Source organism: Hippopotamus amphibius, chromosome 16 (assembly GCF_030028045.1).
Source record: "Hippopotamus amphibius kiboko isolate mHipAmp2 chromosome 16, mHipAmp2.hap2, whole genome shotgun sequence".
NCBI lineage: Eukaryota > Metazoa > Chordata > Mammalia > Artiodactyla > Hippopotamidae > Hippopotamus > Hippopotamus amphibius.
Window position 1 is genome coordinate 2640448 of NC_080201.1, and position 68847 is coordinate 2709294.

At 52.9% G+C, this 68847-nt stretch overlaps 4 protein-coding genes across 12 annotated transcripts; 1 reads left to right on the forward strand and 3 right to left on the reverse strand.

Moving 5' to 3' along the window:
- Nucleotides 1–4582: 4582 nt before the first annotated feature.
- FOXL1 (forkhead box L1) lies at nt 4583–5620 on the reverse strand. Its single transcript, XM_057713183.1, has one exon. It carries the CDS (start codon nt 5618–5620, stop codon nt 4583–4585), a length of 1038 nt encoding a protein of 345 aa, XP_057569166.1.
- Nucleotides 5621–14709: 9089 nt separating this feature from the next.
- On the reverse strand, nt 14710–16881 carry FOXC2 (forkhead box C2). Its single transcript, XM_057712952.1, has one exon. It carries the CDS (start codon nt 16453–16455, stop codon nt 14944–14946), a length of 1512 nt encoding a protein of 503 aa, XP_057568935.1. The 5' UTR covers nt 16456–16881; the 3' UTR covers nt 14710–14943.
- A 6795-nt stretch (nt 16882–23676) lies between these two features.
- On the forward strand, nt 23677–46403 carry MTHFSD (methenyltetrahydrofolate synthetase domain containing). Of its 8 annotated transcripts, XM_057711267.1 has the most exons (10): nt 23677–23772; nt 27088–27191; nt 27742–27855; nt 30072–30185; nt 32880–32970; nt 35816–35928; nt 36149–36274; nt 40671–40793; nt 41462–41698; nt 44077–46403. In XM_057711267.1, the coding sequence occupies exons 1-10, from the start codon at nt 23757–23759 to the stop codon at nt 44164–44166; spliced, it is 1128 nt and encodes a 375-aa protein (XP_057567250.1). In that variant the 5' UTR covers nt 23677–23756; the 3' UTR covers nt 44167–46403. The 8 variants fall into 8 exon arrangements, with proteins under 8 accessions (XP_057567250.1, XP_057567243.1, XP_057567245.1 ...); XM_057711260.1 differs by lacking the exon at nt 44077–46403 and having other exon boundaries at nt 41462–42258; XM_057711262.1 differs by lacking the exon at nt 44077–46403 and having other exon boundaries at nt 27781–27855; nt 41462–42258.
- A 9531-nt stretch (nt 46404–55934) lies between these two features.
- Nucleotides 55935–60394, reverse strand: FOXF1 (forkhead box F1). 2 transcript variants are annotated; one of them, XR_009049706.1, is made up of 3 exons: nt 58881–60394; nt 57189–57436; nt 55935–56776 (listed from the first exon to the last, which is right to left on the reverse strand). XR_009049706.1 is itself a non-coding variant. In XM_057712171.1 (2 exons), exons 1-2 carry the CDS (start codon nt 59998–60000, stop codon nt 57276–57278), a joined length of 1281 nt encoding a protein of 426 aa, XP_057568154.1. In that variant the 5' UTR covers nt 60001–60394; the 3' UTR covers nt 55935–57275. The 2 variants fall into 2 exon arrangements, 1 of the variants encoding a protein (XP_057568154.1); XM_057712171.1 differs by having other exon boundaries at nt 55935–57436.
- Between the last annotated feature and the right edge of the window lie 8453 nt (nt 60395–68847).

Genomic DNA, 68847 nt, shown 5'->3' on the forward strand with positions numbered 1-68847 from the left:
TGCTCCTGCCGGCTGACCCCTATGGACTGCCTCACGTGGGCTCCCTGTAGGTAGGACTCCTGGTGGGGTATAGCCAGTCAGAGGCATCAAGGTGAGGCTGGAAGGCAGAAGAGGAGAGAAGGTGGGTGTCTCTTCCCAGCTCCCGCGGCCGCAGCACCGTGGCCCGAGCTACACTCACTCCACCCACTTGCCTGTTGATAGTCCGTCTGCCCGGGGCCTCGTCCAGCGGCTCGTCTACGTAGGTTGGTTTCCTGCTGGAACCCTGAGTCATCCTGATAGGAACAGGAGGTTGGGACAGAACCTTTGCCCCCATGCCTCCCCTCTGCCCTCCTCCCCCATCCCTGCCAGGGTAAATAAGACACCCCTCACCAGGACTTGTTACAGGCCCTCCCACCCCCCTTTCTCCAGCCATCTGCCACGGAGAGATGTGAGTTTTCACCCGGTCTCATCAGCCCACCCTAGTGTACACCCCAGGTCTGCATCCCCATCTGGCCTATGAGCCCCTCCTGTGGTTTTCCCAGCACAGTTGGCATCTGGACGCCACTGAAAGAGACAGACCCTCCCTCCCAGTTGGGCCCAGGCCCCACCAGTCCCTATGGCCCCCTCTAGGTCACTGTACAATCTATGGGATCTGTCTAACCCTGCAGAACCCCGAGTCTGGGGCTTCTGGATAAAGACAAGTGTGGATGAGAACTTGCCACTTGGCTATTCAGGCATAAAAACTACTTGAAATGGGGATAAAAAGAATTTTACTTTTCCAACGAACTCATGCTCTTCAGTTTTAAAAAATCAACTTGGCTTATTATCATGTGTATTTTTGACTCTTTGAAAAAACCCCTGCTCCATGGAAGCAAGACTTCAGCACCACGAAGACGGGAAGTACACAGAATTGTGGCTCTGCCATGGGTGCAGCCCGGGCAGATGGGCTCCGGCCTTCAGCTGAAACAGTAACATCATGTGTGGCTAATTCATCAACCCACACGTGGATAGACACTGACCGCTCTTTGTGAACTGCTAGAGACCACAGGTGGGCTCCTTTCCAGAGGGATGCAAACCCATCCTATTGCTCCGGTTCTGGAAAACCTCATGCGGGCATGTGAGACCCAGGAGGCCATCAACTTCCACAAGAGCCAGGAAATACCCAAGACCAGACAAAGCAAAAGGCCTTGACAAAGTCCTCTCACCCTTGCAAAAGTTGTGGTAGTAAAGGTCTCAGGTGGGTATGTCTCCCAAGATTCTTTTATAAAATCTTTGCTAGTTTCACTGTAATAGTGCAAAAAACTAAATTATTCCTTGTTCAAATCATATAGAAAAACAAAATCTTTCCAAAAGTACCAATACTTGGGTTAATCTAAAAGAATTCAGCACTTGATCTGAGTCTATCTGCCCCAACTATGCAAAAAGATGAGTTTCTGACCATTTGTGTGTGCAGAACATGTATACACACACACACATGTATACACACACACACGTATACACATACACACACACACTTATGTATCACTGTACGTACACCTGCCACATCCCCTATTATGATCAGTGTACTCATAAGTGGGGGGGGGGGGGTGGCAGGGGATGTGTGTGTGTAATCAGGGCTTAAACCAAAGATCATCTGCAAGAAACAGAACACGTTCCCTTTGTTTAGCTGAGAACACAGAGGCATACTTCAGATTGTTAAAGAAGAGAATGATGCTTCTGGTTTACACAAAATCTAGGTGGCTTTTTTTTTTTTTTTATTAAGCGTAGAAAGCTTTCTCGGCCTCACCGATGCGTACTTTGGAGCACATGACTAAAACTGGAACATCAGAACAGCCATTTGGATCGCCAAGTCCCCAAACCCCGCTTTCTCTTGGGTAGAAAGGAGTACACATGGAATTGTATAGAATCCATAGAAAATGACCCCACTGTCCGTTTCTCTTTGCCTTCCTAAACCAGATGAATGTGGGGATTAGGTAACAGAGTTCCTCCTTGATACATACTCCTGCCTTTTTTTTTTTCTTTGCCATAAAAATAATATTTGTACTATACTTTTGGGAATTATAACTCTAAAATACCATCCTTTTAAAATGACAATATTGGGACTTCCCTGGCGGTCCAGTGGTTAAGATTTCGCCTTCCAAGGCGTGGGGTGCAGGTTTGATCCCTCGTCAGGGAGCTAAGATCCCACATGCCTTGCGGTCAAAAAACCAAAAAACATTAAAAAAAAGAAAAGAAGCAGTATCGCAACAAATTCAATAAAGACTTTTAAAATGGTCCACATCAAAAAAAATCTTTAAAAAAAATGACAGTATTAGATTATTTGCTTCTCCAGACAACAGCCATCATAAATTAACAAAACACACAAGAGAGCAAATCAGACATAAAGAGAAAACACTAAAAACGTATGCTACACAGCAGAATCTTCATCTCACTGCTGACATTCAGGCAGCACCCACTGGTCCTGGGGTTTTCAGCTCCTACACTGCAGTCCCTGTGTGTTGAGCCTTCCTCAGAAGCCAGCGCCTCCGGAGACACTGCTGGGGCTGCCGGATATAATCCCCGTCTCCCCTTTCGTATTACAGTGTTTATCCCTCCCCCACCAACCCCCCACCCCCACCCAGGAATTCACTGAACCAGTCACTGAGAGCTTAATGAAAAAACAACTTTATTCACAGAGGCTGAAACGTCGGGATAACAAAATACCCAACAACGGCCCTCCCACCACATTTGAAGTTAAGCACAGTGATCCTAGATCTCAACAATGGGACCTCATCAAGGTTCTTCATATCAAGGACCCCGAAGCTCGCCCGCCAAAGTGTTTCCATCAGCCTGCGCAGAATGCGGTCAGTCATGGACGTTTGTGTGCGTCAGTAGCGCAGGGCCTTCAGAATGAATTCTCAGTAGGTCAGCTCTGTGCCTACGAATTAAATTATTCTGCTTGTCCGAAGTAGCCTTTCCAACATATTAACCAACAGGCTCTCTTGATGTAAAGTTTGCGTTCATTTTAATATAAGTCCTGGAAACTGCTTTAAAAATTATGTCAAAGACCTGTTTCTGCCTCCTTCTAAGAACGCGTGAATTATTGTGCTTTTCCCACATCAGATAAAATTAAAGTAACTTGGAGGTTCAGGAAATCACCAAAACAACCCAAAGAAAGATACCATAAGAGGCTAGATGCATTTCTCAAACGTTCCAAGCTGAACCAGGCTGTGAAAATCTCAATTTTCATAACCAGATCTTTGTCTGGCCCCCTGCCTTCCCGCCCACCCCTCACACCAGACTTCCAGTCACCTCCACAAGGTGTTTATTTAGCTGCAGGCTCTGGGCCTGCCTGGTTGGGGCTTGGAGGGAGGAGCTGGCTGGGAAGCCTCCCACCAAACCCCCGGTTCCTTGGGGTCCAGAGAACCGCCTGCACAGACACCAGTGGACTCCCTTACTCTTCCTGGCACTGACCCATTTCTCCCTCCACTTGCTCTCCTTGTGTTTGTTTCACCCAACTTTTGATTAAAAGTAGCTCTTCATACACAATTCTGGAAAATGCAGCAACAATTAAGCCTAGATCTCGAAAAAAACATGGAAATGGAAAATCTTCTGCTATCCAGACATCTTTCCTCCCCCTCACACACTTCCGGTGTCCCCAGAAATCTTTTGACTCCTTAAACAAAAAGGCAAAGAGACAGGAGGATGGCTAACATGCGTAACAGGAGGTTGGTAACATGCATTGGAGAACATGTGTATTGATTAACGAGCTATCATAATGCAACAAAATGCTAAATTACAGAGAGGGCACTTTCTTACTAGAAGTTGTTAATACAGACGTTTTCACAGGGCAATCCTCATAGTAAAAAGAATCAAGCATTTAGCCAAAGAATATAGCATGTTCCTTTTACTATCTAGAAAGGAAAAGAGAAAAATTCTCCATTTAAAATAAAAGTGTGGTTTCTCAGCTTCCACCTGGACATTGGTTGTAAGTCGTCACCAAGCCCTAGGATCTGCCAAAGAACCTGAAAAACAGGGGTCACCCCCGGTGTCCCTACAACTGGACTTCAGGGACAAACCTAGCTGTGAACACCCATCTCTCGGACGGGCTCAAAGCCAAGGCCCAGGCCACAGCAACAACTGAGCTGGCGATGGTCAGACTATGGCTCTCAGATAGAAAGAACCACACTGCGGCCATCTGTCTGCCCTCGGGGTGTCTGGGCCCTCCCATCCCCTCGACAGGCAGGACCTGTCTGGGTAGCTAGTGGAAGATTATGCCATCAGACTGACCTAAGGTCAAGGAATTTCCCTGCTCCCCCAGTAGGAGGTCTGAGATGCCCAAGTCCCAGCGTGGGCAGCGTCTTTTGAATCTCCAAAGTGGCTCCAGGTTCTGGGAGGTCCGCCTTGCAGAAGGCAGCGCAGTGTGTGCCCATCCGTGCGCAGAGGTTGCTAATCCTTCCAGGATCCATACATCGGCAGAGGAAATCATTAACAAAACAAAACAAAACAAAACAAAACAAAACAAAACAAACCAAACGCGACTTCTTTCTCCAGAGGTGGGAGCCCCGGTCCTCACAGAAAGCTCAGACCAGGGCAGGGGAAAGAACCGCGCCACTGTTTTGCATTACTGGAAATGAAGCACCGTGTCGGGGAGCTGCAGAGGGAAATAGGAGAGGAAAGGGATCCCGAGCTGGTAAAAGCCGCCCTGGACGTGCGGGTCGAGCATCAGGGAAGCGTTGAAAGGCGGACGGAGGCCGGAAGAGGTGGCCAGAAGTGAGGCGCCCAGACAGCCTCCGGGCCCCTGCTTGGCGCCCCCCGGGAACTCGCCCCCTCCAGCCGGCTTTTGCCCCTGCCGGCCCGCCAGGATGCTGTCTATGCTGAAGCTCTTGGACTTGTCTGAGCTCTTCGGAGAGCCGCGGGAGGTGGGGCGCGGAGGGGACCCCGCACCATCCACCGTGCGCACGGGCTGGCCGGAGGCCACGGCCGCTGCGCCCTGGAGCGCGTCTCCCGCGTCCCCAGAGGGCGACGCGGGCCTGGGCCAGCGGAGGGACGCCGGCGGAGAGGAGCCCTCCCGGAGGGGCGAGGGGCGCGCGGGTGCTCCCTCGTGGATGGGGGTCGCGGGGCGGGGGCATCCTCCCCCACTCCCCACCTCCGGCTGCGCCTCTGCGCCGCGCTCGTGCATCTCCGCGCGGGCCCGCTTGGCCTCCGGGGCTCCGGGGCCCGGCTTGGGCTTCCTCTTCCGGCGCCGGTAGTTGCCATTCTCGAACATATCCAGACAGCGAGGGTCCAGCGTCCAGTAGCTGCCCTTGCCCGGCCGCCCTTTCTCGCGGGGCACCTTGACGAAGCAGTCGTTGAGCGAGAGGTTGTGGCGGATGCTGTTCTGCCAGCCCTGCCGATTGTCGTGGTAGAAGGGAAAGCGGTCCATGATGAACTGGTAGATGCCGTTGAGGGTGACCCTCTGCTCAGGCGCATCCTGGATCGCCATGGCTATAAGCGCGATGTAGCTGTAGGGCGGCTTCTGGGGGGGCTCCACCCGGCCCGAGGCCGCCAGGGCAGCTGCGGGGGCGAAGGCCAGAGGCAGCGCGGGCCTCTCCGGGCCGTACAGATAGAGCATGGGCGAGGCGGCCAGAGCAGGCAGCCGGGGACTGAAGAGGTGGCTCATGGCGAGCGGGAGCCCGCGCTGCGCTCTCGGCGACGCAGGCGACCCAGGCGGCTTAGGGACTGCGCCCGGCGCCGCAAGGGCCCTCCCGGGGAGCGTCCCCTGCGCCTACCTCCCGCTCGGCCGCTCTCCCCGGCCGCTCAGCGCTCTGTCCCTTCTTCATGGCTTTAAAAATGTTAAATAATTGTTGTAAGTTTGCTATTATATGTTGACTTAGCGCTGGAAAATAAATTGTCTATGATAAACAGTCGCTGTGTTCTCAGCCCACCCACATTAATTAAAATTTCATTGCTGAAAAACTCCAAGCTTTTCCCTCCACGTGTCTTTTTGATACCAGCCAATCGGTTTCGGGGTTATTCCTTCATTTGTTTATAGAATTAGTCTGTTGATAAGTCCGCCCACCCAAGTTGAATCAAGCTGTGTTTATTTGGAAAAATTTCCGGGCACCCAATATATAAACGCACTGATCTGATGTTTGAAATATCACGTCCACCGCTTGACGCTGTAAGCACACACAGTCAGTGAGGCAGGATGTGGATCCCAGTGGCTCAGAGCAGGGTCTGCGGGCCAGGAAGGAGAGGTGGAGGTGGGAGGGGCGCAGGGGTGAGTTTACCTCTAGCCTGGGGGAGCCCCGAAATCCCATGGCCTCCCACAAAAGATGTTTTCTCTCCCAGGCTTAGCAGATGTAGCGATGACACAGTCTCATAAAATGCTTTCTGAGGTCTTTGAGAGCGCTTAGATTTTTTGGCGGGGGAGAGGAGATAGATGGGAGTCTGATTAGAAGAGGATGTAGCCCTCCTTGGAGAGATCCTTGGGATGCCCCGGAGAAACTGGGGCTTGGGGCGTGGGCGTATCCCCTGGGGGCCTAGTATCCTGAAAGGGGCAAGCTTTCACCTCAGGGCTCTCTGAGGACCCCGCGGGAAGAGGATTCCAGGACTCCAGCTTCTCCAGAAGCCAGTGGCACAGGGCACTGTGAGTTGGAGAGGGCATGCGGTACCAGGTCCACAGTTTGGTTGGGGGAAGTTTCAAAATAAACCCTTTTGGAGAGTTGAGGCGAGGAGACCAAGGTCTTTCTGATGGGTCTGAGATTGCAAGGAGGAACACCATAAAAGGGGAATTTGGCAGCTGGCGAGGGAGAGCTGGTATTTGTGAATGCGGGTCTCTTGCTTTATATTCTGCGCTTTCCTGTTTATAACAAGGAGGGGTTATAACAACTTTACAAGTGCACGCAGCTGGCCCGTGATTACATTAAGCATTTGGGAAGCCTGCTCGCTCCCCCCCCACCCACTCACCCTGGGGTGTAAGCACTCCCCACCCGGTCTCATTTTACATGTAGCCGAGCCCCGGTTTGGATCAAAACCCCTGAATGAGGCTGATTTAGAAGGTGTCTCCCCTACTCTGCTGCCTTGAGGGGTGGCACGTACGGTGACTAGTTCCTGTTTACGACCTTTGCTGAATACATTTTAAAAGAAAGAAAGAAAAAGCTTGGGATAACTGAATTAACATTTCATTGAGTAAACCCTGTGGATGCCAAAGAGAAGAGGGAGGGATGAAGATGGCAGGTGGGGGTAGTCATGGCCCTCGAGGCTCCCCGGTGATTGGGGAGAGAGGCACTAAATGTGCATTAATGAGGGGGGCTGTCTGCTGCTGCGGCTGTCTCAGAGAGGCGACCCCATGCTGGGGACCGGCTGCCATTGCTCAGGTCACCCCTGATACGGAAAAGAAGGGAGAATCCCACTTAAAATGGGGACTCCAGAAAGTAACTCATGTGTTTGGGGGTTCCAATAGACCACAGGGGACCAGGTACCTTTGAAATACCGAAAAGGAAGTCGCAATCAGGGTCGAAAAACCGGTTTGGGTGCATGCACGGAGCGCCAGGTCAGGCCCTGGGACACATCCAGGCCTCCGTCCCCAAAGCTGCATTTCTAATTTAAACCCAGTATCTCTCCTGTTCTGGTCCCAGCCTTGGTCTTGAGGATGGCCCTCTAGCCAAGAGAGAACAGGGCGCCGTCTTCTCTCTGTATCCCTGGCTTTCATCAGAGCACCCCTTTCAACCTTGGGATGGAAAAAAGAACCTCAAGGTTGGCACTTTTGCAACCCCGGAGTCACCCAACCCCTCCAGACCCGAGCGCCCCCCTGCAAGCTCAAGTTTGGATCCAGCCTCGGTGCCGGCTCTAACAGACCCTGAACAAGAGACAAACCGGTGTTACTGCGCGGCCCCCCACCTCCGCACCCGGAGCCCTTCCTGGAGTGTCCCGGGCACCCAAAGTCCAGCACGCACATCCCTGCCTTTCCGGAAAAGCGTGCCGCCGCGGTGCTCCTTCTAAACTCTAAGGCAAATCCGAGCTTGAATTCGTACAATAATAAACACCGCCCAATTTGGGTATGGGCGGGACGCAGGCGGAGACGCGAGCGGCTGGTGGGCAGGGCACCGATAGTAAAGAAAAAAACAGCCCCAGTTCTAGTCGCGGTCTGGAGAGGCGCGTCCCGCCCCACGTGCTCGCAGCAGTTAGCAACCTCTCTGGGAGGTTCCAGCCACAGAACTCCGGCAGGGCGCCCCAACCCGGCGCCGGTGGGGGTACGAATCCTGGGCTCCCAGGTGAAGTGTATAACTTGAGCTTAGGAAGGGATGCTGCAGGAAGGAACCCCGGGCCCGGGCTTATTTCCGGGGAGCGCAGGGCACAAGCGCCGAGTCCGAGTGTGGATGCGCCCTCGTGCGGAAGCTCTGTCGGGTGAGGACCGATTGGAGGCTCGGTGGGGGACCAGCTGAGCCTGGGAGACTGCCGGGCAGGCTGGGTGACTCAGGGAGCCAGATGGAGACGACGAAAGTTCCCTGCAGGTTCATAAGCCTTCAGATCCCAGAAAAGCACATTCATCTCTGCAGTCAGTGGGAGCCCGGCTCCCGGATTGCAGGGAAGCTCTGAAATCGTGCTTCCGGAAGGACCGCAGCACTCCCAACTGCAGGGCCCAAGAACAAACTGGGTTGAGTGTGGGATGAGGGCAGAAATTACCGTTCCCAGCTCCCTGGCAGAAAGTCTGCTCCTTGGGCAGGCCAGGCACCAGCCTGGACCAAAGAGGCCTCATATAAAAGGCCGCAGGAGGAAAGACAGGAGCTCCTCCCGTGCCCCGCCCCCATCTACCTTTCTTCTGCTTCACCGGTAAATAAAAAAGCAGACATTCAAGTTAATGATGATCTTTTCTAAGTGTGAAGATAGTCAACAAATTATGTGTGTGTGTGTATCTCTGTGTGTGTGTATATAAAGAATGAACGGTTCTACCATCTGTTTGAGAAGAGTGAGTGGAAAGAAGCGAGGTCACCTTAATGACAACCTAAAACTGTTGGTGAGGATGATGATAAGGATATTAATAACTAATTATGTCTTGAACACTACCATGCGCTGGCCCTGTTCAAAGTGCTCTCCTTCTATTTTCACTCCATCCTCACAGTAACCCTAAGAAACATACATTTTTTTCATGCTCATTCTGCAGACCAGGCAACTGAGGCCAGGAAGTTAACTCGCCTCAGGTCTCCCAGGAGGAAGTGTTCCAAAGGCAGGAAAACAATCGCATTATGATGGCTACTGTGTGTTGAAATTCTCTTGAGAACCCTGGCAGCAACTATGGAAGATGGGAGGATGGATTCGCCCATTTTACAGATGATGAAATGGAGGCCGGGCACAGAACACCGGAAAACAGTGGAGGCAGTAAATAGAACAGGGATTGGAACCCACATGGTTTCCTCCGAAGGTGGATTCTCTGAGGTCCGACCCTCTCAGGTGCGCACAGAAGCTGAGAGGTGTGTCTGGAGGAATCAAAGGGGAAGGGGGCCGTCTGGGGAGGAGAAATGTGCGCCCTCCCCAGAACTTGGGGCATTGTAAGTAGAAGACCCAGAGTCCTCACGTCCTGCCAACACCCGGGAGACCCTCTCCTCCCCTGCCCTCCTCTCCCACTTCGAAAGGCTCAGAGAGCAGTGTCTTCTGCTTCTCTCCGGGAAGGGCGCCACAAAGGTGACGGCTGGCCAGCCAGCTGGTGCTGACTGAAGCCCAGAGAGCAGGGGCAGTTAGGGCCCCGCACCGCGCTGCCCAAGCATGTCAGCGTTTAGCCTGATATATGCAGCTACTTGAGAGCAAAGAATCCTTTCTCTTCTGTCATCCAGGTAAATCCTAATAGCTAACAGTCCTTAGTAAGGACTGGACGTTATTGAAGCACTTTCCCCACAGGGTCAGGTTCATTAATGCTCACGATAACCCTATTCAATGATTCTATGTTTTTTTCAGTTGAGAAATGGGCTCGGAGAGCCTGAGGTAGCACGCGGCAGGTCACGCGCACCCTCCGCTGGCCTGTGTGCGCGTGGGGCCTGACTGGTGCCTGTGGATTCCGCTCAGAGAGAAATCTCCGCTGGGAAGACCATCTGGAAAAATAACAAGAGGGCAGAGGGAGCGCCCAGGGGGGCTGCTGGAAAGGTAAGGCCCAGGGTCAAGGGCCACTGAGCCTCCGTGAGGTGGGAGCGGCCTCTCTGGCCTCCGTGACCTCCCAGCCTGGGTGGGCTTTTGGACTGAGCACAAAGCCCTCCCAGTGCTCCCCAACTCCATTCCCTTAAAGGGACCATCGATGCCAGCAAGCTTATCAAGCTGTCAACCTACCCCTTCCTCCACTCCAGCCTTCCCGCTCTCACAGCCCCAGGATAAAGTCCCCGCAGAGCCAGAGGCGGCACAGGCAACACTGTAGCGCCAGAGAGACACCTTCAAGAAACAAGCTCTACACAAGCGACATCTCTCTGCTTCTGTTGCAAAAGCCAGAGAGGGAAAGGCTTGCATATGTGGAGGCGGTGGCGTCTTCCCAGGCGCAGCAGCCACGGCCCAGCCTTCCCAGCTCCTCGAAACTGTCTGCCCCCTTCCTTACATGCCTATGTCAAAAAGCAAACATTTCAAATGCTTTGGTGAGTTGAGGCCATGCAAGAGAGAGGCAGGCAGGGAATGCTTCTCAGAGTTTGGGGAAGCATGTCAAGTATGTGATGCCAGCAGCCACTGGGGTGGCTCTGACCAGTGTGTCCCGCTCACCTGGAGGCTGCCACCCCTCCAGCCCCAGCCATCCCTGGCCTGGCTGCATCTAAAGGCATCTTTACTCTCTACGTATCCACTCCCACCACACCCTGAGTGGCAGGAGCATATGGTCCACATCCCCTGAGGCACCCGGTACAGGCTCCCCGACCCCAGTGCGTTCTGCCCATTCATCACGGGTGTCTTTTCTCCGTGTCTTTCTCCACCCACCTCAGATTTATGGTTATCAATAGATTCCCAGTGGCCAACCTGGCCCAACACCCTGTCCAGTTGTTTGGATTTGGGCTGGGGATGAGGATGGAGAAGGTGAGCACTCAGCCACCGGGGACCTGGGAGCTCTGCTCTGTGCTTTGAGAGAAGCTCACAAGCCTCTCCCAGACTCAGAGGGGACCCCAACCCCCGGGGGCCGTCTTGGTGTAAAGGGGAGGAGATGGACCAGGAAAGGATTATGAGCCAAATGCTGCAGGTACCCAGGACCAGGCATTTTCTTCTCCCTCTAACTTCTGATATTCACTTCTTGCGAGCGGAGAAGGGGAACGGGGATAAGTGAGGGCCCATGGCAGGAGCCGGGGATACAGGAAAAAACACGCCCGGCTGCCCGAAATGTCCTTGCACTCACCTGCTCATTTTACAGATGAGAAGACCGAGGCCAGGGAGGGGAGGAATTTGTTCACACAGCGAGATGTGGTCCTCTAACCCCTAACCCATTGCTCCAGCAACTCGAGGATGCATGTTGCCACCGACGTGGGCATCCTTGGGGAAAAGCCACTTGAACCAGAACACTGATAGCCGCGGGGCCACAGACCCAAGACTGGCCGTGGGAGAGGCCCAGCTTTCAGCCTCTCTTCCTGAAAGCAATGAGCTCGGGTGCCTCTCTGAGTCTTACAAGAAGCAGAAGCTACTCCAGTTGCAGCCTCTCCAGGGCTGAGAGCAACGTGCAGGACGCTCGAAGGCCACTGCATCTCTCTGGAGGCCTTTATCTGTCAAAACTGTACCCCGGTTACAGACACAGTCCAGCCAGTCAAGGCCAGTCGGGGACGCAGGGTTCTCTCTATGGGAAGCGGTCTCTGTCGCGGTGTTCGGGTCGCTTCCATTTTATCTGCAGTGTCTCTGAGACCTGCCCGGCTGTATCTCACTGGATCAGGAAGGAACATGGTATCAGACGCGGCTTCGCGCAAACTGCGTTGGGTGGACCACAGAGCCGCCCTAGCAAGGAGTCCCGGCAAGCAAGAGACCAGCATCCCGGCCCTTTCAGCCCCGACCTCCTTTCCCCTTTTCCAGAAAGGACCTGGGCCTCCCAAGGAGAGCGGCGGAAGAAGAGGCGGCGAGCGGAGGGATACGTGGAGCCGAGACGTCGCGGGCCCCGCGCGCTGCGCAGTTTTTGCGCCCCGGGGAGGCAGACGCGCGGGGTGGCGCGAAGACCAGCGCGGCAGCTGTCGGCGCTCTCGGGCTCCGGGCTCAGCCTTGGCGGCCTGCCCTTCCCACTCCGCGGCGCAGCGGACGCCCCAGGCAGCTGAGCCCCGAGCCCCGAGGCCTGCGTGGGCTGCTGAAGGCTGGGGCTGAGCCTGGCTCCGAGCGCAGGGCTCCGAGCGCAGGGCCCCGCACGCGGCTGATCTCTCGCCGCCGCGCCCCAGGGCCTGACTCGCCTCCGCTCTGCTGCCTCCAGAGGCCTGGATAACGCCCCCAACACAGCCCCCAGGTGCCACGTTCCCAGGGGAATGGAAGGGCCCCTCGCCGCGGTGGCCTCCACGGCCTTCTTGAGCTTCTTGAGCTCAGGTGCGCGGCCCACGCACAGCGGGGACTTATTAAGAGGCTTTCCCAAAGGTAGGAGACCCCAGCACCGAGTCAAGGGCAGATCAGGTCTCTGAATCCTTGGTTACATTTCTCTCTCCTCTGTTTGCCCTGTGTCTCTGAGACCACTCTCAGTTCCAGATCTTAAGGTGAGGGCAGGCTTTCGGGGAGGGCTCTTTGAAGCGTCTGGGCAAGGAGAAAGCCAGCTAGAACACGCTCCTCGAGGGGAGCAGAGTGAAACCCCAGTGCTCTTAAGTCGGCAAGGAGCGACCTGCAGCCTCATCCTGCAGCTCAGAGAATGGTCTCAGGGGTCTCTCCCTCTGCCTCTGTCTCTGGTCCATCCCACTCTACCGGGCATCAAGCACCCGGGCTCACCACTCCTTCAGTCATGAAAAGCAATAAAACACGGCCTTTACGTCTTAAGCAGGTGCCACCTCTGGGACCACAGGTTGAAAGAATCTGTATTGCGCATGTGGGGAAAATTATTATGCTCAAACCTCCCCCAATTCTATTTCAGCATAACAGGGAGACAAAATGCCATGTTAAAAGTAACATAATGCCCAGGTCACGTTCAAAGCCACTGAATCCAGCAGGATCACCTTTAGAAAAATCATCATCTCCTGAAGTAAGTTCACAGGAGCTGCACTCTAGGCAAGGTACAGCTCACCTGCTGGGGTGAGAAACTAATTCCTAATTTTGAGCTCTGGACCCCAAAGTCACACACAGAGACCAGGAGGGGAGTTGTGTGTTTTGGCCAGTGAAACAGACAAAAAAGCCATCCCGCCCCCCTAGTCAACACCTCACAAAGGCTGTGTTGCTATTTAAAATTTTAAGGATGAGGTAATCAAAACTGAAAAGAAAAATAATCTGTTATCTAAAGTCCTGGAAAGTTGACAAATTTAAAATTCTAAAAGCATTGTAAATTATTTTTGAAGTGCTACAAAGCTTTAAAATTTTTCACTGCCATGGGGTAAAGATTTAGAAATCAAATCCAGAGGTAAAGAGGTCTAAAATTCATCTCTCATCTGGCCACCGCCAGGAATGGTCATTAAATGGTACAGAATCAATCCCCTTTGGATCTTGGCCATCCTGGTTCAGTTTCTTTTCTGGAGAATGATTAAATTGGGGAAGGAAGCCCGCATTTTAGGAAATTGAGGAAAAGCAGGACTCCCCCTGGTTTGTTGTTAGCTAATGGGAAATGTTTATCGTCCCCTCCCTCACCTCCTAAATTGGAGATGGCTGGACATTGGGATGGAATGGCACCGTTGGTTTTGACTATTGGCATGTTTTTCTGCGTTTAACAAAATGCATTACTGCAAATGTCATTACGGCTCACAGCCCTTCTGGCAGCCACATCCAACCAGGACTGTTTCTCGGTTGCCTCGGTCAGCGTGAGATTCTGAATTAACCAAAAGCCTTTTCTGACACTAGCAGGACAACAGGGGAGTTCCTCCAGTCTTCTGTAATCATCTGTAGATGTCTACACATTTACCCACCTGTGTAACAAAAATAATCAAAACAGGTGGATTTGTGAACACACCTCGTTCTTAAAAATTGGAGAATACAAACACACTGTCCGGACTTTGGGAAGAAAAACAACATGGGTTTATTTTAAGGCAAGTACAACAATTAAGACCACATAAGACAAACACAGGTCAAGTTAAATTTTTAGTGTTTTTTTTTTGTTTTTTGTTTTTTTTTTTAGGATTGCTGGGGGAGGCATCTACTATACAACACCATCGCACTTTGTAAATAAAAAGTATCAGATACTTGACTTTATCCGCCAGCGACAACAAAAAAATAAATTATTTTCTTGTTTTGTAAAAGACCTACAACTGGGAAAAGAATTATATCTCATAATTGTACAGGGGGGAAAACCCCACATAGGTGTCTTGAATTTTCACTTTGGCAGTTAGAAATGGTCGGGCAAGATGAGAAATTATCCAGTGAACTCAACTTTAAATATTATATTAATGGCTCTGAAAAACAACAAAAAATAGCCTGATTACAAATCCACACATTTGTACAGCACGGTTAGAGAAATTTAAAATTACACACAGCACATACATAATCTATAGAGACCCCCACAGACCTATGGGGATCTCTACAGCGAGTCATTACTGGGTCGCTATGGGATTTGGTCCATAAGTTATACTTTTTGAAACCCCGAGTGGAGCAGTGAGCACAGCCATTCTGGAAGGGGAGGGGGATTTTAAAATCATTATTCATTTCGTTGGGCCGCACCCCTGTACTGGGGCTTCTTGGGATCTCAGAAACGGGGCGGCGAGTTAAAGTTACCTGCAGCTTCGCAGAGGGCGGAGGCTGGCGCGCGCGCTCTCTCCGCTCCCGGGTCTGCGGGAAAAGCGGTGGGCGAGTTTTGGTTCTTTTTGCGTCTCCGCAGCCTGAACTGTCTGAGAGGGTCGCGTCTGGGAGGCGAAGCTGGAGCGGGCCGGGGCAGAGCTGGGCCGGGGCAGGTCAGTATTTCGTGCAGTCGTAGGAATACGGAGCCGCATGGCGGTAGAGAGATGGCGTGGACCTGTAGGGCAGCTGACAGCTCGCGTTGCTGCTCACCTGGGGTTCCCCGAGGGTCGAGTTCTCAATCCCCAGCCGGTGGGAGCTGAACATCTCCCTGACGTTAGGGAAAGTCTGCTGCTGGGCCGCGAACGTGTGTCCAGAGAGGTGGTTCAGGTCCCCGCTGTGGCTGAGATACCAGGAGGCCGCCTGGGCCGCGGCAGGCCCGGGCTGCGGCGCCGGCTGAGGCTGGGGGGCCGGCGGGGGCGGCGGCGCCTGCGGGTGGTGGTGGCCGTGATGCTGGTGGTGGTGGCCGGCGGCGGCGGCGGCGAGCGCGCCCTCCTGGCCGGCGGCGAGGTTGAGGGCGCTCAGGGGCGACGTGGGGCCGCTCGGGTGGTCCGAGAGGGCCTCGTCCAGCGCGGGAGGGACGCACATGTGCGCCGGCCGCTCGGCCCCGGTGTACAGGCTCATGGCGCGCATGCTGCACTGGTAGCCCCCGGCCCCCGCAGCCTCCAGGCCCTGCGCGCACGGCTGGCCGTAGGCGGCGGGCGGCGCGGCGGCGTAGGGCAGCGCCAGCGGCGGCACCACCAGGCCCGCGCGCCCGGCCGCGGGGCTCAGCTCGCCGCCCGGCGGCGACGTTCGCAGCGTCATGATATTCTCCACGCTGAAGCCGGGCAGCCCGTTGGGCGCGCCTGGGTGGTGCTCCGGCAGCGAGCCGTCGGGGGAGCCGGCGGGCGTGGAGGCCGCGCTGCGCGGGCTGCCCTGCAGCGCGCTTTCGGGGCTCAGCGTCTCCACCTTGGTGATGACCGGCAGCGCCGGCGACGCCGCCTCGCTCTTGATCACCACCTTCTTCTCGGCCTCCTTGGGGGCGTCCGCTAGGGGGGGGCCGGCCGGGGCGCCCTTGGACGCCGCCGGGGGCGGCTCCTTGAGGTGGGCCCGCTCCTCCTTCTCCTTGGGCACGTCCTTCTTCTTGAAGCGCCGCCGGCGCCGCAGGAAACTGCCGTTCTCGAACATGTTGTAGGAGTCGGGGTCCAGGGTCCAGTAGCTGCCCTTGCCAGGCTTCTTGTCGTCGCGGGGCACCTTGACGAAGCACTCGTTGAGCGAGAGGTTGTGGCGGATGCTGTTCTGCCAGCCCTGCTTGTTCTCCCGGTAGAAGGGAAAGCGGTCCATGATGAACTGGTAGATGCCGTTCAGGGTGATCTTCTTCTCGGGCGCGTTCTGGATCGCCATGGTTATCAGCGCGATGTAGCTGTAGGGTGGCTTCACGAGGTCCTTGGGCGCCGCGGGCTGGTGGTGGTGGTAGGGCGCGTAAGAGCGGCCCATGCCCGCGCCGTACTGCTCCGGGTGGCCCGAGTAGACGCCCATGGGGCTGGCCATGCCTCCGTAGCTGCCCGCCGCGCGGTAGTAATTCTGCTCGCTCAAGTAGGGCACCACTCCCAGGGCGTTGGGGTCGGACACAGAGTAGCGCGCCTGCATGCTGCGTCCGAGACGGCTGGCCACCGCCTGCGCGCACGGACCGCGAGGAAGGCCCTACTAGAGCGAGAGCGAGCGAGAGAGCGAGCGAGGGAGGAAGGGAGCCGGCGGGGGGAGCCCCGGGCGCCTGGAAGCCTCAGGGGTGAGCTGGAGGAGGCGCCGGCGCGGGGCGCCCGCCTTCGGGCCGGGAAGGGGCGCTCGTTTTCAGCGGACCGGGCGCAGCAGCATCCTGGAGGGCGCGCCGCGGCGAACGCAGCGCCGGCCCCTGCTCGCTCGCCCGCTGGCTCTCGGGGCTCGGCGGCTGGCAGCCCGGGCGGGCGGCCGGGGACGGAGCGGAGACGCCGCGCGCGCGGTGGACCACGGCTGGCCCCTCGGTCTGCGTCAGGAAGGGGAAGGCGGCTCTCCAAGCCCCCCCAGCGGATCGGCAGCCCTGAGGGTCGGCGGGCCGGGGTCCAGAGTGCTGCCCTGCCGAGCCCGGAAAAAGAGGCAAAGTCCCTTTTAGGGAATGGGAAAAGTTTCAAAAGTCTTCTTGCTGAAAGCGAGTTTTTACTTTCCTCCGGCCACGCCCCCTCCGGGAACTTTGGACCAATGACCCGGCCGCTGTGGGGACTCGGGACCAATCAGGACAAGGAGCGCCGGAACCCGTCGGCTCTAAGACCCAGCCGCGCAGAACCAGACTTTCTTGCAGCTCAGTCTCAACTTGAAAAGATTTTTTAAAAAGAGTTGTATCTTATTAAAATTTATCTTATTATCACATTTTGGTTCACGGGCCCACGTGCCCAGAGCATAAAGATAAATAAATAACAAACCCGAGGCTCCTTTGCAGATAAAAGTCAGTTTGAGATATAAAATCGAATTGATTAATGTAGTCCAATATCTCCCCAAAGACCTTGCAAAGTAGCAAAGAACCTGGTACTATTTTCCTTATTAATGAGTGATGAGGCGAATAATTAGATTTCCTAATTATCGGGGCCCAGGTGTAATGGATTCCAAGTTAACATGCTGGGTTGGAATGGAGGGGCCTCCGCTGAATGTTGTCATTATTTAAGCAAATAATTAATAACCAACGGGGAGTTTCCAGTTCAGGGCCGTCAAGAATAACCTATAAAGGTTTTAGAGACAAATTATAGAAACCGAGTGCCCCTCACCCCAACCTGAGGAGGCAGGCCGAGGCGTCTATAGGGGAAAGGCGAAGCCGGGAAAGTAGCGGCGTCTCGAGAATATAATCCTCTAAATCCGCCGTGGATCCGGTAAATCATCCACGACACCGGGAGCCGTTTTGTGGGGTTTGGGGAAGAGAGTGAAATAATTCTGCTCGTTTCCCCCTTTCCCCTCCCGCGTAGACGCCTGCAGCCCACCAACTCCAGCTTCGCAGCGTCTCTCCCTTTTCCCAGAGATAAATTCGCTTTGACAGGCTGGCTCCCGCGCTCCCCAAAGACTGGAACAATGCACCCGCCACCCGGCTCCGGCAGAGCCGGGCTCCTCTGCCCGCGAGGAGAAACCCGAGCCGCGCTCCGCGGGGGCTTCGCCGGTGACGCTCGTCCGCAGCGCGGGCTCCCGGCCGGCTGGAACCCGCAACCCCGCGCGCAGCCCCTGCCTCCCGCTCCTGGCGAAGCCCCCTTGGGATTCTCCAAGTTGACTTTCTGTCTTTCAGTCTTTTTTTGTTTGGCTGCTGTTTGATAAGGTGATTTGGGCACCGGGGTTCCGTGGGAGGGTGGGGTGAGTGATTGCAAATGGTTAAAGACGCCCCCGGAGACGACATTACTGGGGATATTGACCTGGGGCGACTCGGAGGTCCTCGCCCTTCAAAGCTTTCTCCTTCTCTCTAGGAATCCCGGAAAGTTTGTTTATTTGTGGACTGAGTATTTATTTCTTCAACACCTCGAATAATCAGGTCCCCCTCCGCTCGCTTCCCTGAAGGGGCAGGACATCTAGAAGACGGGCTAAGACGGGCTAAATGCTGCTCAGAATTCTTTTGGAGGCTGTGTGTCCGGTTGGGTAGGGAAGAAGACTACGGATAAAACTTTTGTATTTCAGGATTCCTCTTCCCCTCCTCACTTCTCCCATCAGTTGTTTATTAGATTCCCTGGAAAAGGATTCCCAGGTTTGGGAGAGTCTAGGGTCAGTCTTAGCTTTGGGGGAGGTGAATAGAAGACACTACTGGGGACACTTCATTCATTTTCAGTAACAGAACAAAAGGAAAATATTTGTGTGTATTATCTTTGAATGTATCGCCTGATAAATTCAAAATCAAAGGAAAGTACAAAATAAGTTCCTATTGCCTCGAATATTCTGCTTCGGAAACATCCGCTATATTTTTTATGGGGTGCTCTAGGTTCTTTCTCTAACTTGATTTTTGGGAGGCAACAAAGTAAAATAAACTGCCGCGTCCTCAGCTCACAGGTGAATGGTTTGAGCGTTCTCCCCACCCTTCCAACTCCCACTACAATTGTATTATTTTTTCATACCTCTAGTATTTCACATCCATCAAAAAAACAAACAAAAAACCCCCCAAAAAACAAAAAACCCTCTAGCAAAAAAGTATCTTTCTGTTGGAGTACTTGACAGGCAGCCTGAGTTCAATTTTACTGGAAATGCTAACTATTGATCAAGAAACACTCTTCAGTCTGTAGACTTCCTGGAGGAATATTATTTACCCTGCTTTTACGAGGTGATTTAAAAAAAAAGAAGCCTTATCATAGCACAGGGCAAAAAACAAAATAGCTAAGGACAACGGAAAATAAATTCCAAAATAGCAGTTTTTGTCTGAGTTTATATTTACAAGGGTGTCCAGGTTTAAACCAATGACTTCTGAAAAGAACTAGGCTGAGTTGCCTAAATAATCCCCCCTCCCCCAAAAAAGTGGGGTGGGAGGGAAAAAAAATCCTTATAATCAAGATAGAAAAGGTGAGAGAGACATTTTCCTTTGCCCCTGGAATTAGGTTTCTTCTCTGCTCAGTAGGACTCCGGGAGAGATGTTTGTTCAGGTTATTAAAACAACACCTTCCACACACCTGGACTTTGCAAAAACCATGTTTCCGATCTTTTCTTTTCCCTGCCAAGGTATTTTGGATTGGGGGCTGTTGATTTCTTCCTTTCCTGACCTTGCTGTCAGTGAGCCGAAAGCCAAATCGGGCCCCAGAGGGCCCTGTGCATTACTAGAATAATAAGCGAAGATAAAGGCAGAAGATCGTCAAGTCACAACCTCCCCTTCCTCGCCACCGCGTCCCCCCCCCCGGGCATCGCGTCCTGGCCTGGGCGCCGCCGCTGCTGCACCTGGAGGCGGCCCGGCGGGCCTGTGGTGTTGGCGCCACCTTGAGGCCTCTCGGGGAACTCCTCTTAAAATAGTTGGGGGTGGTTCCAGTGGAGGTTCTGGTTACAATGGAGGTGCTGACACCTTACGGATGCACCTTAGCATTGCATGGCAGGAATGAAGTTCAAAATCACTGAGAGAAGCTAAATAAACGGTGCGCGGCGCGTCGATCAAGAAAAAAAAACAAAGTATTTTCCATAGCTTTGCAACGTGTGCAGACCATGATGTTTTGGAAAACAGAAATGTCTTTGAAACTGCTCAGGGAGCAAGAAATCCTCTCTAGGGAGACTCGCTGAGGTTTTAAGCAAATAAAACTTGCACCTCTTAGGTGTCTACAAGTCTGGATGTGTTTTTTCCAGGGCCGTTAACAAATCGCTCTCCTACATGTCTTCCCACAGCAGCTGTCTTTCTGCCCCGTGTGGCATGAGTTTCAGGGGAGTCATAAAAAATATTAGTACTGCATGTGTGTGCCTGACATTGCCTTTAACAACCCTTAACTTTAACCAAAGTTAAGGGAGCCAAACACCTCTGCAGCCGCTTCTGCTTTTGAGGCACAACAGATTGGACAACTGAAAAGAGTTTGTGTCTCTCCTCGCTATTTTCAATACATTTCTCTCCTGGGCTCACTAGGTTTTAGGGAAAGGGACCCGGAAATGAGAGCAGTCTCAGGCTTCCAAAAGCTACTTGGGATCTGATGAACCCTTGGGTTTATCAGAGTCAATGCTGCTTCTTAAAAATCCGTTGCACTACTGAAGCCCATGCGCCTAGAGCCCATGCTCCACAACAAAAGAAGCCACGGCAATGCAGAGCCCACGCACCACAATGAAGAGTAGCCCCGGCTCACCACAACTAAAGAAAGCCCGCACACAGCAAAAAAAAAAAAAAAAAGACCCAACACAGCCAATAAAATTAATTAAAAAAATTAACCTAACCTAATTGCTTAATATAAACACTTTAATTCATGCATGGATCCAACAGGCTCAAAATGGAGAGAAAATTATTAACTAATTTAAGGGAAAATCACTACCTATTACTCGTATGTACTATTGTTGAAAAACAGCTTGCAGAATTATCTCACTTCAGTATTTGTTTCTAAATATTAACCGGTAGAAATGCACAGTCCAGTGATGCACTTCAAGGCAGAGGTTTGATAAACACAATATATTTACAACACTAAAAAAAAATCCATTGCAATCCAGCTCCTACAAATTTTTTCCAGCACAAAAAAATGTGTCCCTGACGAAAACTGTACAAACCAGTGTTTGCAAATAGTAGCACCATGAACAACAAAAATAACAGAGATTAAGGACTATTCTTGGTTAAAAGATTAAAGAAACTCGACAACTAAATGCAATACTTAATCCTAGATGGAGGAAATTAAAAAAAAACACTAATAAAGGGCAGGTTTGAGAATACCAGGGGAAAGTTGAATCTGGCATGTCTATTAGGTAATAATCTTGTATCAAGGATAAAATTCTTGTGTGATAATTATGTGGTCAAGTAAGAACATGTCTTGTTTTTAAAAGATGCGTGTCAAAATATTTAGAGCTGATATTCATCACCTCTGCAACTTTTAAAAGATTCAACCAAGGGGGAGGGTGTGGACAGAGAGGAGAAGGAAAAAGAAAGTTATCTAAAATGTACTAAAATGAGGACAATGGCTGAACCTATGGTATGTGGGTATTTATTGTTTATTGGTCTTGTAATTTTTCTCTAAGTTTGAAATTTTTCAAAATTTAAAAAAAAGTTGGGAGAAAACCACCTTCATTACTCTGGAAATTTAAAAAGGGATGTGACACAGAGCAAACATCTTTCCATGGAAGGAAATTACAGTTTCCATGTTACAAACACTAATGTGGGGGCCCAGTTTAGCCCCCAATGTCCCCTCTTCTTGTGTTCTGGACACAAGGCTTGTTTCTGAAAAACTGTCTTGAACAGCCATGGAGTTTATCACATTAACTTGTGGTTTAAAAAAAAAAGCTGATTGCTTAAGGAGCTTATCTATATTTATAATTCAAGCATTGCCACAATTAATACCATCAAAATTGCAAGAAATCCAATAGAGTACTGTAGATGTCTCCAAAACAGAATATTAAAGACATACGTGTTTCTTCTTAGAGTTCGTTGCATGCCTCTCTCTGATGCCCATTTCATGCCAGTCCTATAGAGTTGTCCTCATTCATGTTGCTATGCAATTGGTTTGCCTATACAGTGTATTGGTCAGTTGAGGCTGGTGTATGCTGCAGTAACAAACAATCCAAGTCTCATTGACTTAGTCTTGACCAACCCCAGCTGGGTGTCACTCAGGACCCTGAGTTTTCAAAGGCTGCCTCTTCTGTCACCTTGGCAGGGCAAGAGAGGGAGATTCTGCCTTGGGAATTAAGTGTCTAAGTGACACATGTCACTTCTGTTCACAACTCATTGGCCTGAGCTGATCATATGGCCCCAACACACCCCAGGGACAGGAAGTTCAGTCTTCCCTGTGCCCAGGCATATGGGTGAGCTGACTTTTGTTTAGTAGCCTCATGTCTGCCACACATGTCCTACCTCTCCAGGCAGCTGGTGACTCTGTCTTATTTCCTGCAGCCCCAGTGCCTTGCAGGGTACCTTTGGGCATAATAGGTGCATAAGAAGTGTTTATTGAATGAACATATGACTTTTCCAAGACTTTTCTCCCTAATAAATAAGGGAAAATATAATGCATGCATACTCTATGCCAAGATGTTCTGCCCCTGACATTTCATTTAGTCCTCTTTTGGGGTAGGTACTCTTAGTAATCACCATTTTACAGGTGAGGAAACTTATGTCTAGAGATCTTAAGTGACTAACCCCAAATTTTCAGCTACAAGTGAGGGAATTGGGATCTCAACCTGTTCCTTTGCTGCCTCTCTGAGAATAGAGTTAGGGTCTTGGAAATTAGAGGCAACTTAAAAAGTTAAAATACAAACTTCTATATAAATAAAAATAGCCTATATGGAAACATAATTTATATAATTTCATAACTATATATACACAGTAGTGTATACGTGAAGGCATGACTTCTGAACACATGACTCAATGTCTGTGAAATTTTAGCTTTTTATACCACCAACTTGCAAGCCTAATTAACCTTGTGGGGTAAAAGGATTCATTATCAGAGCCTGCAAAAAGCGGACTGCTCCCTGGGAGGCGCAGACAGGGCTTCGATTGTTGGACAGGGCGGGGAGGAGGCTATTTGTTTCTCACAGAATTTGCAGACTGTGGGATGGGTGTTCAGGGCCCCATGGAGACTTGGAATCACCATCCTGCCTCAAAGTGACCACCGGAGTCACGGTGACAGTAAGCGAGGCAGACCCCACGGGGCCTGTAAAGGACTGAACGAAGCAGAGCGTCTCCCCAGGGGGGGAAGGGGAATCTTCTAGCTTCTCAGGAGCCAGCCTTTGTTATTAGAATTACTTATTTAGCATTTTAGGAGTGTGTGTGTGTGTGTGTGTGTGTGTGTGTGTGTGTGTGTGTGTGTGTGAGATAGCGATGCAAGGAGAAGTCAGGGAGCAGAAAATAGACTGTGGCATTTAACGTCTGTAGGGTCTCACAGGAGAGGAATCCCGGCGTGGAGAAGCAATCCAGGCCGGCTTCCCGGAGTAGCGGGCCTCTGAGGACAAGAAGAGGAGATGGGTGTGTTAGAATTGGCAGTGGGCTCCGACGGGCCAGGGGGCGTTCATCTGGTAGCCCCCCAGCGCCCAGCAAACGCCCATCGGAGCAAGCGCTCACGGCTAGCCCCCCGGGAGAACAAGCCCTCAGGTCCACGCACACCTCTCTCCACGCCGCCCGGCGGAGCCGCAAGCGCATGCGCGCCGCGGTACCTTCCCACCAGGCCTCCGGGGCGACGCCACCGGCCCTCCCCCCCCCTCCAGACCAGTGCGCAGGCGCGGGGAGAGGCGCGCGCCGGTGACGTCAGTTCGTGCCGGACTCCGCTGGGGGAGGTGTCGCGTCGCGCGCTGAAGGCGTCGCCATGGAGCCGAGGGCGGGTGAGGGGCTGCCGGAGAGACGCGCGGGGAGGCGGCGGGGGTACCTGAGGGACGGCGGGGAGGCGGCGGGGGCACCGGGGAGACGGCGGGGAGGCGGCGGGGGCACCTGAGGGGCGGCGGGGAGGCGGCGGGGGCACCTGAGGGGCGGCGGGGAGGCGGCGGGGGCACCTGAGGGGCGGCGGGGAGGCGGCGGGGGCACCGGGGAGACGGCGGGGAGGCGGCGGGGGCACCTGACGGACGGGCGGGGAGGCGGCGGGGGCACCTGAGGGGCGGCGGGGAGGCGGCGGGGAGCGTGGAGGGCCGGGCGGCGTCTCCGAGGGGTCCGAGCGGGGTTGGGGCCGCACGTGCGGCGGGCGGGAGGAGAGGAAGGGAGCGACCTGTGGGCGCGTGGTAGTGGCCGTGCGCCCCCGTGAGCGCTGTCTCCCGTGTCATCGCCGCTTTGCAGCAGGGGAGACGGAGGCTCACGGCTGCTGGCAGGGGCGGGTCTGGAAGCCAACTAAGCCTCAGCGCTGGGGCGCCGCCTCAGGGACCTCTTAGCTGCCCCAGGCCCCGGGGAGGCTCGCCCCTGGGCTTCGGTGATTGATGGCAGGATTGCCTGGCACAGATGTCGCTAAGGCTGTTGGTGCCCCAGGGTCTGTGAAAGCCGGGTTCGACAGGCGTGAAAAAATCCACGCCTGCGTTGCTGCCGGGCAGCGTGGAAACAGCACGGTGAAGGTGGGAGGGTAACAAAGACCTTTGGAGACGCCAGGACGGAGCTCAGGGCTAGAGGTGGAAGGAAGAGCGAGACCCAGGCTGACCTGACGGGCAGTTACAGAGCAGGGTTCATGCGTTTCTCACATTAATATATGTCACCTTTTATTATTCCTAATTATTTCCCATGTTTTGGTAACTTTCCAAGGGCAGGGACCTGCCCTTTTATTCTCTCCCTCCCCTTGCAATTAGCCCATTACTTTCTAAATGGGAGTCACTCAGATGTTTGTGATTAATTGACTGCGGAGCAAGGGCCACAGTTCCTACATTTCTTGTGTCCCACTCAGTGTCCTGCACAGTGTGGGGGATGTTGCTGGACCTCTGGGTTGTTACGGGTAGCCTTATAATAGTTGTGTCTGTGTCATGGTTTCTGTTTGAACAAACAAAGAGTGAGGGTGCTCTGGGTTCGTCAAGGAGGGAGTTTCCTAAAGAAAGGACGTCTGTCTGTGACTGAGCACTCAGAGAATGCTTTGTGGGGGAGGTGGTGTCTCAGCGAGTCCTGAGAGGACGGGTAGAGAAGAGGTACAAAGGCCTGAAAAAGACAGGTGTGTGGGGCCAGGGACCGACATGTTTGGGCCACTTTTTGAATTTGAGGTGAGGGTGACGAGAGATTAGGCTGAAGTGGCCAGCGGGGCTTTGCAGCTTATTCCACACCCTGTGCCAGGGATCCTCAGGGCACTGGAGCAGTATGGAGGGGAGACTTCCTGGAGGTGGTACTGAAGCTGGGCCTTAAAGAATTGAGGGTTTGCCTGAGGGACGGGGCGTAGAACACTTTCCAGCAGAGACCAGCAAAGACAGAGCTCCCAGCAGCAAAGAAGCAGAGTGCTAGAAACTGCCTGCATGGCCCTACCCAGGCCAGCAGCAGTATGGTTTTGTCCTGCATCTTTGCAGATGCATGTTCCCTAAATACACTTGAATCTGCATTCTTGATTTCTGAACCACAGCTAGGGTTAAGAGGCACCGGCAGTGTTTGCACTGGGCTTCGGGAAGCTCTGGGGTCTGTCTGTGAAAGGCCAGGTATGGGTGCAGTTCCAAGGGGATCTATGTCTAGCCTGAGAGCGTAAGCTGTGGAAACTTTTGACCCTGGCCCATAACACCTTAAAAGTACGTGTAGAGGTTTAACAAATTGATTTAAAATGGGTGATGGCTGTAAAGGCATACATCAGTAACAAGGTTGGAAACCACCTATTACCCATCAGTCTTGAGTCAAGTTTGACCTGCCCCTATCGTGGAATATTATGCAACTACAGAGAAGGATGAGGGTGCTTTTTATATGCCATATGGGCCAATCTGCAAGATAATAAGTAAACAGCAGCAGAGTTCAAAGCAGTATATGTAGCTGCATGTATAGGGCATCCTCTTAGGGAAAGAGGATGAGAGTGAGAATGGAGTGTCTCCTGTGAGAAGCCTGAGATGCCTGGGGAAGATTTCAGTAGAAGAAATGGGTGCACTGATTGCCTTGGGGGAAGGGACCTGGTACTCGACATAAAGTGAGAAGAGAGGCTCTTCGTTATAGATGCCCTTGTATGTTTTAAGACTCCATTTACAAAAAAATAAGCCTTTAAAATGTAATTTATTCACATGATTCAAAGCCACGCAATTCATAAATGTTTCTGGTGAGAAGCTGGCTGCCAGCCCCATCCCACTGCCCAGGTTGGCGACTCCCAGCTCTCTCTGGCCTTGGGGCTGCTCTCATGTCACTTTTGAGCAGCCTCCACTCATGTAGGGGAGACGGAGGACCTGAGAGGTTGAACCTGCCCTCTTTCCTGCCCGGGTGATGAGAGGGGCCACATCACACCAAAGTGATTTGAAACAAACTTCTGTGTGAGTGCAGGGATATCCTTTCGGACGAAGAAAAACAAAAATTCAGTGAATATCTTTAAATGTGTTTGTATAAATGTGCTGATTTTATTTTTTCCTGCTTTTATTGTTTTCTGTTCCAAGAGGAGCACATGGTTAATGCAGATATTCTTAGGACTTTCCCAATGAAATCATTAAGGAATATTTATTGCCTAAAAATTCATTTCCACAGTGAGATCTAGAATAAAAATTCTCTCAATGAAGGGGATTGTCGTTGGTAACCCAAAATAGTAGCCGGCTTACAAATCACTTAGGTCTAAGGCAAGTGAACAGGACTTACAGCAGGAGTGAAATAATCATAGCTGTCTCAAGACCGATAGACTGAGAGTGAGATTACAGAGCCTTGACTAGGCAGATCTGGTATCTCCAAGTGAGGACTTAGGAATGCTTGAGTCCATGGCTTGGGTTGTGTTTGTTCTCCTGCTACTACAGGGTCATAGAACTAGCTTAATTAAACACTCAGGTCACAATTAAACAAACACTTGGGCTGCACTTGAATTCACACTGTGTTTGGACTATAGCAATTTGAGGTGTAAAACGTATCACTGACCCTGGGTTTTTGATGTAGGGATCAGAAGCCCTAGGTTCTGTCTGGCGTGGCAGAGCTGAGGGTGCAGCGGGAGCAGGCGGGCCCTGGGCCCTGGGACTGCTGTGCTGTGGGGTTCTTGTCTGTGTGTTTATCTGTCACACCCTTTATTGCCATAGGTGTTTCCAAACAGGACATTCGTGAGCAGATTTGGGACTACATGGAGTCACAAAATTTAGCTGATTTTCCCCGTCCTGTTCATCACAGGATTCCCAACTTCAAGGTATGGAAGCGCTCCTGGAGCTCTCATGAGGAAAGCAGGATAGGCCTAAATGGGTAACAGCAGCAATACAGTTACCATCCTGCTGCACGGTGGATTTGAACAGTGAGTGGTGTGAAATCAGAACCAGCTGGCCAGGGCCTTTCTGTGCCCTGAGATGTCCTTCATCATGTTACTTAACGTTCACTCTCAAGCACCTCTTATCATTTTGTGCAGGGTTGGTGGGTGGGTCGCATCTTGCCATGAGGGGCGCTGAGGCTGCTACTCCCCATTTGGTACAGAGTAAAATATGTCTCCTGGCTGGAAGCAGTCGACGGACGTGGGGCCTCTTCACACAGTTGGCTCCTAAGGAGTGATGCGCTCTGAGAGGGAGCCCCAGCCAGCGAGGCTGGCTTCTCAGCCCTTTCTACCCTGGCTGCTTCCTTAGACATTTCTCGGGTGACCCCAGACCTGATCTCAGAATCGACCCCTGCACCTGTCTGAGGGAGAGGCTGGAGCATCAGGCTGGCCCAGGGTGTGGCCTCTTGGTAATGCGCGCTTAATTTAAAAACAGGGTGCTTCTCGGGCCGCTGAGCATTTCCCACGTTTGCAGGCGTTCCAAATGGCCAGAACCGTTAAAGTCAACCCTGACGCTCCCCAGAAAAATGCCCGCTTCTTCGTCCTCGACGTAAGTGCACCTCTGTCTGTCTGCCTAACCAGGGCTCTTATCTGGCTTGCCAAAACATGAAAGACCTGGAGGTTTTTGCCAGAACGCAGGAAGTTAAAGTGGACCCTGATAAACCGCTGGAAGGCGTCCAGCTGCTGGCGCTACAGGTAACCGCGTTCCCTGGGCCAGAGCCCTGGCCGCTAACCAACCCAACTTCCCTGGTGGCGGCAGCTGCACACAGGCCCGCATGTGGAAGGGTGGCACTTCTGACTCCCTCCAATGCAGAATGTGTCCTGGGAGTTGTTTTTTCCAGGGCAGTCCAGAACTCTTTCATTGTTTGTCAGTCAGAAGTCCTGAATGTGTCTGAACTCAAAGAGAAAAGACTTTGAAACCGTGACCTTGAGGCATCCCAATTCTGATGTACCTCTCCGGAAGAGAATGATTACAATATGTGTATTTTGTCTCCTACATTTGTAATGCTAGAATTCTTTGAAACTTGAAAACCCATGAGTAAGAAATCTGATAAATGAGTCCCCAAAATATATGAATTAGAACAGTATTTTTTAACTTAGGTATAATAGACCCCTTTTGAATACGAAGAATTCCCGGAGGGTTGCTTTAATTTATTATAATTTAATTTAATAAGTATAAACATAAAACTCGGCATGAATTTTAATGCTCACAGCTCTTATGTGACTGTGAAACCAAAATAAACATGTAAATTAAATATAAACAAAACTATAAAAGCGGTAACATTCAGGTAGCAGCACTCATTTAATGGAATGGCTGATGCTGCTTTGCTGAGACAAGACACCGTTGACAGTGTGAGTGTGGTACTGCCTGCGGCAGCCAAGGGTCTGTGGGAATCTGCCGTTTGTCACGGCCTCGGGCGGCGACTCAGCTTCCCTACAGCTCCTGACAAGCCTCTGTCTGTGGGTGCCTTTCATCCTGTGTGGGCAGGTGTGTGCCCCCGCAGGCAGGGGTGGTGACGCATAGGCCGCAGGTCACCCCTGGGGGCACAGCTTCCCAGGCCCGACCCCAGAACCTGTTTATGGTAAGCGCCCTGATGGAGCTCTGAGATCCCCGGGCCTGAGCACCCTGACAGTAAGTTAGCTCCCCTGAGGAGCTCTGAAGACTCTGTTGCCAATGTCCAGTTCTGAGGCAGGCTCGAGTGGGTCTGGACCTTGATGAGTCTCGGAGCTCCCCAGGGGACTAGTGTACAGCCAGGGGGCGAGCAGGGTAGTGTGCAGTACACCGGGACCTGGACATTGCAAACAAAGTCACCCGCCTCTGTCACACTCAAAAGGAAAGTAGCACGGACTTGTCACTTCTGTTGAAATACTCTTTTGGGGGTTGAAAACCTTTATTTAAGTAAGCCAAACTGTGATTTTCTAGGTTTTTTATTGGCCCCAGGCTTCATCTGCATAAAAAGTAAAATATGGTATTTTTTACATGAAGGAGTTTGTAAATTTTGTGGTTGCCTTGTGGCCCACCCACGTATAATCTGTAGCGATGTCCTTGGGCCGTGGTTCTCAAACTGTCCTGCGCGTCAGGATTACCAGGTGGGCTTGTTAAAGCAGGTTGCTGGGCCCCACGCCAGAGCTTCTGGTCATTTCTAACAGGTGTCCAGGGGCTGCTGATGTTGCTGGCCACTTTGAAAACCCCTGTTCTGGGCCTCAGTATAAACATTTGAGAACTAAAAAGAAGAAAACGGCTATTGACACAGGTCACTATGAAATATTGATTGTAAAGAGTCCTCATCTCTCTGACTGTAATTATTGAGCAGCAACCTACATATAAGTGCCCAACAGGGTGGTGTTTTAATGTGGCTGTGCAATGCCAGCTTCAGGTTAAAGCATCATTGTGCCTGGATGGCGCTTAGTGCTGAGAGCAGAAGGCACAGGAAGGCTATGGTTGAAGCTCTCATGAGAACAGACTTCATCTGGACTTGCATTGTCATTTTCACCTGTAACGAGTTTGAATGGCAAGTAGAGTAGAATCAGCGAGTTTTACAAACCCCCTGCCCCTTCATTCTGAGGCGGGGTAATGTAACCGCCCTGAGTAAAAGTGCCCCCTTGAATTACTCAGTTGTGTTTGGAAAACAACTTATCTCCTTGACACACACCCCAAAATGCAGGTAATAGTAACTTGCTTCCATTCCTGAAATGTTAAAAAGATAAACAGGAAAGTTCTCATGTTAAATTTTATAATTTATTGACTGTCTTTTCTTTTAAAAGAGCAAAAAAACGTTGTTGGTTCCAACACCACGACTGAGAACAGGGTTGTTTAATAAGATCACACCACCCCCCGGGGCAACTAAAGACATCTTGAGAAAATGTGCCACCTCGCAGGTAAGTTTAAGAAGCGACACCAGCCGCAGGGAAGGACCATTCTCAGCCATGATGTCTGGTGAGTTAGAGCAGTGTAAATGCACCTCCAGGTTGAAATCTGTGTTCAGCAGAGCCAAGCAAAGAGCCATGTTAGGTGTTCAGCAGTCTTGTCGTCACAAGAGCCAAGCAGAAAAACTGCCCGTAACTCGGTTTTCTTTTGCACCAAGTTTACAAATTGTAAATTCCCCACTAAAAAAGAAAAGGAAATGCCAATTTTCTGGTACTCTGGTGCCCTCTAGTGTTAACTTTTGATGCCTTTCAGTGTCCTGTAGCATTTTCTCAGATGCCACCAGAGCAAATGGGGACACGGGAGAATTTCCAAAATATGTTCAGTTGGAAATTCCCTCACCAAGTGCTAAAGTAATAATGGCTTTAGTAATTTGGCAACATGATTTTCTTGACTGCCTCACAAGGCCGTAAAACCAGTGTGTAAATATTGCATTAGGGTGCCTTGTAATGGAATTTGTCTAGTATTTTATAGGCAAAGAAATAGAATTTTGTGACTTTTCAGAATTCTAGAGTTGACCCCCAGATCATTTGATTCCTAATCTGTTGGGAAAAAGAGCTAGGGCATCAAGATATTCCTTTTTAAAGGGGATTATTTCCACTTAAGTCTAGTGTATAAAAAGTGAATGCTTTATTGTTATTTATTGATAACCTGTCTTATTGCAAAAATAGAATTTGATGTAGCATACAAAACTACATATAATAAAGTAAGATAATAAAATATGTGTAGAAAAAAGAACAAAGGGAAAATAAATGTAGAAAGAAAAGAGATAACCCTGGTTCTGGTCAGTGTTCAAAATGCCCGCCACGTGATCCCCTGCAGTTGGTGGACGTGGCCACAGACCTGAGCTCACACTTCTGAGAGCTGGCGGGGAGTGTGATTGGTTGTAAGTCACAAGTTCCGGTCAGTAAAAGCAGCCCTTTGCATCGTTCTGAGGTCCAGGTCAGACGTGGCCATGGTGCTGGGAAGTGGTCTGTGTCGCCCTGAACAGCATCCCACTCCCCTCTGGAAGGGGACCGACACTCGGCTAGTTGCTAGGAGTCCCTGTGAAGTGGCAGCACTGGCTGGTCTCCCACAAGCACACCTGAAAGTATGGCCCAGCCAGAGGAAAGCCAGACTGGCTCTCACAACCCAACTTGAATACAGATTGAACAGTGTTTGGGCTCTTCTATGTCATGAGATACTGGATGGAAATCAGGGGTCCAGCGTCATGAACCTCAAAAAGATTTTTGTTTTCTTTGTGGTAGAGGAAAAATGGCAGAGTAGAGGGAGACTCTTAAAGCCACGTCTAACGCAAATACAAATTTAGTGTGGTTATTATGTAGGGGTTGCCAAAGCTTAGTGGTGAAATGCTGCCACCACGCGTATCACTTTAGGAGATTGTGATGTAGCCTTACTTCTTGGCAGATAAGCCTCTGAGTTTGTCTCTCAGCCCCCTGCCTCTGTCATGCCCCAGCCACCTGTGTCTGCCGTCGTGTCTTTGACTCAGGAGTGTTCTGGTAACCACCCCAGGGGGCAGACAGAAAGCTCTGTTAACTGCCTCACAAGTCCCTCTGCCCGTCCGGTGACTCCTGGTTGAATAGTATGGAACTTTGGAGAGTCAGGGAGACTCCTGGTTACTCACGCTCTGGTCAGACTGAGCAGGTGAGGCTGACCCCTGAGAGAAGAGGGGGCCTGACAGACAGGTTACAACACAGGAAACCCCACACAGATGTCTGCTCCCCAAGACTGCCAGGCACCAGGCTCACAGGCCGTGGGCAAGGGATGCCTGCCTGCATGGCTGCTGTGAGCCTACGGAAAGATAGGCTTTCCGCGGTGGGGGCACTGCGGGCTGGTGACGCGAATCACGGTCCTGAGTCTGTGGTGACGTGTCACATGCTTGTCAACAGGGCCCGTACCACATCCTGCAACCTCTGCTGCCGGGTACGGGGCCCTGCAGCGCCTGCCTCTAGTGTCCTAGATTGCCCTGGCGCGTCGTGACCACCACAGCCTCCCTGTGCTTTACACACAGGCCTCCTCAGTTAGTGCAAGTGGGTCTGCTTTGGGTGCTTTTTGGTTGGATAATTAATATGCGAGGAGTGATCAGCTGTTCACGCAGAGAGCGGCCTCCAGTGTTTCACTGTGAAACACCTGTGTCGCACATGCTTAATGGCCATGTCTTATGTGTTAGATGCTTCACCTGCACTGTCATTTCATTCCAACGTGTCGGATGAGGCAGGGCTGGTGTGCGTGTCTCAGGAGGAAGAGACTGAATGAAGCTCAGAGAGTTTCCTCCTGCTGAGGCCACAGAGGAGAGGGATCTGGACCCAGGTCCTTGTGATTACTGAGCCTGTATTCTAATCACTGTGCTCTCCTGCCTCTTGGGGGAAAATGATTTCCTGAATACTGTGAAATGAATACCCAGATCATTGTGCTGTCAGTTCCTCCTGACGTCTTGCCTGGGGAAGAATTGTGGGGAACCGTCTTAAAATGGTTCTGATCCATGGTTTTCTGAGCTGCTGCTTCTGCATTGCTGGGTGTTTGCTGTGGGGTGGCGCGTGTGCTTGCTTCCCGCGGGAGGTTGTTCAGACCCTGAGTGTGTCTCCCCATACGTTATGAGGCGGGGCGGCCTCTGCCGGGGAGCTCTCAGGCCACGTGTCTGTCCGCAGGGTGTGAGGAACTACAGCACTCCCGTGGGCTTGGATTCCAGGGTCCTTGTGGACTTAGTTGTGGTGGGATCCGTGGCTGTTTCTGAAAAAGGTAAGATTAAGAACAGAAACTCTCAGATGTGACCACTTACCCTGCAGCCTGCTGCTCCCCCAGCGCTCCAGTCGCCTTTCAGACATTGACGGTGAGTAATTTCAGCTTTCTGGACACATGCCTGGCCTCCAAAACCACTGCATCTATCACTCATTTTGAAGAATTAACTCAGTCCCTCCCACTCTCAGCCCCATTCAACACCTTTACAGCATTTTCACTTTTCTTAACAGGAAAAATAAAGTGAGATAATCTCTCTTCAGGTGGTGAAAGATTTCCCCTCTGTTCTTAAGTTAACTGGAACTGGAGCTGGGTGTATTTGCAGTGTGTCAGTAAATAGTTGGTTTTGGAGAGCCTCCAGTACATGGAGAGACTGTAGGCTCTGAACCTGTTTTTTGCTGTGGAGCAGCAGCCTCCTGGACAGCACGGGCGTCCTCAGCCTGCCTGTGGGGCCTGTGAGCAGGGACGGGTAGGTCAGCACGCCAGCCTCTGCGCTGGGGTAGAGCCACACCCGGGACTCGTTCTGGAATTCGCTGGGGCCTCTTCTTCTCTGCTCCGCTCCACCCCAGGCCCAGCGGGTGCTGTTGGGAATGAGCTGCTGATTCTGCGGTGGGACCAGCACATCGCAGACCTGCACGTGTGCGGTGTGATCGGGGCCTCCGTCCCCACGAGGAAAACCTCTCCCTTCCCATCAAGAGAATGTCCTGAGGTGCTCCTCCCCAAACCTCCTTTGGAAGTCAATTGGCCAAAGCCAAGTTCTTCTTTCAATCGAGGTTCCCAGTAAACAGTTGGTGAGAAGGGCTCTAAATAATTCGTTCCAGACCATGAGCATCCTGTTTTCAGTGTTGGCCTTTAAAATCATCTCTTAAATTTACTCTTTCCCCAGCTTCTGCTCTGAGCTGCTGTGTGGGATGCTTAGGAGTGAGATGTTACAGTTCTTGACTCCTTGTTTTCCATGTATTCCCGGTTCCAGATGCTTTACCTGTGTCTTCAGGGCCAGGTACACATGAGCACGCATGTGTCCACTGCGTGCCAGGAGCCAGGCTGGCACTGAATGGGCTCTGCTCTGGGTCTGTAGTGGGTGGGAGGAGCAGACATGAGAGCTGAACCTACCATACGACGTGCTCAGTGCTGGAAACAGAAGCCGGGGTGGACATAGGTGGGCTCAGAGGAGGGACTTGCCAGCCTGGAGCAGGGTGACCTCAGAAGAGACCTCAGGGCTGGCTTCTGCGTGCCAGGTGTTTTCAGAGCAGGTGGAGCAGGACAGGGAGAGGGAGCGGCATGGTCAAGTAGCACGGCCCTCTGATGGCTGGGGCTGCCTTTTCAGAGCCCCGAGGCCAGATGATAGGATTTGGGCCGTGCTCTTTTGGCAGTGGGAAATTAGCAAAGATAGCTTCTTTTAAAAGGTCACCAGGAGTTTTCTTTTTTAGCTCAGAATGTATGAAAAAAAACCCAATGGTTTGTTAATGCCACTGTTTAGATACCCCCCTGATTAAAACAACAAAATCACCCTGCATGGGTTTAAAAAAATGTGGACAGCACAGAAAGCACGGCCTGGCCACTTTCCCTCTCCTGTCCCCTGATGCCCACATACTATCAGCTTATGTGCTGTGAGACACAGGCATCTCGCGTAGTCTGTGTGGACTGCATGTCCGCCCTGATTCTTTTTCTGCACTGACGATGGTCGCACCCTGCTGCTGCTGCTGCTGGTGTGTCTCCAAGGGCTCTGCCCGTCAGCGCAGAGGTCGGCCTCCTTCTGTTCATCAGCCCTGACGGATACACGGTTAACTTATCTCCAGTGTTGGTTTCGGTTTTTCTCTTGCAAATATGCTAGAATGAGGTGTAGTCTTATTGTATGGTCTAGAGGTGCCTTTGAGGACTATCTGTGGGATGATTCCTAAGAAAGGAATTGCTGGACCAAAGGGTTTTTAAGTCCTGATATGGATGTTGCCCAATTACCCACCAGAAAGGGTGCCCACCTCACATCCCCACACCGTCTGCCTGCCTCTCTCCATGTTACCCTGTTAATAACTAGAATTATCCCACCTCAGTTGTTGTGTCTGCCTGTTTCTCTCTCTCTGGACTGTTCATACCTTTTGCTCTTCTGCTGTCAGATTGTCTTCATCTTGCTTCTTTGCATGCACCGTTGAAGGCTTTTCATTGTAAAAGTAGCACAGTTGGGTCTGAATCTTAGAAGGATGCTTGAGTGATGGTGGTTACATGCTTGGTGATGCTGCTGATGTTACGTAGACGTCAGAGCTCCTGGCCGGCCTGGACATCCTAACGAGAGGAGTAACTGGACCCGGCTGGGAGCTAGCAATGTGCTAATGTCCACTGTCTTGCGTTCTTTTCTCCTGCTTAGCTTGTCCTTTAGCCTCAGATAACAAATCCTTTTCTTGTGCTGCATGTATGAAATTGCAAAATAGCACTCGTGCTGCTTAAACCGCCTCCTTCTGAGCTGTGGGGCTTTGCTGGGTGATTCCTTAGTGCTTGTACAAGGCAAGGCTGTGCCGTCTCACATCCATATCCCTGATTTAGAGTTTCTGCTTTCCCTGCACGATGAAAAAGATTTGCCTTTAGTAGGAATTTGTTCTTAGTGTTTTTAAAAACTACTCTTTCATTACTTTTAAATGTAAGCATAAAACTCACATAAATGTAAGCTCTGTTTCCTTTGTAAAGGAGAGGTCTCTGTGTTGAAAAGGTTCAGAGTTCAGTTCCCTCTGTGTTAACCACTGTCCCCATTCATTGTGGCTCTTCCTCTTTAACTCCTCTAACCCTGTGATGAGGAGTGTACTCCTGCACGATTCCCCAGACACCACAGGTGTTGGTTCTCTGTGTCGCCCCTTAGGCTGGAGAATTGGGAAGGGAGAAGGCTATGCCGACCTTGAATACGCCATGATGGTGTCCATGGGAGCGGTCAGCCCGGCGACGCCAGTGGTCACCATCGTCCACGACTGCCAGGTGCTTCCTGGGAAGAGGCCCCGCAGAGCCGCTGCTGTGCACTGAGGCCTCGGGGGGGGCAGGGCAGGGTCTCCGCCTTCACTCCACGCCGTGTCGGTGTGGCGTTGCTCAGCCTTGTCTACGATGGGTTTGGGGGACATCGTGCTTCCACCGAGCGGTGCAGCGAACACGGCCGGGGCTGTATCCCCGTCAGCTGCCTCCCCTGCCTCTGTTTGCCCAGGTTGTCGACATACCTGAAACACTCCTTGAGGATCACGACCTCACTGTGGATTATATTCTCACTCCAACTCGCGTCATCACCACAGGGTGTGAGCGCCCCAAGCCAGCAGGAATCGCGTGGTCCAAGGTGGGTCCCCTGGCATGCAGCAAGGCCTGCACCGGCCCGTGCTTTCCAGGCACCTCCTCTTTCCCTGCCTTCTCTGTCTGGCGTGGCGGCTGTCCCCAGGCCTGCGTGGCTGTGTGTTAGAGTCACCTGTGAGTTGTGAACGTTTCGGTTTCTGAATCAGTCTCCAGATGTGGGCCGGAGGACCTACTTTGTAAACCCACTGGTTCTGACAAGCTGGCAGGGTTCAAGGTCTCTACACGACACCAGTTATAGGTGGCGGGAAGTGACCCACTCCACTAGGAGGGCTGATGCCTTGAATCTACTTGCCAGCTGGTTTTCATTTCTGAGAGCTGTCTTCTGCCGGCCCAGCTGTGCGTGGTCCTAATCATCAGACCCAGATTTTCTTACTGCCATCCGCATCTCCAAGCAGAGCTAAATTGGGTAGCACGTATTGCAAACTGGTCTGCAGTAGGAGTTTGACCCCAGAAGCCAGCCTGGGGGTTGTAATGCCATCTGCTGGTAAACAGCCAGAGTTACTGAGAAAACTGGAGAAGTTGTGCTCTGTTTGGATTGAAACTCTTGGTCAAATTAGCATGTTTGTCCATGTTTCACATTCCTTAAAACTGAGTCATCCAGAGCTGGAAGGCCGCCTTGCTATGGGCGTGGGCTTCCACAGCGTCCACCTTTGAGGAGGAGCCTGTGCTCTCACCCTGCCCAGAGGGCTTCCCCACAGCTGCCTGTGCTCCTGCTGGGATGGCCCCTGATGAGAGCAGAGGGGAGCACATGAGACCCCGAGGTGGGGTGTGGCACCCTCCACGTGCACCCTAAGCACCAGAGAGAAGGCTGTGGCATCCTTAATGGCTATGAAAATGTCCCTTGGGACATTTAGAACTTAGAACATTTAGAATTCCCTGGAATTCGGGCCCACAGCCCCCCTTTGAATGGTGGCTGACACACAAGCCATGGGAGCATGGTGGCTGTGCTCAGAGGTGAGCACAAGGTCTGGGGAGGATGTACCAGAGGGGCGGCCACAGTGAGGCCACAGGTGCCCCAGGGCCAGCACTTCATAGCTGAGGGCCAGCTTCAGCACAGGCTAGGGGGATTCTGGGGGCCTCTCCAGGGAGAGAGAGATGGTTGCCTTGGAGAATAGCCATGGTTACATTCTGCAGATTTTAACAAGAAAGATATAAAAATAGCAACAAATTAGTTTATCAGTTGTGTTAGATGACTATAACACCTCTTAGACGAAAGAAAACAGAATTCAACCGCAGCTTCCTGAGGCGTCTCAGCCACACTGATGCCTGCCTGTCAGGACCTCGGCGTATTCTCCCTCTTCCTGAAGGATGCTCATCCTTAACGAGGCCTTGGCGAGAATCCCCAGCTTGCAAAAGGCCATTTCTCATCTTGGGTCCTGTGTTCTCAGTTCTACCATCAGCTGGTCATCCCTCTGCACGGGTCCTGTGAAGGCGAGGAGAGGACGCTCTCCAGCCCCTGGGCTTCCTGTCTTGGCCTTGCTATGTGTGCAGCCAGAGTGTGTTTGTTGACGTTGGGGAGAACGTCTTAATGCACTGATGTGGGGGGTGGAGGGCACTGTTGCAGGCCGGCTCTTTGTTTGACACATAAGGGTGAAGCCTTGCATGATGCTCCACATGGATGCATTGTCACTGCAGGGACCAGAGTCCAGGAATTTGCCTCTTGTCTGTTTCACTGGAATATCTGGAATCCCGTTTTTCTTCTAAACACTGTAGCCCTCTCAGATGAACGGTTGTGAAATGAGTACAAAATGTGGTGCTTTTTTTTTTAACTCATTCTTAATACAAAAAGATTGTGCAGCATTTGATTCCCCAGCCTTTGCTCCAGCTTCTCAAGAAATGTGAGTGCCGCCCCAGCTGACAGACCAGTCTGCTATGGACTCTGTTTCCAGCTCGTGTTACTTCGGACTCAGGGTGTCCTCGACCCGCATTCTAAGTCTTGCAAGAGACTAACGTGATATTGTGGAAGTTGTAGTTTGCATTAGAAGTGCTTTGGTGTTTCTAACTCTGCCAGCAGCTGCTCTAGCACAGCCTGGCATCCTAGAACAAGGCCATCCCTCCCAGGCTTCTTATCTTCTGGTCAAGTGGAGTGGGGACCAGAAAGAAAAGCAACTTACCCCAAATTGTAACCCCAGTGTGTGGCGGAGAGAGGTTAGAGCTGAGTGTCTTCTTCTTGGGTTGGCAGCAGAGGCCTCGAGAGTCAGATTTCTGATTGTATTGGACTTTGCTTGCATTTCTAGGGGGACAGGTTTTTAATTTAATCTCTAAAGGGAACATATATTTATAAATGACTGACATCTGCGTGCTTCAGCAAAAAGTGATTGTAGCATACAAAGAAAATCAGTTTTGCTTTATACTAGCTTTTTAAATGATATTAGTTACAGAAGGGCATAATTTTTTTTTAGGTTTGATTAACAAGCAAAATCTTTCATTTCACATGGCAAACTGACAAAGCCTAACAAATGTTCCTAATTGCCAGCCAGGAAAAATAGCACCACTGTGGGTCCTGCGTGGGTGTCCAGTCCGTCCACTTGGCTCTCAGAGGCCTGTCGGCTGTGGGGCCTCCATCAACCCACGCCATCCCACGAGGAGCACAGAGGTGGCAAATGTCAAAACGAGTCATTTTTATGTAAAAGCCTCACATTTCTGCATTTCCGTTTCCAGAGATCCCTTGGTGTGTGCCAGCGTGGCGGTGCTGTGGACTCAGTTCGCAGTGCGTGCTGGAAGGCTTTCCTTATCCTGCAGCTGATTGCAGTCTGTACCTGTGCCAGCTGGGGATCGGGTAGCTCCTGGGGACGTGCACAGAAGGGTGTGTTTGCTTCACACACATTTTAGAATGGATTCTGCTGCCTAAGTGTGGAGCCTCACCCCTCCGGTCAGGCTCCCTGAGAATATGAACCTCTGCCCAAGGCAGCCCTGTGGGTCTACTGGGCAGAAACCCACGGGAGTTTCAGCACTTCAGGGGCGGTCACCCAGGCGAGAAGCCCCACAGTGGGTCCAGTGGACGCGTGGTGTTTACCAGGAGGTGTGGCCAGTGGCTCCCGCTGCTAGTGCTTGGACAGGGGTCGTGTTTAGCTCTTCCATACAAGGACATAGTCACACTTTTTCTCTGATTGTAATTACAGGTTTAAATTTGGTCATCCTTTCTAAATGCTAGATCCAGTAACTTAAGAAATCCTTAAGAATCTAATTATGACCAGTTTAAATTTGTTCCTAAATACTTTGGAAGAATGCAAGAATCTGAACTCCTTAAGAAGGCATACCAGGGACGTGGGAGGGAGTTGGGATGGCTGGAGCTGGATTGTCTTTGGGATTCTTTGGGACCCGGAGCCTCAGAGGACTGGTCTGTGAGTTTAACCACCTTCGGATGAATCAGTTCAGAAGGTGGCAGGGGTCACGTGGAAAAAGTTTCCCTTTGCTCAGGAAGAGTGGCCCTCTCTCGTGGGTGTTTCTGTGGCACAGACGTAGTTTCTCTTTGTTTTCTCTTTGCATCTCAACAATGGGAAGCGTGAGGAGGGGTTTTTCCTTTGTGCTTAGAGTGTGCCCTGTTCTGAAGACCAAGTGGTCGGCTTCCGCCTGCCTGCAGGGCTGCTGACTCGGCTGTGCCAGGGCCAAGGGCAGCATCTGGCTGGGGGGCCCCTGGCCCCTGGAGAGGCCGTGCTGCCGTGGGGAGCGGTGTCTGCGTGGCGCTGGGTGGGAGAACCAGGGCAGGCTGATGAGCGCTAGGGGCCCTTAGGTTTGTGAGAAGGTACTTGCTGTTTGTGGGCGTTTGTGTTCCTTTAAATCTTATTCTAATCCGTTGATTCTCAACCTGGGGCCTGTGTGCCTCTTGCACTTTGGAGGTCCATGAACAGATGCTGGGAAATTGTACGCAGAATTGTCAGGGAGCCCTTCTTGGGAGGGAACCCCAGCTTCTCTCCAGGGTCCCCGACACCCTACCAAGGCTAAGAACTATTGCCTTAAGTTATATATGATTCTGAATATACTGAGAACACTGGTACTAGTTGAACTATTAATTTTTTTTTTAAAATTATACCTGTCCACCTTGTGTGCTGATCTGTGTTCTGACATACCCACGTCTGTGGGAAGCCTGTGTTTGGACCATTGCTTGCCCCTTGGTGACTGACTTTTTTTTTTTTTTTTTTTTTTTGGCCACACTGTGCGTCTTTGCAGGATCTTAGCTCCCCGACCAGGGATTGAACCCATGCCCTCGGCAGTGAAATCACAGAGGCCTAACCACTGGACTGCCAGGGAATTCCCTTGGTGACTGATCATTTACATGCTTTGTGCCCCAAACAGAAGACAGAAAGGCATCTCTAAAGAATGAGTTGTTAAAAAGAACTAGCATATCTTTCTGTTTCTTTTTGGCCTCGTGATTCCTTAAGAGACGTGAGACCAGTTTTGCCCCAGGCCAAGCCCCCAGTGCACCTGCCCCACCGGCTGAAGCAGTGGGTGTCCTGTTCAGGCTCCACCTCAAGTACGAGGGCTCTCCTGTCGCCTCCATTGCTGTGAGTGCTCAGGAAATATGTGTTGATCCATTTGACCAAAAAGCCAAAAGTATCCTTTGTGTAAAAGTCGTTCTTGCTGAGATATCACATTGTGTGTGGGATTCATTATTTTGTAGCCTGATGACCTATTGCTAGAAAGAGTTCTCAGTGTAGCGTTCTGTTTCAGATTCCCCTTATTTGTGCTTTTTCCATGAGCCTGGATGGGTTTGGCCCTTAAGGGGTGGGGGGGGGGGTGGAGGGGGTTAGGCGGAGGAGGAGACCCTCGCCGCCCCGTTAAAGACCTCATTCATCCCACCCAAAGGCATAGGTCAGAGGAGGGGATGGGTAAGGAGGCAGAGACCGCCCCATTATCCTGGGGGGTCCCAGGGCGGTTGCCGTTTGTGACCCTGTAACCCTCATACCAGTGATCTTAGTTCTTCCCCTTATGCATAGGAGGCCTCAGTTGTCTGACTTCTGGGCCCCCAGGAAAATGGAGAAAGCCGTCCAGTTCCTGCCAGCTGCCCCAGATGCAGAGTGGCAGATAGAGACAGCTGGCCTGAGCATGCGGAGTCTTCCACAAGCATGTGTGGCAGAGGCCCCTGCGTGACTCTGATTTCTCCTCCCTCGTGACCAAGTCATGGTCCCTTTTGGACACTCCAGGAATACCAGGAACTGCTTTACTTTTTCAGATCAGCTCTGAGATGTTGGGGAGAATGCCAGTCCTCAGAAGCCTGCGCTGCCGAGAGGAGCAGGCGGGGAAGGACGTCACGCTGTGGGATGAGCACCGGACCCTTCTGGGTGCCCAGGCTGCCCTGAGCACCGGCAGAAGCCCGCGGGACCCGCCCCCACTGGAATCGGGCTCCATGAAGGGGGAGGATGTGCCTTCCAACACTGCTTACGTTGGGAACCTCCCCCGGGACGCCCGGGTGAGTGAGCTGAAGCGAGCCCTCAGTGCGCTGGGCGTGGCACCCCTGCGGCTCACCTGGCAGGGGCCACAGCACAGGGCCTTCCTCTACTACCGGGACCCGGCCGAGGCCCGGCAGGCCGTGTCCTACTTGCAGGGCTTCCACCTGGGTGCCAACACGGTGAGGGTGGCGCTGGCCGGGCAGCAGAGGGCCAGTGACCTGGCAGGCAGCCACACTGGAGAGCTGCACCCTGACCATCCAGCAGCCATCGCTGACCTGTGATGACATCCCATCCTGGTCCCCAGCGAACTTCAGAGCCCAGCACAGTGGATGTGGTGGAGCCTTGGCTGCATGAGCTGCTTTGAGTTCAGTCGTTTTCGGGTAGTCAGAGCTTCAGTTGCTGCCCGGTATCCCCTGAGGAGCAGGGAGGTCAGCCCCCAGTACACTTCCCATCTTCTAAAGGCAGAAAGTTCCATGTTCAGGCTTTGGTTTATCCTGGTGCTTCAGCCTACTGGATGTCACAGCCCTGCTGGTTTCTTGGTTTAGGGGACTGAGTTGGCAATAAACAAGTAGGAGTAAATGCTGACAGCAGTTTAGGGGAGTCTGTGTGCTGAACTTGAGAGGCATGGGGGATTAAGAGAAGGTGGATGGAGGACGCTGCCAGGAGAGGCCTTGGCAGGGACCGGATGTAGAGGCACAGTGGGGCAGAACTGGAAGACGCCCTTGTGTTCCTGGCTCCTTGGCCTGGCACTGCGGGAGGGAAAAGGTGCATTCAACTCGCGGGGACCAGGAGGTTCAGTCCCCTGGGTGCAGACTGTCACGTCTCAGTCCTGATGTCGGAGATGGAGTCCAGTAAGATCTGGACCCTCTGTCCCCTCCTTACCTTCCAGCCGGGCGCTTCCCTCTGGGTGAACACTCTCTGCTTTTGACCAGCTGTCCCTGCACAGCAGGGAGCTCTGTCTCTAGGAGATCCTGGCTTTGGAAAATGTCATCCCAGCCTATGTCACAGATGAGGCCAAACAGATGCTCACACATTCGTTTGCCCACTGCTGTATGTTTTCTGATTCTTTTCTTCCATTTCTCGGTTCCTAAAAATCAAGCTGGATTTTAGCTGAACTGTGCTTTCTAAACAGAAGTAGTTTTGCAGTTGATCCTGGTTGAAAAGTCAAGATAAACGTTTAAGTGGAGATTTGGGGGTTTTTTCCAAATGTATATGCCCTGGATTTTTTTATTTTTTCACCAGAGGGCCTTAGTGAGCATGTTTTAAACCCGTTATTATGCCTCAAGGAGCAGGCCTTGCCCGCACTCAGTTCTCAAGGCACTCAGTTTCACTTTGAAAAAGCATCTTCTCGTTGGTTTTACAATGAAAGTGCCGTGGAGACATTGGAAAGAGAATTGATCCTTAGATTTGCTCGTTAAATGCAGACTCTTTCCACATTGTCATGAACAAAACCAGGGCATAGAATATCTTAACACAGGCCAGGCCAGGCCATATAGGGCCCCTGGGCTCACTCTTTGCGTGCACGAACCATCCAGCCCTGTCCCTCGGCGGGTTTCGTTTTGTCACTTGTGTTTGGCTTGGTCGTCCCAGGCCGACTGACTGCCCGCTCCAGAGTAGCGACCTGATACCTGAACTCCTCACTCCAGTTGGTTTCCCCTTTTTTCTAGAACACATTCTTGTTTAGTTTTCATTCGTGTGTTTACTGTTGATTTGCCACATTGGAGGAGCTCTCCAGGAGGATAGGAAATGAGCCTGTCCCTGCCTTTACTCCCCGAGTCCCCGCCGTGTCCCAGTCCCACCGTGAGAACCACCTGCTGATACACCGCAGCTCAGAAGAAATGCAATGTGAAGGGATCCATCAGAGCTGATCAGGGGAGGCCGGGGCCAGGTCTCACCCCTGGAGGCCAGGTGTCCGGTGAGCCTGGCGCCAGCACTGTGGACTGAGTTGTGCTCACCAGGGGTGACCCCTCCGGGTTGAGCCAGGTTGCTGGGTTTTCTGTCACTTTCAGCCAGAATAATCCAGATGTATTGATATACAGATAATCTGAATGCATTCATCGTTTTTACATTTGTGGACAGTAGGTTAGTATGAGGGAAACTAGGACGAAGGGCCTGAAATATAAGCCCCCCAGATGTATCACCTGCGCACCCCTTCTCAATTCCCCTTGGGCAGCCCCGGAGCTATACTTCTCAGCGCCACCAGGGAGGGCACTCAGGGACCCAGCTTTTCGTTCCCAAAGTTTGTGAGTATTTGTCAACATCATAATTATATGATTCACATAATGGGAGAAAGTAATGGAAAATGAGCGCTTGATAAGTTGCTGAGACTGTATGAACCCCTTTTAAGTGGATCTGTCATGATTCATGGGTCCCATCCTGTGTTTTCCTGGTGGTGCAGCTTTGCCTGCGGATGCGAGGAGACTCCTGCCAAACATGCAGTGACACCATCTCCAGAAACTCACTTGCACTGCTGCATGGCGAGCGCTAGGCCCTGGGGCTGCACTGTGTCTGCTGACGGTTCCTGTGCTGCAGACAAGTCGTGGAGCCTCTCCGGGCATTAGCATCCTCATCTTTACAAAGAGAGGGTTGAGCGTGTTGGTTTCTAAGGCCTGACCAGTTCTAATGTTCTGTTTCTTTTGAGGCTCACTGCTCACCATCATGTAGATCATGTAGATTGTTTTCTGTGTATAAAAGTAAACATCCATTCTGGAAATTTGGGGATATTAGATGCACAAAGTGTGTCACCCCTCACCCCAACACGTAAGCAGCCTTGACACTGCCTCTTATTTACTTCCAGTCTTTCCTCTGTGCAGTTTTAAAGCATAGCTAGGATTAACAACACAGGCTTCAGAATCACACAGGTTTGGCCAAGAGCTTCAGTATTGCTGCTGCCTGGTACCTCCTGTCTGAACTTCCACCTGCTCATCTGTGAATGGGCAGGGCCTCCTCTAGATTTCTTGTTTTGAAGGGTGAATAAAACAGCTTGGATTTCTAAGCCATACCACACGTAAAAATGAATTCCAGGCTAATGAAATATCTAAACATAAAAATAAACGTAAAGGGAGCTTCCTCCACAAGAGGGCAGAGAGCAGGATCAGACAGTATCAGCAGTATTTCGTCTTGTGGAACTGAAAACCACAGCCACAGAAAGGTAGAGAAAATAAAAAAGCAGAGGACTTCGTACCAGATGAAGGGACAGGATAAAACCCCAGAAAAACAACTAAATGAGATAGGCACCCTTACAGAAAAAGAATTCAGAATAATGATGGTGAAGATGACCCAGGACTTTGAAAAAAGACTGGATGCAAAGATCGAAAAGTTTACCAAAGACCTAGAAGAAAATTAAAGAGCAAACAGAGATGCAACACAGTAACGGAAATGAAAAATACACTAGAAGGAACCAATAGCAGATTAACAGAGGCAGAAGGGCGAATGAGTGACCTGGAAGACAGAATGGTGAAAATCACTGATGCAGAAAAGAATAAGGAAAAAAGAATGAAAAGAACTGAAGACAGCCTAAGAGACCTCTGGGACAATGTTAAATGTGCCAACATTTGCATTATAGGGATCCCAGAAGGAGAAGAGAAAGGACCCGAGAAAATATTGGAAGATATTATAGTTGAAAACTTCCCTAACATGGGAAAGGAAACAGCTACCCACGTCCAGGAAGCGCAGAGAGTCCCAGGCAAGAGAAACCCAAGGAGAAACACGCCAAGACTTATAGTAGTCAAATGGACAAAAATTAAAGACAGAGAAATGTTATTAAAAGCAACGGGGGAAAAACAACAAATAACATATGAGGGAACTCCCGTAAGGCTGACAGCTGATTTCTTGGCAGAAACTCTGCAAGCCAGAAGGGAGTGGCACAATATATTTAAAGTGATGAAAGGGAAGAACCTACAACCAAGAATACTCTACCCAGCAAGGATCTCATTCAGATTCGAGGAAGAAATCAAAAGCTTTACAGACAAGCAACAACTAAGAGAATTCAACACCACCAAACCAGCCCTACAACAAATGCTAAAGGAACTTCTCTAAGCAGGAAACATAAGAGAAGCAAAGGACCTACAAAAACAAAACAATTAAGAAAATGGTAATAGGAACATACATATCAAGAATTACCTTGAATGTAAATGGACTAAATGCACCAACCAAAAGACACAGACTGACTGAATGGATACAAAAACAAGATCCATATATATGCTGTCTACGAGAGACACACTTCAGACCTAGGGACACATACAGACTGAAAGTGAGGGGATGGAAAAAGATATTCCATGCAAGTGGAAATCAAAAGAAAGCTGAAGTAGCAATAGTCACATCAGATAAAATAGACTTTAAAATAAAAAATATTACAAGAGACAAGAAAGGACATTACATAAAGATTGAAGGATCCATCCAAGAAGAGGAGATAACAATTACAAATATATATGCACCTAATATAGGAGCACCTCAATACATAAGGCAAATGCTAGCAACTATGAAGGAGGAAATGCAAGGCAGAAATAGAGACACAGATGGAGAGAACAAACACATGGACACCAAGTGGGGAAAGCAGGGAGGGTTGGGGGGGAATGAAATGGGAGATTGGGATACCAAATTGTGCACTCGAAATATATGCTGTTTATTGTCTGTTAACTGTATCTCAATAAAAGTTCTTAAAAAAAAAAAAGTATGTACATCAGTACAAACTAAAACTACAATGAGAAAAAATAAACGTAAAGGAATTTGGAGATAATAGAAGAGAATGTTTTCTGATGTTGGGTTAGGGAAGAGTGGGCAAGACCCTGAATTTAAGGAGGAACTTATTCTTTTGTCCCCCCCTTGGAATGTCAGGTTTTGATGGGTACAGAATCCAAACGAGCCCTCCAGGATGAGCTGTATGTAGGATGCTTCTCCAAGCAACAGCGTTAACCAGCGTGTTCTATGCATCTTAATTTCTATGTGTTTTCTAAAATTTGTCACTATGCATGGATGATTTTATTTAGTATTACTTAAATCACTTGGGGGATGTTAGGATAAATATGCTTTACAATACGTGTCTCCTGCTTCTAAAATCAGCCTCTGGACGCTCAGGGCAGCGCTTAGTGGCCCCTCAATACATGCAGGTGAACGTGTCCATCCTAGTTCTCAGAGTCTGGCTGCCCAGTGCAGACAGGGGTGTGTTCCGTATTCCCTGTGGGCCAGGCCCCAGCACTCATTGTCTCAATGCTGTGAAGCAACAGACAGTGTTCTCCCCACTTTTGCAAATGAGAAGCCTGAGTCCAGTTAGGGAGAAGTGATTCCCCCACCCGGTCCCACGGCCAGTTTTGGCAGCGCTGAACCTGATGGAGATAATCGCTTCAGGTCTCTGCTTGCTTCTGCCCCGCTTCTCACGCCTGGGCCCCCTGGGCTGGAGGCTCCCTGAGGCCAGGGCTGCACATCCAGTGGACGAGAGCTCAGCCTTGTGGTAAGAATGTATTACCTGCACCAGGGAATGGGTGACTGTTACAAATGAAAACAGCTGCTCTCAGAAGGCACGACAGGCTTGTTCCAGACCCAGGCAGAGATAGAGCGGGTGCCTGGACCCTGGCCTCTGCCCCAAGAGCCCCACCGGCTTCCCTGCATTACTGTTGGCCCTCCACACCCTCGGGTTCCGCACCAACTGTGGGTTCAACAAACTGAGTTTTGAGTCCTGGATGTGGAACCCATGGACATGGAGGGCTGACTGTATTACACAGTTTTATATAAGGGACTTGAGCATCAGTGGATTTTGGTATCTACAGAGGCTCCTGGAAACAGTCCCCCACAGATACCAAGGGATGACTGCTTCCTCTGCCAGCAGAGGAGCAGGGATAGCGCTGTTCATACCCCACCCTCCCCAACCCAGCTGGCAGCCCCTAAGCTGCCAGAGGGCAGGGGAGCCAGCCCTCCTAGACTCTTAGGGAAGGGATTCTGTAGGTCTGCCCTCCCATTGTCCTTCGGCCATCATTTGGCCTCCCTTTTCCCATCCAGGGGTGCACACAAACCTCTCCCCAGACACCGCATAAGGAGGAAGAAACATGACACAAGACTGCAACTAGGAAAGGCCAGGAATAAAACCACCTAAGCAGAGAGAGCCCGTGTAGCTAAAATGACAAAAGAGCTTACATTTGGTGAAGAGATATATTGGAGAGAAGATAAAATGTCAGATGAGAGCAACTTTAAAAAAGAAACCATAGTCAGGTCCAGGGCTGGTGAACTTGGGGCAAATCCAGCTCTCCATCCACACCCACAGCAGACATCACTAAGCGCTACCCTGGCCAAGCCTGAGAAACCTTTGCACTGGACCTTAAGGAACCAGGGCCAGGTGATCTTATGAGATAATGACACTTTCTGCGTTTTTCCAAAGGAGCAAAACTGAGCATCCTTCCCTTCACCTCTTTTTTTCCTGGGGAGCATTGCCACATGTTACCATCTGCCCTCCCCCACAGGTGCCCAGGAATCACCTGGCTTGCAGAGGACTTCCAAAACTTCAGTTCTGCGTCTCAGCAGAAATAACTGAATGGGGATTGCTAAACTCACTTTCCCATATCTGGATCTAACCCAGCTGATGTTCCAAATACAGCAGATACTGTGGACTCTATAGTGATTTTTAAAATGGGTTTCCTTGGCGGGGCAGGGCTATCCTGGGGAAGTCTTTCTTTGAAATAAATCTTATAGAAAACTCCATACATAAAAGCAGGAGGAAGAGCTTAGTGTGTAGGAGAACGTACAATCACTTCCCACAGTGTTCTTTGATGGGCACTGCCTATCTGACCCCCCAGCTCTCCTGCAGCTGAGGGCGGGGTGACCTCAGCTGGGTTGGCATCTATCTTTTGCTGATATCTTCTGTCTTCCCTCCTGATGATAATTGATCAAGTTTATTGAGCTGCTTTAAATGCTGTGGAAGTTGTGAAATGTTACCACAGAGTTCTTCAACAGCCTCACTGAGAGAAGGGGGTTGGGCAGATCCCCTTGAATCTGGGCCCTGGGACAGCTGGGTGAACACTGCCAGCTTGCTAAGAAACTGGCAGCTTCCACCTCATCTTCTTGGACACGTGTTCTTAGAGCCCATCCCCCACACTGTGAAGAAGCCCAAGCTGCCCATGGAGAGGCCTAACAGAGAGGAGCTAGTACCGCAACCTCACCAGCCTTGTGGGTGTGCCACCTTGGAAGTCCCCAGCCCCAGATGAGCCATCTCAGCCGACGCCTCCTGGGGCTGTTTCCACTGAGCCCTGCCCCAGATTGCAGTCAGGAGTGAAATGAATGATTTTTGCTGCTTTAAGTTTAGACGGTGATTTGTTCTTGGTTAATAATCAGTTATATAATTTCACTTATAACGATGTTAATATATAAATTATACAAGGTACTTATAAATACAATATATTACTGAAGATATAATTTAGGAATACAGACTGTATAGATACGCAAATGCATAATTTCACCTGACCCTCGTAGTCACTTTTGAGGGACAACCCTATTCACAGACTGGTAACTTGCCCGCAGTCCCCCAGCTTTGGTAGTGAAGCCAGGAGTCAGGTTGTAGCTGGTCGTAGATTGAGCAGGAGTTATCTCTATATCTTCTATCACTGTGGGTCGCCTTCACCTGGCCACCTAAGGTAGAAAGAGGCAGGCAAAACGGGGTCATTTTCTAGAAGAGGGATGTAAGGTGGGGTGATTCCGCCAAGTACACACATGCTAGTGGCAGAGACACCCCTGGGGGCAGGTCTGCTTAGTTCAGGAGCCTACAGTAGAGTCTCTGGGCAGCGGGCAGTGGATTTTGTCCACTCTCTGTTGAGTCTGTCCTATTAACCTTCGATTCTGATCTGCACGTCACTAGGTAGCTACCCCTGTTGGAAGCCCACCATCTGACGGTCACCAGGCCAGCTTCCCCTCTGTTGCTTGAAACAGCCCCATATTTTATCGAATGTGTAGATGAGGAAGCTGAGGTGCCGCGCTGTGGCGCCTTGTTCCTGGGTGTGTGGTAGAGTCCCTCTTTTCCCCCACCCCCACCACGCCCTCCCCAGTGAGTCCGTCTCGCTTTGCCAGTCCTTGTCATCATCCTAGGTTTTCACTGGAGACTGCCTGGGCGATCTTTCAAACAAGCAGAGGCTTCTAAACAGTGGAACCCACACTCCTGTTCCTCCAGTGGGGCAGGATTTCTTCTTGTGAATGGAATTCTTTATTTTCAACATCCATAAATCACAAAGGTTATAATAGGAGCTGACATGTGACCATGTAATGTGGACATTTTGTACTTTGGATGTTTTGGAAGCAATAAACTCAGACCCTGAAGTGCTGAGTTGTGAGCAAACTAAACATCCCTGCCTGCCTCGGAGGGTGGATTAACTGACTTAACCCTTAGAAGAATCCCACGAAGCAGGTGTTGTTACGTTCCCATTTTCTAGGTGAGAAAGATGTGGCTCCCAGAGGTTATACGACTTGCTGAGGTCACACAGCAGAGCTGGCCCCTCCCCAGCATCAAGGAAGAAGCCTGTCCTCTGGGGAGACATGGGCCTATCATCTCTTGACCACCAGCAGACCTCCGAGTAGCTGGGAGCCGCGGTGGCCCTTGGGGACACCAGAGACGATTGATTTAGTGGTGGAGGCACATGGTGTTGAAGCCACACACACCAGGGTTTGCAGTGAATCCAGCTCCGACGGGTCCTCAGGCAGAGTGCCTGCCCTCTCTTGGTTTCTTCACCTGTAAGCCTTTCATAGATTTTCTAATTCACTTAATTCTTTGAGAGGAGTGCTCCTACTGTACCCCCATTTTAAAAACGGGACGCTGAGGCAGAGAGGGGAAGCACAGGCCCAAGCTCACCGTTGGGAAGCAGTGGAGTCTGGACTCTGACTCCCAGGGTCTCCATCACTGGGTTCGTCGTCTACTTCTCCAGGGTTGGCAGGTGTCTGTGTGTGCAGGGAGACGTCTCCTGGGGCTGACACGCTGTCTAAAGGGGCGGGTGTGGAGCCATGTTTGCTTTCTTCCTTTCACTTTTCTCCGGTTTATTTATTTTATTTTAAATAAGCCCTATCATTTGTGTAATTAGGAAAAGACTAAATTCATTTAGTTTGGCTCCCTCCCAAAAGACGCCAGCTGCCCCTTAACAAAGATTAAAGGGCCTAAAATATCAATATCAGGTTCATCTGTGCACAGTTTCCGTCCATGTTCAGGTGAAATCAGTTTTCCTAGGTGGGTCCTGCTGTTGTCCTGTCACAACTGCGACGTGGACAGCAGGTGGCGCTGCCGCCCCAGGGAGACACAGCCAGGGGCGGACTCCCTGGGGCTGTTCAGATGCTGGGCTGCCTCCTCTCCCAAGGACGGTCCCCTGCCCGCCCCCGCCAGCTCTCTCCCCAGGGAAGGACTTGCCCAGCCTCTGACCGTTTGGACAGAGATGGCCCAGCTCTCCCAGCTTCACCCAAGCTGTGACCACGCGAAGGTGTTACAGCAGGACCTAGAAACCGTGTGTGGAACTATGGGGCTCGCTTTGGTGGATATTTCCAAATACAGAAACATTCTATCCTGAGGGACATCTGAGGACCTGGCGTGCCCTGTGGTCGTACACCCTGGACACCGTAGGTCTCACGGGGTCCATGCCTCCTCCCTGGTGGGATGCCGTGGTTTTAATAAGATAAGCCTGGGGAGGCTTCTCACCACTGTCACTCCGCAGACCGCTGTCCAGCTGCAGCATTTCTCCCTGGGCTGCCATCCCACTGACACAGTGCACTGCGGAAAATCAGCCGCAGGACATGGCCTATGCCCGGCCCCAGCGTCTCTGTCCACTCTGGACAGGCTCACCCTTCTCCATGTCCTCAGACAGCCTGCGCTGTAGGAGTTGGAGGGGACCTTGGTGACCATGCCCACACTGGGGTCTTGAACAGCACCAGCTTTCTGCCTCTGCTCGGGGCTTGGGTTGCCTTGGCCTTGGTGACATCGCCTCTTCAGGGTGTCGACACGACTGACCCCAAGTCTCCTGATGCTGGAAACGGTGCCCTGGTCTGTGGCCCGTGTCAACGGGGGTGTGCCCGCTGCTGAATCTTGTGTGAGCCAATGGCAGAGGGTAGTGGGTACCCAGTGTGTGAATGGGTCCATGCCACGTTCTTCCTCTCTCCTGTGTTTCATGCCAACAATATTTTATACTTGCAGAGTCAGTTCTCCCTCTTCCCCTGGCCTCCCCGAAGCACAGAAATCAACACAGTTGTCTTGGGCCTGTGATTTGTCTCAGTCCCACAGAAAGTCAGTGTCCCATCCTGAGTAGACATGGCTTGCCATCAGGAGATGCTGAGCAAGGGCCTCCTTCCGTAAAACAGCCCAGAACTCTGAGCCTCACATACTGCCCCAGCTGGCCTCTCTTGCCTCGAGCTTCAACTTTTGTTTGAGTTCTTCGCTGAACTAAGGGGCCCAAGGAAGTGAAGGGATCTCTCATGGAGGGCCATGGTGGGAACCCATGGAAACCAGGTCCATTGTGCCAGAGAGGAGGTGAAGGTCAGGGGTCTGAGCTGGGGCTGCTGGGAGAGCCTCCCCACCCCCATTCAAATATAGGCAGGGGGACCAGAGGGACCCCAGCCCCCTGTGCGGCCCCTGCCCACTGCCGTCACGCCAGGGGAGGCGGGAAGCTGGCAGAGGCTGGCTCACGGACCACACTGCAGCATCCCTCTTTCTTTCACTAGGCCTCATGGCTGGAGGAAGCTGGGTGTCCAGGAGCCATGTGGCACAATGGTTATGGACATGGGCTTTGTGGTCAGAAAGTCCTGAGTCTGTTTCCAAATTCCACCTCTTACCAGCAGTGTCTTGATAAAGCCCCCTAACCTCTCGGAGCCCGTTTCTGCATCTGGAAGTGGGAGCAGTAAGTTGTAGGACCTGCCTAAGAGGGAGCTGCTGAGAAGGTGAATGGAGGTGGTGCGTAAAGAGGATGGACACGGGGCCGGCACGAGGCGCCTCCTGCACAAACACCCGAGCCGTGTGTGTCTGCTCGCCTGGGCTCCAAGTGCCCTCCATCAGCTGCTTCTTAGACTCACAAAACGTCTGGGCCGCTGGGCGGGAGGGGGCAGCAGAGGCCACAGTGAGATGCCTTCACTGGGGTTTTCTCAGGAGCCCAGAGAATGCTGGAGGAGAGACTCTAAACTCAGCACCCATCAGGACCACCTGCAAATCCATGTGCCTGTGGATTCCCGGGTCCCACCTCCAGAGACTTTCAGCAACTGACCCTGCCCCCCATCTGCAGTTTGAGCAGATACCCCTAGTATTTCTGATGAGGGCAGCTCCTGGGCTGCACCCTCTGAGAACCACCCTCAGAAGGGAAGCCCTGGAGCGGAGGGTTAGGAGATCCTAGAGTGGGTCCGTGTTGGAAACCCTGACTCAACCCCATGTCAGCATTCCACCTCTTGAGCCAAATGGGATGTCTTCCTTCTCCCTGGGAACAGAGGGAAAGTCCAGGTGCGTCATATTGGAAGATGGGGAGTCCAGTGGTTCCCAAGCTGGATGCTCCAGTCCCTGAGCAGGAGACTTGTAAAATACGGTGTTTGCATCTTGTTTGACACCCACCCCCACACTCTAGGGGAGGAGGATAAGAAATGCCTGGGTCTCATGGCCATTCCTGTCTGGGCACCACGGAGCTAGGCTGTCCTCTTGCTCCTGAAAGGCATCACCTCACTAACCACTGCCCCCCATAGGTCCACACGACATTATTGCTAGAGGTGAGGAAAACCGAAGCTCCGAGGTGACATGTCTCGCCCAGGTCTTGTGGTGCCAGGGCTGGGACTCTAGCTCCGTCTCTGCACGACCTGCAGGAGCGCTGCAGGCGGGGAGCCAGGCCTTCAGTGCCCCACCACCCCTTTCCTCTCCCCATCCTCTAGCCCTCCAGCCCCAAAGGGCAACGAAAAGCAGCAGGGCCGGGCAGGCACGTTCCCTTCAAAAGCGCGCACCCTGAGTGCCGACGGGTCACCGGGCCTGCAGTTCCTATCCGCTGCTGCTGCTGCGGCCGCTGCCGCCACTGCCGCCTGGGGCAGCAATGGCGTGCCGCCGAGGCTCGGCCCCACGCGGAGAACTGCGAAGAACTGTGGCCTCCACGGGATGTGTAATCCACAAACAGAAACCCTGTCCTGTACATCCTGGCCACTTCCCCACCACCTGGCCTATTCTTTTGGGAGGTATTCATACCCTTAGGGTATTTGACTGCATTGTTCCAGGACAAACCCCCTAAAGGTGTTCGCAGAGCTTTTGAGTTAATCCTCTCGAGAGCATCCCTAAACTAGAATGATACCCCTTTACGCACACAGGGCATGTGAGTTTGCACCGGGCTCAGAAGCGCCTTTGCATTTTAAGCTGGTAACTTGCACAAGCTGTGCACTCTTTTGTGTTGGCACCGGCGGTGGGAGTTTCATCCTTGTGGTCCCTGTGTGCGCCAGGCCAAAATGCGCCTTGGGAAAGGCTCAACCCAAGTGAACGCCATCTTGCGCAGTGGCAGCAGCGGCTTTGTGAAATCTTGATCGTGGATGTGGAGGCGATTATGCCTGTAGAATCTGGCCCTTTTGGGTTTGCTTGGAGTGAAACTCTCCTTGCCGGGAAGGCTGGACTTTTTTCTCATCCCGAGGCCCTGGGTCAGGCCAGGCCCTTCCCTGATCCCTGGGCTCCCCAGGCCAGTTTTCCTGCACAGGCCCCTCTGGGTGCCTCCCACCCAGCCTGGCCAGGACGTGAGCACCAGGAGGTCCTGCTGAAACTAAGGCGGCCGCCAGGGAGACGAACAGGAAACCAGGGCTCTCAGCCGCCCAGGATTCTGGTACAGTGGCGCCAAAGCCAGGCACTACCAGGGCGCACAGAGGCCTCTGGCTGGCGCGCCAAGGGGCCAACGGAGTGGGCGCAGGGGCTGGAGACGCTGCACGGGAAGACCTGGGAGCGCGCCGACTGGGCTGGCATTGGGTTTCTCCTAATCAGCCCCACTTCCCCGGAGCCTCCATCCTAATTGGGGTGCAGGCTCCGATGGAGGAAGGAGGGGCCCCGCTTCTGCCTGCCTGCCGAAGTTGTCTGGGCCCCCAGCGCAAGGTTCCCACACTGGAGGTCTGGGGGCTTTTCTCTGGCCGTGTTCTCCCGGACCCTGGTGGGAGGCAGGGGGTGCGGAGAGGTGGCCTCCACCCCAGAAGACAGTGCCTCCTCCGCCCTTGCCTCCTCGAAGCTGCTCCCCAAGCACTGCCCAAGAGACCCCGGCCTGCAGCTTCAGGCCGCCCAAGACCCCAGGGCCGGAGTCGCCGGCTTTTTCCCGTCCCCTTTATCTCGGTTTTATAGACAGCTGTTAGTTTGGGCATTAATTGCCTGGGCGAGTTTATTGATAATTTTGATGTAACCGAGCACCGGAGAAATTGCCCTCACGTCCAAAATGTCAAATTTGAGAAGAACCAGGTTCAGAGGCTCACGACCCCACGATGCAGAGAAGCTGCGGTGGGTCTTGACCGCCGCACCAACAATGTGACTTTATTGTGTTTGTTTTCCTAGGTAGCTGGGAACTGGAGCAGAAAGAGGGTCAGCAGGGGAGACAGACTTTTTTAAATGGATATTCCCCCTAATGATTTGGGGAGAAATTTAAGCAGATTGGAAACGTGGCTATCACCTTGCTCTCCCACCAACAGCCTTTTTCTTGCTCAAAATCTACTCACTTCTCCATTGGGAAAAACCAAGTGTAGGGCACCAAAAAAAAAAAAATAATAAAAATCCTACTAAAAAAAAAAAATCTTAAAAGATGTTCCATGATTTATAACAGCAGGAATATAGGAACAGTAAGGTCTGAAACTCAAAGTACAATTCTCATTGGTCTTGGAGTGCCCAAAAAAAAAAAGTGTAAAATATTTTACATATATATACCTATACATATATATGTGTATATATACACATACACACACATATATATGATTTTCCCTGGGGAAGGGACAACTATAATTTTTCTTTAAACATTTGATTATTTAAAACAAGAAATGACATTTAGAGGGGCAGAGGGCTCGTCTTAAAAAACAGAAGCCAAGAAAAATAGTTACTCTTGTCCAGATTTCACTTCAATGTGAAATGAAGAGTGAAAAGAGAAGGATTAGCCAGCAAATAAAAGAGAAAAAAAGTATTAAGAATCATCCATACTTTAACTACAAAAAAGAAAAAAAAAAGGCTAGGGATCCCAGGCCGGGTTCTGTCTGTATTTGGAAGATATTCTGCAATCTCAATAAAATACTCATGTGATTTTATTTCTAGTTGATACAATATTAAAGTCCATGTACAAATGTTATACATTTTTATTTTTGTTCTTTTTTAGGAAAAAATACACAAAAGGCAAAAACAACCTCAAATTGTCATTTTTATACAGTGCAGAAGGAAATTTAAAATACGTGTCACAAATGCTGCACCCCAGCAGCCAAAATACTAAAAAAAAAAGGGGGTCCTTCATTTTATATATATATATATATTTATATAAAACATATGGAAATTTGTCTTTACACAGATCGGACTTAGTTTCAAATTTACAATGGATATCTAAAAAAAAAAATTCTACGCGGCAAATATTGCCAACAAAGTTACACCATTAATACTGATAAACGGAGGAGCCTATGCGGTGTTTCGATTATTAGGGAAAGAAAGTAGAATAAATAACAGGATGAGCCTTGCTATCGTTTTTTAAAAGTGCCTTAACCTTTCTGCGTCACCGCAATCCTGAATCCGCGCGCTCAGCGGGCCTTCCCGGTCCCCTCGGCGCTGAGCTTGCCTCACTCTCCCACCAGAAGGTTTACAGTAGAGATCGGGAGACAGCCAGGTCTCGGGAGAAAAACACCCACCAAAAAAGTCAAAATAAAGTTCGAAACCAAACCAAAAAGACTGAAGAGAAGGAAGGAGAGGAAGATGAGGGGGATGGCGGCAGAGGCCCGAGAGCCGCCCACTTCTGGGCTCCTTCTGGTTTCGTTCCTAAGACGACGAGCAGTGGCTTCAGAAATGCAAGTGACTCGCACAAGGATCCACCTGTGCTTGATGGCGGGCTTCTGAGGTGGGGAGGGAGAAGGCGCTTTCTTGCCCCCGCTTCCCTGCAAAAGACGGCTCTAAAAGGAGGCGCGTATTCCAAGACATTCTTTCCAAAAAAAAAAAAAAATTAAAAATTAAAAGATAAATACTCAACCAAAAAATAAAAGTATTTGATAATCACGGTCTCACACGTTTGCCTTTCTCCTAAAAACCTTCCCCGACTTTTGCCATTGGAGGGGGAGAGGGGAAGAGACCGCAGCAGAATGCTTGTTTAGATGTTGAGGGTTTTTCCCCAACACAGCACCTTCTCAGCCGGTTTCAATAGGATCAAAAATAGATATTTATTTATCAACAGCTGCAGTCAGATCAGGCCACACCACCACCATTTTAAAAAACCGTCGAGGGAGTCGGGGGAGGTGCCGACCACGGGGCTGGGCTCTGTCTTTGCCTTGGGGATTCCTTTCCGAATAATCCGGTTGGGGAGGGGTCAAACCCTTTGCTTCTGCCGACGGTTATACCTCGAAAATAAAGCAGTTTCTGGCGATGGGTTCCGAAGTCCCTGTGCCCGGCCAGCCCCTGCCCGGGGGGCCCCGGGGGCCGCAGCCTCACATCACACATGGCTTGATGTCTTGGTAGGTGACCTGCTGGTGGTAGTAGGAGCCGCCGCCAGCTGAGTGCATGGACGAGGATGCCATTGTGTTGAAAGAGAAGACGAACTCCTTTCGGTCACACATGCTGGGAGACTGCGAGTGATACCGCGGGATGCCTGCGGGGCGAGGCGGATGGAAAGGTGGCGTTAAAAGATTTAGCCTCCAGAGGCCAGCGTTCCAGGTGGAGGAGCATCGTTTGCCAGAGGGGCGCACCGGGCAGGCCTGCCCGGCTTGGGCGCAGGGCCCGAGGCCTCCCCTCCATGGCGCCTCCCCACGTCCAAGTGCCTGGTCTCCATAGGGCTGGTGCCCAGAGGGAAAATCCCCAGACACTGACAAGGATCCCTACTCCCCTGGGTGCCCGCTGCCCAGGCCTCTCCCGCCTCGGACACCGAGCCTGGGCCAGGGGCTTCCGGAGGCTGACGGGGAAGTGGTCAGAGAGGCCAAGATGGGCCAGCAGGGAAGATCCAGCGGCCTTCACTTTCAGGGCAGCCAGAGGCCTGTGCCTGGCGCTGGACAGCCACCTTCCAACCCCAAAGGCTGAAGTGGCCCCAGAGCCGCGAGCGAGGCCGTCAGGGGCAACACAGGGGCACAGGGTGGCTTCACCAGAGGAAGGGCCCTTTGGAGAAGCGAGCCTCTGGGGCAGCTGGAGCCCTACCTGGAGTCTGAACCAGCCCAAGCTGGGCAACCCCCATGGAGAGGCCGCCCTCCAGCCTCAAGGCCCCGCTCCTGCCTCCCACACACAGGCTGCTGACAGCTGACCCCTGACAGGCCCCTGCTTGAGTCACTCCAAGCTTTCTCCAGAACCAGGCCCAGAAGGCTGCTAGTGGGTGCCGAGATGGAGGGTTCAGAGGGGAAGACTGTTGTGCGTCTTCTTTCTCGGAGGACTGGGGGGTGGAGCGGTACCTGGGGACCTGAAAACCTGGATCCTGAGAAAACAGTCTGTGGGGCCTGCAATTCTGACCCTCGATCTGGGCCCCTCTGTGCCTCCGTCACCACAAAATGCCCCTGATTCAATGTTCGCACACCCAGGCCTGGTTCCTGAAAGGCCGGGCTCTGAGCCTCTGAGCGCAGAGCCCAGCCGGCTTTGGGCCTAACTCTTCCGTCCTGCCCGGCTCAGAGCAGAGGCGGCTCTCCCGCGGCTTTTCTGGGGCGGCCGTCCGGGGCTGGGCCTGGCTCCATCCTGGGAACTTGCTGAGATGTGAGGGGGCTAAGGGGCCTGAGGGGGCTTAGAATATTGCAGTCTGAGTCTTTTTGGTGAGGATGGGGCCTACCTGGCCAGGCTGGGGCAGCCAGCAGCTGGAAGTTGAAACGGAAGAAGAGAGAAAACAATATCTTAGCTTATACTAGAGGCTCCAAGCCGCGCTCACCCCTCGCATGCAGGGAGGTGGGGCTGAGAGACACCTTGGGGAGCTGATGGCTCCTTGCAGCGCTGGGGTTGATACCCCGCAGAAGTGCTGCAGGCTCTGGCCCAGGGCCGTCAGCGGTTTCAGTGGCTGGGTCCACAGTGTGCTCACAGATGTCCACCCCCCAGGGCTGGGACAGTTCAGCCTCCCCACTCACCTTGCAGCTCAGCTGGGGCGTTGTGACTGTTCTGGTGCAGATATGGCTGGTCCAGGGAATGCGTGGAGAGGCTGCCGGACAGGGGGTTGGCCGCGGGGTTGCAGGGGGACAGGGGCTGCTGCTTGATGTAGGAGGCGCTGCTGTTGAGTGCCGCAGAGGCAGAGGGCGGCCAGGCGGCCGCGGAGCCCGAGTAGACGGCATGGGGCTCCATGACCCCGCCGGCAGCCGCGGGCAGCAGTGGAGAGGCAGGCACCGAGCTGTCGTGGTGCGGGTACTCGCCAGCCGCCGCACCGCCGCAGCTGCCCATGTACGAGTGGCCGCCGTTGGTGGGCAGGTGGGGCACCGAGTGGCTGGGCAAAGCCATGCCATCCACGTTGCCTGGCAAGTGGCCGTTCATCATGCCCAGACCTCCCTCCAGCGCCAGGCTGTTGGGCGGGCACGAGAGGCCTCCGGCGGAGCCCTGGAAGCTGTAGGTGTCCGGGAGGTGGTTGAAGCCCAGCCCGTTCATCATGCTGTACATGGGCTTGAGCGCCTGGCATTTCCTTCGGAAGCCGCGCGGCCGCCGCCGAAAGGAGCCCTCCTCGAACATGAACTCGCTGGCCGGGTCGATGGTCCAGTAGTGGCCCTTGCCCGGCCGCCCGAGGCCCTTGGGCAGCTTGATGAAGCACTCATTGAGCGAGAGGTTGTGGCGCACGGAGTTCTTCCAGCCCTGGTAGGAGCCGCGGAAGAAGGGGAAGCGGCTCTGCAGGAACTGGTAGATCTCGCTGAGCGTCAGGCGCTTGGTGGGCGAGCTCTGGATGGCCATGACGATGAGCGCGATGTACGAGTAGGGCGGCTTCTCCGGGCGCCGGATGCCGGCATTCGTCTTCTTGGCCTTGGACGGGCCGGACGACGCGGGGTCCATGGCCGTGCCGCCTCCCCCGCCGCCGCCGTGCGGTGGCTGTTGCTTCTCGGGCGCCGAAGACATCGGGTGGCTGCTACCGCCGCCGCCGCTGCCGCTGCTGCTCTGCGCCGCCGACGAGCCGGGAGGAGGAGGAGGAGGAGGAAGAGGAGGGGGAGGGGGAGGAGGGCGAGGGGGAGGGGGCTGCGCGCGCGGGGCTGGCTGCACCTCTGCCGTCATCGGCGGCCACTTCTCCCGAGCGAGCCTCGGCGCGCCCTCCCCCGCCCGCCCGCTCGTCCTCCCCGAGGAGCTGCTGGATCGGCGGGCGGTTGGCGCAGAGCCCCTCTCTCTCCAGCTCCCTCCTCCCCCACCTACTCTCCTCCCTCTTTCCCTCTCGCCCTCCCACAAGGGAAGGAGCCGAGCAGAGGCTGAGAGCAGCCTCTTTGCAGCCGGGGCGGAGGCCGCGAGGACGCCCCCCCACCGGTTTTCTGGGGAGGCCCACCTCTCGGGCCTAGTGGCCGTGCGCCCCCGCGGGGAGCAGCAATCCGTCCCCACCACCCGCGGCGCTCGGCTCCGCGACTCCAGCCGAGGCCGCCCTCTCCGCCTCTTCTCTCGGCGGTGTCTCGCGGGCCGGCGTAAGACCCTCCAGGAGTTCCCTCCCCTCCCTGCCCCCCTCCAGCCCCCGCGGTGGTGGGCGCTTAAAGGGCCCCCACCCTCGCCGCTCAGCGGCCGCCTGCAGAACCCGCCCCGCCTCCACCAACCTGGCGAGCAAGTGTTAACGCGCCCTCGGCCCGCGGCTCAGCCCAGCTGCGCGCAGGCCCCCCGCCTTCCCTGCCCCGGCTGCGCGGGGGAAAACGCACCCCGGGTGCCGGGCCTTCCCCGACGCGTACTGCTCGGTGGCAAATCGCAACTGCAGCGGCGGCCGTGGCCGCCGGGTCGTGACCATCGCGGGTACAGCCGGTTCGGCTACGGGTCCCCGCGGCCGGCGGGCGTGTGTTCCCGCGAGGGCCCGCCTACCCACTCTCCCCGCCCCGGGAAGGACTGCGCCGCGCCCGGGACTTTTCGGACTCGCCCAGCAGCGCGCGAGCAGGCGGGCAGCCGCTGGAGCCGAGCGCGGGCGGAAAACGAAAGCGCAGGGCGGGTCGCTGCCGCTTTGTCTCCAGCTCCGCGGGCCGTTCGGGGAGCGAGTGAGAACCTCTGGCCTTGCGGGGACCAACACCTCCCGGGCTCCTCGAACAAGCAGCCCCGCTCATTCACTCACTGTGCACTCGTGCACGCCTGCATACACGGGTGCACAGGCAAACCCGGTCAATTTCGCAGCCTCAGACCTGCAAGCACACCCACGCGTCGTTCGCTCTCACGCACACACAGCGCTCAGGCCACGTGCGTGCCCACTCCTGCTCTCGCTCACGCACACACAAAAGGCCCACAGGAGCTTCAGTTCACACCTACTCTCACCCGTGTGTACAACAGCCACGCTCTGATCTGAGCCCACACATAACTCAATTGACCCCCCCCCCCCAACAGACACACTGAAAACCCGCCTATTTGGCCCTGCAGTCCGTGTCCCCGCTTCCCAAGAGCAGGTTCCGATTTCTCGCAGATGGTAAAGGCCCTGGCAGGAAGTTTATACGGCTCAACGTAAACACGTTCTGGGGGATTCTTTAATAATAATAATAGAGAATTCCGCGTGCGCGGGGGGAGTTGGCCTAATGCCCCTGTGGGCTCGGCCTGCCGCCGCCGCGGGGGCCTCTGACACTGCGCGCCAGGCCAGGTTCCGGAAGGCAGTCTGCGCGGGCGGGGAGCGCGGGCCCGGGCGGCCCTCGAGCACCCGGCTGCCCGCAGCAGGAGGCTCGCACGCAGCCTTCCCCCGCCAACCTCTCGGCGCCGGGGTGCGGGCTAGGACGGGGTAGGGGGGACGGCGGCGCCGAGCGCAGGACGGCGCAGGAGCCGGGCGCAACGCCGCACGCGGGCACCCAGGTGAGTGCTGTTCTCTCGCAGACTTCGGAGGAGGGAGGCAAGGGGTGTTTTCGCGGGTCAGCGCGAGGAGCCTGGACGCCGAGCCCCGGCGCGAGCTGCGGCGAGAGGCGTGTGCCGGGCTCGGAGTGCGGCCCCGCGGCGCTTTTCAAAGCCCACCGGCCTCTCGGGTTTCTCTGGCCTCCTTGTCACCCGCTGACGCCCCTCCTCGCTCCGACGCCTTCGGCCTCGGCGGTAGACACCTCGTCGCCTTCGGGGCGCCTGGCACGTCCATGCGAGGAGCTGGGGGTCTCGGCGGCGAAGCCTGCCCCGGCGGAGCGCGCTCGCGGGAGATGAGAAAGCCACCTTCTCTGCGCTGCACTGCGCTTCCGCTCGGCGCTCCCGGTCTTGGCTCCGCACGCAGGCAGGGGCCGGCTGGGCAAGGGTGAGTGTGGGACGTGATCGCGTCGTGTGTGGTTGTGTCTTCGCGCAGGTAGACGCGCGCTGGCAGACCCACTCCCACTTCACACAGCCCAGCCAGCATTCACCCACCATAGGCATCCTGAGCGCCGCGCATGGCCTCCATCCGTCTTCCCAGAGAACAGCCCTCACAGGGCTCAGGGGCCCCAACCCTCGCATGAGCGCGCAGGCCTGCCCACAGCTGAGGACACACTTTTCAGTTGCGTGCACACACTCCTGCACGGCGCGTTCGCCCACGCACAGCCCGCCGCACGTGCACACGCAGCCCCACGCACGGCCGCTCCACGCGCGCGCGCGCACGTCCACGCACACGCATTGTCACATTCTCTCTCTCCATCACTTTATTTTTTTTTTTCCGCCAAACGGCAGCTGCAGGGTAGGAGGCCCCGCGGCGCTGGGAGGGAAGTTCCCGAGAAGGGGTCGCTACTGCCAGCTGCTGGGAGCACATCTGGCCTTTAGAAGAGAGGTTAGCGGGGGAGGTTGCCCGCCTCCCAAGCCAGCGAGAGGTGCAACGCAAAGCCCCGAGGCTCCCAGAAAGTGATAGTAAGCCCTCCCTTTCTCTTGCTCCTCCTCCACTGACAGGATGCCTCCAAAGTGAGGGGGCTCTATAGAGCGTGAAAGCGGGGGCCCTTTTTCCAGTAGCCCCCTTCCCTCTTAGGCCCTATCCATTTGGGAGAGGGCTGCAGATTCCATCTTTGGCTAACCCCCAGATCAGTTTTCCTCACTCCTGCACATCACTGTTTCTCAGCGGCTCCCTTTGGGGGGCTCCTGTGTGTTTTGGAGTGGGAAAGCTTCGGCCTTCCTGGGAGGAAGTGTGGAGTTGAGGCCCCACCTGGCCTCCACTTACCCCTGAGGTCTAACAGTAGAATAGACTTTGCTGGAGAAGGCCAGCAGGTACTGTGCCCAGAGAGGGGCTGAATGGCCTCAAGTCTCTCCCCAATTCCACACCTCCACCAGGGCAGGAGCAAAGGGGAGGGGGAATGAGCTCCAGCTCTGTGATTTGGAGGGACCCCAATTCTGGGAAGGCCCACAGCCATGGCAAGGAGGGCTTTTCCAGGTGCCCAAAGACTAAGCTTTTGGCTCTTAAGATGCCCCCTGAGAGGTCTCACCTGATCTTGCATTTGAGGGATGGAGAAGCTGAGTTCCTGGCCTGGGTCAGCCAGTGCTGCCCAGCGAACATCTCTCCATGGTTCTGCTCTACCTCCAGGGTCTGACCGTCATCATTTTACCCTCCCTGATGCCCCACTACAGGCTGAGAGTAGAAAGAGAGGGACTTAGTTGCCCCCCACCCGCACCCCTGGCTTTCCAGGCTCAAGGGCACTGAGACCCATGGGAGAAGTGATGGTGATAAAATAATAACAACCACCACAAACACATGATAATAATAGGACTTAACGATTGCTGGCCATGCACCCGGTATTGAGCTTCACCTTATAAACACCTCTCAGTTGTTCTTATCGTTTCTCTGGGCTGTGAATCCCTTTGATAAACTGTTCAAAACTACAACCCTACACCCACCCCTTCCAGAGGACATATACCTGCGACATTTGTAGAATGATTTTCATAGTTTCACCAAATGCCTGGAACCCACCCATGAATCCACAACCTCCCATCCACGAACCCAAGACTGGTTAAACACCCCAAAGATACTTGTTTAACCTTCACAGATGCCTCTACCAGGTCAATATGATCCCTTTCTTTACAGATGGGCTCAGTGATGTAGCAGCATGTCCTAGATCACCCTGCAGAGCCAGGATGCAAGTCCAGGTCTGAGCAGGACCAGGGGTTAAGCCTCCAGAGTCCAGGGCGGAGACTCTCTACCTGCAGACTCACAGTCGTGGTCCAGATTTGAATCCAGCCTCCACTGTGTAGGGATGTTGCATGAGCCATTTGTGCATTAGTTTCTTTTGTTTTGTTTTTTGGCAGTGAGGGGAGTGGATTTTTTGGTTTATTATTCCCCGACTTTATTGAGATACAGTTGACTCATTGGGTAAGTTTCAGGTGTGCAGAGTGTTGATTTGATACATGTATATATTACAAAATGACTCTGTCCCCTCACGTAGTTACCATTTCTTTTTTGTGTGTGATGAGGTTTGTCTCTTAGCTACTTTCAAGTATATGATACAGTGTTATGAGCTATAATCTCCATGCTGTAACTTAGTGTCTTCATCTAAAAAATGGGACGAATAATGGCAGCTATTTCTTGGGGCTGTTGGGAGGATTGGACACGACTGTGCAGAGAAAGACAGGCTATCCAAACAGGCAGAAACAAACAAAACCCCCAGAGGCCCAGCTCCAGGGAAGGTCGGAGAAAATGCAGACAGGGCGTCCGGCAGCTTTCTGCTCTCAGCATAAAGATCTATCAAGAACCCCCTCCCATCCCAAATCAAATCTGCGCTCCAGCGCCGGCCCCAGGAATCCCAAAATGAAGGGGGGGGGGCGTGTAAAAACAGGCACGCCTGCCATGTCTCCCACTCCCCAGGCCCAAGGTATTTTTACTGGCTAATTGCTTAAGTGAAGCCGCCCGGGCCGAGAGCGCGCCGTAACCCGAGCAGGGAACCAGATCCAGCTCGGATTGTGCCCGGGCCGGCAGCGCGGGCGGGGGCGGGGGCGGCCGCCGACCACCCACCGCGAGGGCAGCCGCCCCGCCCGCCGCCGCCCCTGCTCTGCATTAGCGCCCGCCCGCGCCTCCCTCTTCCCCGCTCCCTCGAACCCCTTCCCGGCGACGTCCAAGGGCGACACAAGGTAGTGCGGGCGGGCCCCAGACCAAGGTGGGCGCTGGGCAGTAAAGGAAGCCGCTTGGCTTGGGGGCATCCGTGGGGGGTTAGGGGAGGGATCGCTGTGGTGAAAATGCGGCCCTGGGGACTGGACACTGCGGGGAGAAACATCAGGGTCAGGCGGAGAGAGGGCGTCCTCCCCCCAAGTATAGGGTGATCTGTGCACAAAGGAAGTGGGTTGGTTCTCTGCAGACCCTAGAGGTACACACACATCACGTGCGCCACTGCGCAGAATATTGTCCAGAGGGCAAGGACTACAGAACCAGAGACGCACCGAGTTGTGCCACACGCACGAGCGTGTCAGGTGGGTGTACAGTGGAAGGCCTGTGTGCACGGGACAGGACGAGCTGGCAAATATAACTGTTTCCTGTACTGCATGTTATTAGGAAGTGGGTACAGTGTAGCGGCTTCACAAGTAAGGAATGTTTTAAGATGTGAATAGCATAACACGGTACATGTGCAGAATATTCAAGCGCAATGGGAGGTGTCCTGTACACCAAATATTATAAAGCACACATAGTATACAGCAGGTTACGCACACGAAATAGTCTGGGGTGTGTACAACATCATATATTCTGGACAGAATACTGTAGGCTCTGCGGACCACAGAATATAGAACTACTGGGACTGTTGTAAGGTGTGTGCGTGTGGACACGATATAGTGGTTTTACGTGCACATTGTAAGGCGGGCACAGCGCGTGCACGTGCGCATGGAGCATCCTGGGCAACGTGTTGCAAGGAGAGGGGTCTGCACGCTGCCCACGCTGTGTCTACCCAAGCATCAGGCAGTGTGTTTGCAGTGGAGTGTGGCGGCGGGAGTAGAAGACTGTCAGGAGATCTGCGTGGGGCTGAACGTATAGTAATAAAAATGCAGAGCTCGCACAGCTCACGGTTATGGAGGCCTGACTGTGTGCGCTCGCTAGGCACCTCAAGGTCATCACTAGCTCAGAAACCTACCCCCCACCATAACCCTAACCCCCACCATAACCCTGGGAGGCAGGTTCTGTTTTGATCTCAGGTCCCAGGGAAGCGAAGTGATTCTCCTGCTCTGTTTTTGTTGTGACAGAGCAACTTTCCTGCCCTTCGTCGCGCTGGAAGGAAGGGCTGTCCTTGGCATGGTCTGGAGATGTGGGGACGATTTGCCTTCTGTGCGGGTCTTTGAGAGGCTGTGAGCTCAGAACGCTGTAAGCCTCTGTCTGCAGCTGGCACAGAAAAGAGGCAGAGCCAAGGAACATGGGTGGAATGGGCACTAGAAGGGGCCCCACGTCCTGGGGCGCCCCAGTGCCCGGGGGAGGCCGCTGGGGAGGCTCCTGCTCTGTGCTGCACCCCCGTGGTGCCTCGGGGTGCTGTCCCCACGTGTGCCCACTGCTGCCAACCAAACTCCAAGCCACAGCCGTCCCCTTGTCTCCTCTTGTCAATGACAACCCAGATTCTGGAGCCCCTTAGAGTCTTCCTGGGGTACCCCCAAAGTGAGGAGCAGAGAGAGCCACACCCTCTGGCTTCGCTGGCCGGGCCACACCCCGTCGACACAGATGGGGCTCAGAAACCCCACCTGTGGGGACCACCAGGGCCATGTTTGGGAAGCAGCTGTGGAGAGGGTTCTTCCTGACCCAGGCCCTGGCAGTTAATCTCCCCTGTCAGCTGTACATTAGAGAGAGGTTCATATTTTGGTCAAGAAAAAAAAAGAGAGGCTCGTCGTTGCATCGCTGCAGCCCTGAGCTTGGCCCTCCACTTGGCCTTTTACCCAAAAGCACGCATTTTCCATGACGTTCTTCAATGAAATATTTGACAACATTGCAGCCCAGGAATTTACAGCCCTCTTCCCCGCGAGATTTTTGGGAGTTTTCTGGCATTAGCAGTGCACACTGTTCTGAGGAACAGAGAACGCTCCGGGGACCCCGCGTGTCCTGGGCCTCCAGTGCCGGGTGCCTGGCCTGCTGCAGCTCTCCTCCCCACAGGGGCAGACTCCAAAGCATCTGATGTATTTTTATCCCTGCTGCCTGGACAGCTGTGCTCAAAAAGATGGCGAGAAGACGTTCATTCCAGCATGGGGGTGTGTGAGGATGTGTGTGTGGGAGGGCGTGTCTCCCAGATCTCCTTTCTGAGCAAAGGGTGCACACGGAGGCATCTCCCAAAAGGTGCGGCAGAGAGAAAGGGACGATCCTCAACGCTCACAAAGAGGATGGGGTGCCCCGTGGAAATAAGCCCTCTGGGGGTGGGGTGAGTGGACAGTGTAGAGAGAGAAGATGAAAATGAGTTTCTAAAAAAAAAAAAAAAACCCAAAAGGAAAATATAAATTTCAAACGTCAGGTATTTTCTATTTCTCAGGTTTGAGGGGGAGATAAAATAACTCACACTAACTCTTTGGGAAAAGGGGAATTAGAAGAGGGTGAGGAGGGAACGTGAGGGCCAGGCCACGCAGGGACGTGGGGGTGGGGGTGTGCTCCGATTTGTTCCTTAACCAGAAGCAATTTGCTCGCAGAAACCTGCCGGTGTGCGCACTCAAAATGTGCCTGTTGGTCTCCATGTGTGGCTTGTAATGCTATGTCTATTCCCACTTAGAGGGCGTTGAAAATATGAAAACAAGTGTTATTTCTAGGGAGAAATCATAATCCACGCAGCCCAGCGTGGCTCAGGGAAGAAGGGACTTTACCTGCCTGAGGACAGCCCCCGGCCCCCGGTTTGCTGAGGAAATGGAGGTGACGCCCTCTTCCCGTGCCTTCCCCCAGGTCGGGTTTGTGTCCTTTTGTCCCAACCAGGTCGTGTCGGGCTGCCCCAGCCACCCCCAGGAGGATTTGCACGTGGGCGTGCAGACGTGCACAGCCTCGCAGATCTGTCTTCTGCGTGATCTGTGTGTGACACGGGGAAGTCAGAGTTCCCGGCAGTCAGAGCCGAGTGGAGTGCGGGGCGGCCTGCCCTGTGCACGCAGAACGGAGGCACAGGTGGCCGGGAGACACGGGGACCCTCTCCCGCCCCAGAGAGACCCTAGGATATCTGGTCGCTAGACCCAGGGATGCCTGGGTCAAAGAGACAGAAGGTGAGGCCCCAGGGGACTCATGGGGTTGTGAGAGAACCAGGGACTCCCACAAAGCCAAGGGTGAGAGAGAGAAAAACAACTCATGCTGAGGGATACGGGAGGGATTTCCTTGGTCTGCTTGCAGAGGGGTGGGCATCTAGGGCTGTCGGCCAGGGTCAGGCAGGCAGTTCCAGAGGGGACAAGAGTGTGTGAAAGAGAGTGGAAGACGGAGGGAGGGAGAGACAGAGACAGAGAGAGACAGAGGCCTGTGTGTGTCTGTGTGTCTGGAGGCACAGCCCCAGATGAGCACACGCTGGATGCTTCTCTCTGGGGCTCCAGGCACGGGGCAGGCAGTGGCCACTCTGACATGGAAGTTTCTCTGTGTCCAGTTTCCTGAGGAGTGGGTCCCACACCTCAGGCCACTTAGCCCCGGGGTGGGGCTTTCCCATGGGAGTCAGGAAGGGTCTCTGTGGGGATCTTTTCAGTGTCCCTGGGGCCATGTGGGAGGAAAGCTGGAGGAGGATGCCAGGGGCAGTGAGGAACGAGGGAGGAGAGACTTCACAAAAGATTTAAACTCTGGGTGCCTACGTTTTCCTTATCTTAAAATGGGGATAAAGTCAGTACCCATTCACAGAGTGGTCTGAGAACCAGAGGAGAAATGCAGCAGAGCTCGGAGCAGTCTGGGAGGGGGCTGGGGGCGGATATACGTGCAAACCAGAGCAGAATTCTTAAACAAATAAATAAAACTGCATTGAGATTTGGCTTCCATTGCTGTGTGAGCCAGGGCTGGTGGCTTTACCTCTCTGTGCCTTGCTTGCCTCATCTGCAGAACCAGAACAGGGACAGTACCTCCTTCTG

What these genes read in the sequence shown, in the direction of transcription:
- FOXL1 (XM_057713183.1), bottom strand. Translation starts at nt 5,620, where the DNA reads ATGAGCCACCTCTTCAGTCCCCGGCTGCCTGCTCTGGCCGCCTCGCCC.
- FOXC2 (XM_057712952.1), bottom strand. Translation starts at nt 16,455, where the DNA reads ATGCAGGCGCGCTACTCTGTGTCCGACCCCAACGCCCTGGGAGTGGTG.
- MTHFSD (XM_057711260.1), top strand. An exon ending in CCCGCTTCTTCGTCCTCGAC is followed by an intron (nt 27,856 to 30,071) that starts GTAAGTGCACCT and finishes TTCTTTTAAAAG; the next exon opens with AGCAAAAAAACGTTGTTGGT. An exon ending in GAAAATGTGCCACCTCGCAG is followed by an intron (nt 30,186 to 32,879) that starts GTAAGTTTAAGA and finishes GTCTGTCCGCAG; the next exon opens with GGTGTGAGGAACTACAGCAC.
- FOXF1 (XM_057712171.1), bottom strand. Translation starts at nt 60,000, where the DNA reads ATGACGGCAGAGGTGCAGCCAGCCCCGCGCGCGCAGCCCCCTCCCCCT. An exon ending in CGCCCCAGCTGAGCTGCAAG is followed by an intron (nt 57,437 to 58,880) that starts GTGAGTGGGGAG and finishes CTCGCCCCGCAG; the next exon opens with GCATCCCGCGGTATCACTCG.